This window comes from Pyrgilauda ruficollis, unplaced genomic scaffold (genome assembly GCF_017590135.1).
Source record: "Pyrgilauda ruficollis isolate IOZ18807 unplaced genomic scaffold, ASM1759013v1 scaffold4, whole genome shotgun sequence".
Lineage (NCBI taxonomy): Eukaryota > Metazoa > Chordata > Aves > Passeriformes > Passeridae > Pyrgilauda > Pyrgilauda ruficollis.
The window spans coordinates 6,162,226-6,234,314 of NW_024525489.1; positions in this window are offsets into that span (position 1 = coordinate 6,162,226).

The following is a 72,089-nucleotide window of genomic DNA, read 5'->3' on the forward strand; positions in this document are numbered from 1 at the left end:
AATTGCTATGCTGATTTCCAGCAATTATATTTTTTCATATTTAAACAGCTTGCATTCCCACTGACTTTCCTGTGTGCAAAACTGGTGCTGAGGCTGCAACACTCCTCACACTATGGGTCATACCAATGCTACTTCTGCTCAGCACAGTCATTTTCCCCAAGGAGCAGACAACGTGGAGAATTGTGTGTTCTCCTTTTGAGGAGCCATTAAAAGACTTATAAGCATTACACACAATCACATTACCAAGACAGGGCATTTCCATTTGTCCATGTGCTGTAAGCATAGAGTGTAAGAACTCTTGAATTACCATTTGCATTGTTTTTTTAATGAAAGAATTAATTGCTTCAGGTCATCTATCTGGAGTCCTACATTTGCAGAAAACTGTGTAGAGATATAAAAGATATCAGCTCTTGTCAGATCCTGACCTCTTAACTCTAGGCATTACTATAATGCAGTATTAATGTATGTTCAATGCGTGATAACCTTAGTTCAGGGGACAGTTGTGCTGCTTCATCCTTGCTCTAAACGGTTTTATTTCCTAACCCTCTCTGGGTTAAGTTAACAGTGTATCTTTTCCAGGAATCTGAGTGGAATCTGACAAAATTATGCTTTCATCAAACTACCAAAATACATTTTGTGACAGGAATCAACTTCAAATCACAACAAAATGAGATCTTCTTTACTGACATTTCCTTATCATGCCTTCCTTAGTATTAAACTATTAAGTACATGGCATTTTGTTTGCAGAATGTCATATCAAAAAAACTTCATTAAATCACTCAGCAGCCTGTAAGAGAAGCTGCAAAAATACTGTCTTCTTGTTGAAGACACTTCCCAGCATGTCTCCCAGCACAGACGTGCATCAAGGCATGACTGCACCCACCAACCTGTCATGCATGCTGCTCTGAGTCCTCATGCAGTTTCACAACACACACAAGATGTCTCAGGACTGACTCACATTATGTCCACACAGCAATTAGGATATGCAACTTCTAACAACGTCTCTTCAGAGGCTTCAGTAGACTTAACCTACTCTGAAAATGTGTGGTATCTCTTTCAGATGAGTTTGTGCCCCTGAGTTTTAGGAAACTTGAACCCATAGGAGAGGGATTTGTCTCTTCTATGCAGGGACTCGCAGAACCTAGCTAGGAACTTTTTTAATGTGTAGCTACAACATGTACAAGAGAGAGAGCAAGCAAGGGCAAATAGGAACAATGGAACCTTCTAAAATCACTGTTGCTCGCAACACTTATTTTTATTGTTGTTTTCAGAAGTTTTCCTCTAAAGAAAACTATATATGACACTGTGTCTGATTTTTATTGAACACAATAAACTTAGGTTTGATTCATACAACTGGCAGACTCCATATAAAGGATTAAATTAAAGGAAGTGAGTTTAAATTAATGGTCTACACCTGATACAGACTTACTCACGATCACTTTTCATACAGCTAACAGATGTACTGTGTTACAAGGATTTACTTCATTTTCACAATGTCCTCTGCTGCAATTATGACATAAAAAGCTGCTGGGAACCAGCAGCAGTCATACCTTCAGTGCCTGTCTCATTTGCCACTCTGCTAGAGTGGATTAACTGAATAATAGTAAGTGACCCATGGCAGGATGAAAGCAAAATGTGGGAAATAAAAACAAAAAGAAAAGAAAAGAAAGTACTGTGGAAGGCCCAGCAGAAGCAGAAATTAATTTTATGATTAACACTCAGATTGCACAGCAGCAGCCTGGAAGGAATGCTGTAGTGAAATCTTATAGGCCAATACAAAAGTGAGCAAGAGAAACTGTATGCATTGCTGCAAGAATTGTTTCTCAATAAGTGTAATTTAACACTGTCATAGATGTACAGCTAACTTGTCATGTCAACCCCCAATTAAACAGCAGCAAGACAGAGTTCAAGTTCATGATGGTTTGTTTTGGATTTGGGTTTTTTTCCCCTTCTTTGTTTGAAATTGGCCAAGAAGCTGAAATAATTTCAAAACTGGAGAGGGTAAGTATTAAAGGCAGCTTCATGTCTACTTCCCAAAGGTGCAACTTCACACAGCCATTTACATTTGGCTTACACTGAAAGTTAACTGGACTGACCATAATGGATCAGACCCAAAACCTATGGTTTAGAATCAGATTTCTGTGGGCTACCAACACCAACAAACTAAGAGAAGTTTGAGAGTTCAAGAGTAGGCAAAAGGGTGCCTAATTCTCTTCTCTCCTGGCTCTGCACAGCACTGATTTCAGCACAGTTGCTCAGATCTTGAGATCAATGCTGCTGCAGTGCCATTATTGTTACTGGAGTTAGATCAGCTGACAGCAAGTGGACATGCTTGGTGTAATGGGGCTTTTGAACGACAGTGTAGACTCCATCCTTAAAAACTGAGGAGTGGTCCCAGTGACTTCTTGATGTAGACAATTATAATTGGGGATATGCTTGTTAATGATTTAAACACAGATGTGTTTAAATTTGGACTTCCAGTGCTCCAAAGGTGTATGCATGTTCCCTGCAGTTCTGAGGAGTCATTTATCCTTCTCCTTATATTATCTTGGGAGGTAATGAATCTTGCATTCCCTTTCTGTGCAATAAATTCAGTTTAAGCAGAATGATTCACTTCTAACTCCCCTGTCTTTGGAGGTCAGAAATATCTTTTAAAACTCTAAATCTGTGCCAATATCTGCCATACAAAAGACAGGTGGGAACTGCACTGCACTGCAATTCTGGAGAGAAACTCAGCAAAGAGAAAAGTTTTCAGAAACAGCCCTCTCTTCTGCATACTTTCTGATTGGCCTGTGGTACCCAAGAGTCTCTTACTGAGGAAGGTGACTCTCTACTAAATAGTGCTCACAAGTGCTTTATTTTAGTGTGCAAATATGACCCTTGTGAGCCAAATGCTTAAATTCCTTAAAGGATATGGACTCTACAGCTCTTGTCTGGCTGCTCAAAAGGAATCTAATTTGCTTTAAATTAAAAAAATCTATGTCTCTATTAGCTCTCCTGGCAGCTGCCTTTAGCTTTCTGATAGACCTGGTTATATATATCTATTCCTTGCTCATGAGGTATAAAATCATGTCTCTTTTTCTTAAGAAAAAAAAAAAAGGGAAGCTCACTTTCAATGTTACAGCCATGAGAGAATATTAGAAAACAACTCAGGCCCCACTCTTAAAGGGATAGAGAATCCATGGCTCTACTTGAATACAGTGGGAGCAATAGCAAAACAATGTGTCCTTTAAACTGACATAAAGACGTACAGAAAAAAAACCTCTGAAATATGAGCAACTTGACAAGGTGTCAAAATACTAATGTCCTGTTTATTCAGTTTTTTTCCCCGTTTCCTTTTCATCTTGGACAGCACAACTCTTCCAGCCTACACTGGAATGCTTTACCCACAGTGTTGAATTCCTAAAGGTTTGCTGTTTCTCTATTCTGATTGCCTTAGGAGTGTCTGATGCCAACAGTCCCCCAAGGGAGAAATAAAAGGTGTTGAACAGCAAGACATCCCACAATCTTGTCTCATCAAGTAACCTGGGCAGATATGAAAAGCAAACTGATGCCAGAACCCATTTTTGTGTGTTAAGAAGAGGGTAAAGGTAAACCAGAAAGGATGAAAAGGGAGATAGAAATTAACAAGGAAATAAAAGTTCAAGTTGCCAGCACTCAACCTCAAGTATTCAGCTCTTTCAAAGTCTTGTTAAAAAAACAAACAAACAAACAAACAAAACAAAAAAAAAATACAAAAACAACAACAAAAAAAAAAGAAACTCTTAAGATATAAATTTATGGGGTGGGAGAAAAATCCTGTTTATCAGCATTCATCTTTCTTTTTTTCTACCTCAAGGAGACACTCTTCATATCCCGGAACATCAGTCCACTTGGCTGGTTATTTCTGTTCTGTGATATTCTGCTGATAGCTAAAATGTAGATTCCCATGCCAGATACTTGAGATAATTAGCTCGTGGGCTGCTAGTGTCAGACTTGTTTAGTGCAGGAAAAACAGCTGACAACAAATCATCACTGTGTGAGATCTTGATTATTGTTTGGATGCAAACAGAAACATGCTGGCATCGCCTTACAAGTGTTTTCAATCACAGAAGGATGTTATAGCACTAACACAATAAGGCTGGCTTTTCTTACGAGAAAGGAGTGGGATCATTGAAGGTCTAGCACACTTACTTGCTATTTACCCAGACTTTATTTAGGAACTCCTGTCTTCTCTTGAGTGGTCTTATGGTTGAGGGCCCAGATCCTTAGTTTCTAAAGCAGTTCCCAAGAACTTGTTGCCATCCCCAGAAAACGGGGATGACAGCTAAGGGTGCTTGACATGCTCTGTTGTGAGTCCATACTCACAGAAACACTGATAGGATCATAGAATATCCTGAGCTGGAAGGGACCCAAAAGGATCATCAAAGTCCATCTCTCAGCCCTGCACAGGCCAGCCCCAAGAATCACATCATGCTACATACATGCATTTCATTACCTAGGGAGGTTAACTCAAACACAAAGCTGAATACAATACTCCTGCCTCGTTTACATGTGACTCTCCAAATTATTACCTCTTTCCATGTTGCTTAGTTTCTTCCAAAAGTGGCACTATGCTTTCAAAGAAAATATACAGTTATACTCCCTGTAATTATCCTTGCTTTAAATCTCTCCTCTCTAGCACAATATCCCCATGAGGTAAAACACAGATGAGATGCTCATAGTCTGCAAAATACAGGATTGGAATGACAGTACAATGCAAGAGCTTTCTACAGTTCATCTCTGCAATATTTCCAACTTTGAGGTTAATTTTGTAACGATATGGTGGTTTTAGATAATATCAAGACATTTAGATTCAGTGGTGCTCAGATCAAGGAGATACACAAAAAGGTGTAGTTTTGCTTTTGTACTTTGATCTGGACATTGCTGCAGTTGTTTGTTGTATCACTCCAAGTGTTGTGATTCTCAGATTCCAGACAGCTACCTGCCTAAGTCCTAGTTAGAAAATGAAAGGGACAAGTATTACCTGAAATGTTGAGTAAATTACTTTTTCAGCTTCATCAAGATATCCTCTTGAAAATACTTCTATCTTTTTCCCCCTAATATCACTACATGACTTTTGTCATAGTGTCATGAACGAGTGTTCAAAAGTTGCTATTCAACTCCTAATGAAATGTCCTAGCACTGAGAATCTCACTGACTGCAATAAAATTGTAGTGAAAACATGCTTCTCTGACATATACTTCCCAACAGTGTTTTGCAACTTCCATGGTCTAATCACGAAAACAAAGGAAGGTCATGAGTCTGAACCAAGAATCAGAAACCTGGCTGAGTCAGGATGTAAGAAAGCTGCAACTTAAATCTCCAAGGATACTTCACTGACCTGTATTGACCTTTGGAAAAGTTGCTTCTGAATCACCAAACCTCAGTAGGCTGATAGCTGGAGAATCATGGTATAGATAAAGGAAGTTCTGTGCTTTGCAAATTTGCACAAGCAGCAACAGGCAACTCTGGCCATGTAATTTGCTGCTTTATATGTAATTAGTACAATATGTAATTTGGAAGTCTTGGAGTTAATTATGCAATGTTCATACCTGAGTTTACTCTGTGGGTAGCAATTTGTGCACTGTGTTGTATGCCTTGGATCCATAAACAGAAAGGTTTTGGTGATAAAGCATGTCTACGAGTATGGAAACAGAGTGAAAAGGAGGCAGGGAATTCTGCATATTTTTCAGGGGAAGCTGCTAATGGCAGATTTCAAGATATGGAAATGCAGTACGAAATGAAATGCCACTATCAACCTATTCTTATTACATTCAATAGAAAATAGCAGAAGAGCAATGAACATGATAAAAATTTTACCTGGGACTTGTTTGAAAAGATCCTGATACTGACTGACTCAAAGCTTTCCCTGTTGATTTTTAAGCCTCCTACATAACTCAAAATACAAGCCCAAATTTATTGTCTTCATCCAAAGGGAAATAACGATGCTCACTGAAAATTTAATTATGTACTTTCAACAATTACATTCCTGTTAAAACATAACCTTTTCAGCTTAGGATTGGTGTATCTGGATTGCTAAACGATACCATGGGGTAAACCCATTTCTTTAAATCACATGTGGGGAAAGTAAAGAGCTGGGGAATTCAGAGGAACTTGAATTATTCACTGCAAACATTTACTCTATCAGTTTCACCAGATTACAAGGATATAGCCAAATGATGTGACCAAGCAGTTGGACAGGGGGAAGGGAGAGGCTTTTTTAAAAACCAGCTTGTGAAATGCACCTTCTGGACTGATTTTCCATCACACAGCATGGCTGTTTGTGCCAGCTCATCACTGCGACCACTCAAAAGCATCTGAAAAGGAGCTGATCATTACAGAAAAGTTTCTAGGACCACTGTTACAAAAATGGTCCAGTAAACAGTGAGAGAAAAATAGCCAGGTATTCTAAGCCTCAAAAGTGATCCTTGCTAGTCAGGACAGTGCCACTGATGGTGTTAAATCTAGTGACAGAAAATGTTTAGAAAGTATTTACTCAGACAGTACAAAACCAAGCCAGCTAAAAAGAGCATCACGTATCAAGTGCTCAGAGCAAAAAAAGAAGGTAGGGACCAATGCCAGCTACTGTTCAGAGAATATAAAGCAGTGTAAATCACCATGAAAATTCCTATGAGACTATGAAAATTCAATAAAGTCAAAGTGTTAAAATGGAAATAAATATAACAGTACAGAATATAACCTCTAACAGTTTTTTAAAAACAGAAAACTCTTACACTGAAGTGAGAACCCAATATAGTTCAACATCTACTACAAACAGCCATTAGGTAGAAAATCCTATGTGATACTTGCAGCTCCATCCACCAGAGAGTTGCAATTTAGGTAAATAATTTCCTTTAATTAAACAAATACACCTATCAAATTCCCATGTTGCCTTTTAAGATGCCAGGTCTGCTGCTTTAGGACAAACCCTTATAGGAATGGCACTCTCTGTGTTTTCAGAACATTAATGTTTCTTTCAAATAAGTCATTTGCAGTCTAGCCTGCATTTTTAGAAGTAAACTGGACAGTTATGCTCTTTAAGCTCAGGCCACAAAAAAGGTAAGCAATTTTGGTCATTTGGAGCTGTGATGCTTCAGACTGTGTAGAAGACAAGAGCTTGCTCTGGACAACTCTGTTTGACTTCTTCCTCACAGAGTTTTCAGAGGAATGATAAACAGGAAATTTATGTATGAGGTTACCCAGTAAAGTAAGGGAGAGCTGTAACTGTTTGAACTTTATTGCTGAGGGTAAGATAACCATGTTTGGTCTGGATCTAAATTAATATCAACCTTTGATTTAAGCACAGGGATCAAGAGTGAACTAATGACAATTTGGGTCCCCTTGCACAGAAAACTGTTTGAGACTTAGCTGCAGAGCTGTTAATTATGGATCCCACTCAAAACTGTGGCTTTCCACTGCTAAACACAGGGACCTACAGTCTGCTCTGAAGGGAGAATTTGGAAATAAGTGATAACCCATAATGTTTCTGAGGCAGGGTTTGTACTATGAGAAAGAAACCTTTTAGGCCAGGTGGTAAAGTCAAAAGAAAACTTTCATGCCCACAAATATGTTTTCAATGTGTGGCAGATTTGTAGCTTTTTCTCACCTGTATGAAAAAACCTCTTACTTCCTGCACTAATGGCAACTGATGCATCCAAGTCCAAAGAGAACTGTCAAATGCTTTAGATACTCAACTTTAATCCCTCTCTGATAAGTGGGCAGTGTGTGTATCTACTTTTCTGCACATTACAGAATTGGAGGCCTGAGCAGTCAGCAAGTTAAGCATTATCTTTTGTTCTGATAAACATCAGAACTTTATATGAATTGCTTCCATAGCTACTTCCCCAAGCTAGGCATTTCCTCCTCACCACAGAAGTTCACAAGTCAGGTAGATAATCACATAGCACATTGAGTGAATCATGCATATGAGCAGAAGGGTTTGAAATCAAATGCTGGTATAACACAGCTGTAATTAGGGATAACCTCCCACTCACCTCATGAAATTGCCTCTTCTCCCTGCGATTGCTGACAGAGGCTTTCCAAATACATGCTGGGGGAAGGGGGGTACACAGCATAACAGAGTGCTAAATGCAGAATTCCTGTAACTCAGGATGGTGTTAAATAAGACCTCTGACTAAGTAACTGAGTGGGCAGCCATCACACCTTTCATTCTGAAACAACCACCCTCCTCAGGTTTCTTTTCGTTTGCAGTCTAAGTTGCAATGGTCATGACTGGAAATGAGCGACTGCAGCTGAACTTTTTGATGCAACTAAGTTACAATGATTCAAAGACCTTTTAGAAAAGGTTTTCCAAAAGACATTGTTGAGCATGCATAAGCAAAAATCAGGAATCAAATCTGCAATCTTTGCCTAAATCAAACATTCAGCAATCTTTAACAGCACTCATGATAACTATTTTCGTTCCCAGCAAAATGCTTCTAAGAGGATGGCTAAGAGGGAGGTGTGGGGGGAACAAAACCCACCTATTTTCTGTGACTCTTACTACCTTTTTGTTTAACTGTTGCTGTGCCTGGACTGTTTTTATGACTGGTGTCTGCAAACGTTCACAGGGTTGAGTTTTACTGGCAAACATGCTAGCAGGATATGGGGGAGAGTGGCAGATGTGGCTTTCCAGAACCAAAGGTTTCATTTGCATCCTCTGGCCTGCATGCCAGAGCAGCATGTGAGCACACACAGAGAGCAGCTAGACAGCACAGCTCATATTTCCAGGGCTTGGAAGTTGCTCATCAGTGTAAAATAGTCCCCCTTCCAAATAAATTTTCTTGAAAAGATCCTGAACCTAAGCAAAATGTATCATAATAATTCACCGTGCCATTATTCACTCAGCTCAACTTCTGTGGGTTTGCTCCCATCAACATTTTGAAAGACAGCTCAAAGTAATGGAGCCTACCTAGGCACACAGTGTGAGCCTATGATTTATGAAACACAGTTTTGAATTCAGAAACAAGTGTGGTTTTAAAAACTGCTTTCTAGCCTTACTCTGAAGCAGAATAGCATAAAATACCCATATCTACCTACCCAACAAAGAGTTTTTTGACACTAGATTTGACAGACTTCAAAAATCAACTTTTCTTCTGGCTACTGCCCAAGGCAGCAGCAGGACTCTACAACCAGTACAGTTCCTCTCCAGATGAAAATTTCAGCTTCATGTGTGCACACATAATGATTCTCTTAAGTATGAAATTCTTGCTGGTTTCAGCCCAGAGAAGATCCAGTTACAGATTCCTGACAGTAAAATTATGGTTTCCAAGGAATTTCACAGAATCACAACTTAAGCTGAGTTGAAAGGGGCCCTCAAAGATCATAGTTTGACTCCTGAACATGCACTGTACCGTGCCCAAGAGTCACACCATGTGCCTTGCCCAAACACTTGAACTCTGCCAGGCTGGGTGCTGTGACTGCCTCACGGGGGAAGTGCCCAGCCACCCTCTCGGGAAACAACCTTTTCCTGATATCCAACTCAAACCTCCACTGACACAACCTCAGGCCATTCCCTCAAGTCCTGTCACTGGTCACCACAGAGGAGAGATCAATGGCTGCCCCTCCTCTTCCCCTCACAAGGAAGATGTAACTTCAATGAGGTCCCTCGTCAGTCTCCTCCTATCCTGGCTGAACAGACTTCAGCCACTTCTCATATGGCTTCCCCTCAAGGTCCTTCATCATCTTCATAGTCCTTCTTTGGACACTTTCTAGTAGTTAATATCCTTCTTATATTGTGGATCCCAGAACTGCCCCCAGCACTCGAGGTGAGGCCTTTGTGTTCACCTTGTCATCAACCAGGGACCCCCAGGTCCCTTTTCATGGCACTGCTTTCCAGCATCACATTCCCCAGTCTGTACATCCAGGGTAGTCTCATCCCACGTGCACAATCTGACATTTCCCTTGTAGAACTTTACGTGCTTGCTGATTGCTCAGTCCTCTAATTCGTTGATGTCTCTCTGCAGGGCCTCCCTGCTTTTGTGGGAGTCAGCAGCTCCTCATCCTTTGAGTTCTATGACCAGGTGTCACACTAAACACCACGCACTATCAGAGCACCCACTGACTCTAAGAATTAATTTAGCTATGACAAATGCCAAGGACTATTTTGTGTACTGAAAATGTGTCATCAGACCAGCCAGCTGATAATTTGTCATTCTTCGCAGCATGCATCTTGCCTCTGGGCTGATTTGAAAGAGCCAAAGGTAAGACCCAGTAAGGCAACAATGTCTCAAGGCTAGAAACAGTAGAAATGTAGTAGGAAAGCTTCACCTGAAAGGATTCCTTCTCAATTTTCAGAACAAAAGAACATGCCAATGAACTTGCCAAACCAAAACCAGTACGTACATTTCTTTGCATAAATACCTTTATCACCACTCTGGTATATCTTGTTGACCCAGGTCAAATATGAACAGACAAAATCCAGATGGCAGATGGTTTAGCCCCTACAGCAATTCACATTGAACCAGAGGAAGCCTGATACATCATTAAAAATCCCAAAGCCAGTATTTATTTCCAAGGCACAACATATATAGTCTCCACAACCTACAAAAAGAACATGTTCTCTCCCCCCTTCCTTCTAAGTTATTTGATTACCAAGGGGCTCACTGGATAGCATATAACAGTACAAAAAGGGCATTTATTATGGAAACATTTGATGAGAGGAAATAAGATGATATCTCCATGCAACTTAAGGATCTTAGACATATAGTATTACAAGCAAGAAGCAAGGATGGCAGGCAGAACTCTACACATCCTTCTCAAGAATATTAAAATCCAGCTTCTTCCCTGATAGCCACGAATGATCAAAAGACATAAACAATCAGGCTTTCTATGCTAACGATTGCACTGAAATATTTTCTTAAGTAGTTTAACCAATTAGAAGGAGCACCACCAATTAAAAGGAATCTTAATGATGGATTAGTTTTTCAGAATCCTTTAAAAGAAAACTACACAGTTTTTTTTATCTCATGTGTCCCTCATTTTTTCTTGACTTTGGCCGTTTTCCATTTTTTTTAAATAATAAACCCATTCCCCAAACCTTCACAAACTCTTAGAAAGTATGAAGCTACCAGCCTTTATTTTCATGGGCTTAATTTGAAAATCATTGAAAGTTAATATATTTGTGGTTCACACATGAAAAAGACTTGAAATTTTAAGTAATACAAGTCTCCTATGTGGGCTCTAAAGCAAAGCATTTCTAATTGCTATGAACTGGCTAGGACAGAGAAAAACCTCTTAAAATTAAATCCCATTTCTTTAATTAGATTTCATGTAGAAGGAATATCAGGGTTAAAGTCTGTTTGAAGTAACACAAAAATCTTTCAATAAAAAGTTACTGTGTGTTATTCAGATGGGACTGGAGAAACAGCAGTAGTTTATTGCTCAGGAACACATTGCCTGTAACATATTTCATATAAAAAGTATTCTTAGCTAAACATGTCCTCCAGTACTGATTAGATTAACAGCTGGCAAAATTTGGCCATTATACATTACATTAACAGAAAGTCACACTCGGCTGTTAACTCCATTTAGGACATATTTTGAGCCATCAATATGTTTATTGAGTAACACCATGGTCAAGTCAGAAGTAGCAGGAGCATCACATATGTTATTGTTAGCAGAAGAAATGCAGATTGTTTAGAGGGTGTGCAATTCCTCTGTCAGCTTGTTTAGCTCTAGGGTTAAGCAAAACCACTTTAACTTCATCTTTTTTTCTCATTTATATGGTGTGATTTTCTTTTTAATGAAAAAAAACCAAAACCAAAAACCCCAACAACAACAACCAAAAAAAAACCAAAAAAAACCAACAAAAAAAAAAACCCAAAAAAAAAAAAAAAAAAAAAAAAAAAACAAAAAAAAAAAAAAAAAAAAAAAAAAAAAAAAAAAAAAAAACAAAGACCCAATGCAGAGACACAACAGATCTGGCCAGGGTTTTTTTTTTCTGGAGGGTTTCCTGGCAGCTTTCTGCCATGTCCAAAATCACATGCCATCATGGACTGGCCTCATCTATGGCCCCACAAGTAGTTCTGCCTTGTAGCTGCGCCTGCAGCCAACTCCCTGGGCTCACCTCCTCTGCACCTTAAGCACAGCTTAAGCACTTCACACACCTCCTCTGGAGCAGGTGGGACATCTCAGACAGGCCTAGCTTGAAGGACTCCCAGTGAAGTCCTGGATAACAGCTATAGAGAGGGGTGACTGAGTCCCAAGTCTCCCAACCCAACATTCCTTCCCAAGGGGAATTCAATCCATGCTCAGCCAAAACATCAAGGTGTGTTTTGAAGGCAGGCTGGGTAAATACATGTGGGGCCATGCTCTGTGTGGATTCCTACCAACTTCAGACTTCTCATGGCCTTCATATTAACCTGCAGAGCACTCAGCTGAAGGGCAGCGCCCTGCTAGTATGCCTGTTCAAGATCTGGAGAGAGAATGAAATCATGGAACTTTTTATTAGCAACCTTCTCTTTGGTTGGGAAGAAAATGATGTACTTTGAATCCGAAACTTCTGGGGTGTTACATACCACTCTCATAATGCTAACACCCATGTAGGAACACAAGCATGAGTACTCCTGCCTTTAAACGGGCTTGGTTTTATCTCAGAGCAGAGCAGAAGTGTTCAGGAAAACACAAAAGTTGTGCAGGTTAGAAAAGTATTTCCCACACAGCTGTAGTTATGGGAGGCCTCTAATGGTATTTAATATTTCAAACAATTTTGGTTTCAATTAAAACAATAGACGGGAAAATAACAAAGAAAGAGATGCAAGGCGAGTAATTTTTTCCTATCCTGCAGGAAAATTCCGATTACTTAAATTATTCTTTTGCAGAGAAATGAAACAATTGCTGCAAAGGGGAACATGAAAATGTCATCCAATCTGTTTCTGAAATGCAGTTTATGCAGTGAAGCAACATTTGTGTGGATTCCACTAATTCACTCCATTTTAGAACATCAGCCAGACAGCAGTTTCAGTATCACTTGAAAACTATTAGGATTGCTGACAGTCAGGGTCCACCTTCACCCCCTTTCCCAGAAGTACCTAAATGTTTTAGGGACACAAACCAGTGAAGTTTTATGAATGAGTCTTCACGAGGCAACATAAGCCTTTCAGTCCATTACCCAGAGGCACTTCAGGCACACAGGTTCCCTTGATGCCCCAAGTGAATGTAGGAGCTGCTCTGGAAGTCCCAGTGCTGAAGACTTAAGTTCTAAAACACAAGATGGGTTCTAAAACCTACAGTACTTATTGCTAAAGATACAGCGCAGCTTTTTAAAGATTGTCATTAATCCGTACAATCATACAATCACAGTACGTGTCGGAAGGGACCTTAAAGACAATTCAGATCCAATCCTCGTGATATGGGCAGGGACACCTTTCTCTAGACCAGGTTTCTCAAAACCCTATCCAGCCTGGCCTTAAACACTTGCTGGGATGAGGCATCCACAGCTTCTCTGGGCAACCTGTTCCAGTGCCTCACCACCCCCACAATAAAGAACTGCCACCTATTGAGCCAGCTATTGGTTATCACACTACAGCAGGATTAAACACCAAAGCACTGAATTACTGTTCTCCAAAGTTCATAGGTCCTTCCAAACCACACAGTCAGTTGGGGGCATCAGTTATATCTGAAAAACCTGGACTAAATACGATCTCTGACTTCCTACAGGCTCTGGCAGGTATTACTTTGGGATTCTCTGGATGGTTTCAGAAATGTTACTCAAGATCTAGTCTATTGTCTTCTGTAAAAGCACAGAATAAAAGTATTTTCAGAGAGATTATTCACTTTCCCCTTGTTTTTAGCAAGAATTCTGCTTGTAGCTAACAGGAAAAGTGCTAGGAACTCATGCAGCAGTCAGGATTTTTATTACAGAATATGTGTGTACTATTTCAAAAAGACAGCAAATTAAACTAAAGAAAATAAAATAAGTACTGCAGCCAACACCTTACAAAATATTGCAACCTTCATCTGGTCATTGGATACTTGTTCTATCATAGATACTACTTTCTGGAAAGTACAAATAATAAGAAAAACTCCAAGAGAGTAATCTTGAAATAGCCTCGAAGAGCCGTGAAAAGCACTGAAAGCACACTCACTTTGGAAAAATAATCTAGTTTCATTAAACCAGTATCTATATGTAAGTAAATATGTCTCCCAGACTTCAACTATAATCACAGGCATTAATTTTGTTAGTTTCACTTGGCTTTGTCCTTTCTTCATCTGAAGCAGCACATTTACAATGATGAACCTGTGAATCCTAAGTGAATCTCACATTTACATTGAGAGTGCCCAAGTGCTTTTCAAGTCTTGACTCTGCTTTATCTGCTTCTGTCATAAGTCTGCCTGGCAAAAAACCCACATGCAGCTGAGACAGGGGCATGTTCACTTTCAAAAGTCAGTGAAAGAAAGGGGGTGTGGAAGAGAAACTCTTTAACATTGCTCAAGAAAATAGTTTTCAGTCAGACTCCAGTACTGCCTAATTCCTGTCTGCATCAGCCCAGTTAAAGCTGCCTGTGCTTAGGGGCGATTGGCAGTCTGCTCTGGGTTCCTTCACTGCACTGCTAATCTCCACTAATACTCTCCCATGCTTCATTTAATTTCACTCTCAGGGCTCTTTTTCAAATTCTTCCTCAAATCTTAAACCAATGCCCTCATTGTTTAGGATTCCTTTACCCTGACAAGTCTGACCTCAGATATCCTTTCCTCTTTCCTGCTCTGTAACTCAGGCAGTCCACTTACTCATTCATATGGTAACCTCACATAATGGTCTCCACATTAATTAAGTAATTTTGGTTCTTTAAGGTACTACAGAGGGGTTTTCAGTGCCTTTCAGGCCAATTGAACTATTTTTTTTTTGTTGAACAGACTGGAGAGTACATGGTAGAAGAGCCAAGGAGAACATTCTCGCTCTCCCTCTGGGCCATTCCTTTCATGCTGCTTCGGGGTTAGGCCAAAACAACATCAGCAAGTCTAATTTGCCCCAGCAGCGGATGGGAAATGACTAAAAACCCTGCAGATTAATTTGTGTCAGATGTATGCTTTAAAGCAAGTGAGAGCAAGAGAGAATGTGAGAGCATTTACAGAAAAACACGCTCTTTCTCTGGGATTTAGAAGGGCCCTCTTGTTTCAGGTCTCTTGGGAACTGAGTGGCCCCAAGCAAATGAAAAGTCCTACCTTTGCTTTATGTTCTCCTTTTGTATTTGACACTTTTCAGTAATCAGAAAATTCAGAAAAAAAATAGAGGGATAAAAAGAAGCAAAACTGTACAATGCATAATTGGCTTTGCAGTATCTGCTGAGTCTTCTAGCAAAGATAGTTTTGCACCATACAGGTAAGATGATCAGAAAAAAAAGGGGCCTGGGGATTTTTTTGTTGGGTGAGGGTTGTGTCCCACATCACTCCAGGAAAAGTGAAACGTGGTGGAAACCTCATGTCACTCTGGAAAATAGTAATGATTAGTGTTACATAATCAATAACCTAATAGGACTGAAACTGCAGATCAATACATGATCCTGACTAGGAAGCACAGGTCCAAAGCAGTTTTTCAATTGAAACAGTAGACCTCAAGTTGCTCTCTGATGGCCAGATGTGATCACCCCACTGTGATATTCTAACAGGATGAATCCTGGAATGATCATGAAAATCCAGCAACTGTAAGAGTTAGTTTGGTGCTACTTGGTGTGACTTAGTTGGGAATAAATTTTTCTGTACATGACTAACACATGAGCTGAAAAACAGCATAACTGGTACTGGTTAGGCTTTTTACTAGTTAGGCTTCTTACTGGAATTCCCAGCAAGGCCAAGAACAGTCATCTCTGTGTCCGATCTCTCTGCTTAATGGTGTTTGCGACACTGGAGATGAGTCATGCGTGTGCTATCACTGTGCAGTAACATTTCTGTTCCTAAATTAAATAGATTTAATTTTGTACATTCTTGGAACTCATATCCAATCTGATCTGCTCACCACATCTAAAAGGATTTGTTTACTTTTTAGGCAGCCTTGCTATTTAGATCTCAGATGACTGCCTCAAAAACTCTAGAGAAACTCAAAATAAGTCTCAAAGTGCAACATTAGCATGGACTTACTTCTGGTGAGCGACACGTCTGCTTCAAAAGTTTCAAACCTTACTCTTCATTCACACTGTTCTTAATCCTTGTCTTATTATTATGAGACAGAAATAATAACACCCAAAGTCCTACCCGAAGTCTGAATCCCAATCTGATCTGGCAGCATAAATATAACCACAGAAAAATCTTCCAAGAGAGCCAAAGAGACAAAAAACCCCAATCTAAAAAGAAAGCAAAGTTTTGTGGAATTAGACCTTAAATCTCAGTTTCAAAAGAGACTAGCACTTAGGAGCCTGTCACAAATTTCAACAAGACGTCAGATATAGTTAATACAACATTTAATATTGATGTCGTTATACTGGTACTCTTAGCAGTATCACCTATTTCGATCTAGAAAGGAAATAGCAGTACAGGGAAGAAACAACATAGGATGTCTTTATATCTGTAAATGTTGTTGTAGTGGGATGTTTTTCAATAAAAACACATACCAGTAACCTAAATGGTTGTACTAGTGCCAGATCTTCTATATGAGACTCAGAAGATTTAGATGTCTGTATCACACCAGTTTCACTAGTGTTTTGGCAGGTAATATCATTTCCAGACCCACAGACAAGCACCAGATCACATCTGAGAAAGAGAGAAAGTCTTTAGTTACTTGACCATTTTGACAGTATTCTTTTTAGCGTTGCTGAAATGTATAAGAATTGGCAAGTTAAAAAAATAAAGCAATCCTCTTCAAATGAACAAAATCAAACACAGCCATTCAGAAGAACCAGTAACAAAAGGAAAGAGAAATCTGTATTAGTGATGATTGTATTGGCAAGTCTTCTCTGTCCATAACACATACTTGTGGAAAATGGTAACTACAGCTGTAGCAATTCACACAATGTTGTCTGAATATTTTTATTTGAGATAAAGCTACACTGTTATCTTCATGTATACAGGAAAAAACCAAGTTCTGGAGCAGATTAATTCAATAATATCTAGATTCCTAAATCCCTGATTTAGGTCTCAGGAGAAGCTTAGGAACTTTCAGCGGAAGGAGAAAGAGGAATTTCCTTACTTTAGCTGATCCACAGGAAAACCTCAAGTTCATTGAAATAGCCTATCAGTTTTAGGGTGCTTAGTGCTGGAAAGAAAAAGGCAGCCCAAGCCTGCAGATAACCTGTTTGACTGACCTCACTCTGCAGCTCTTAAGTTTATTCACCACACATTCACAGCAATTCTAGTTCCAGCTCAGGAGAGCAGCTCAGGCACATAGCCAGGCATTTGCAGGGCAAGCCTCTTCAGCCCTTGTTTGGAGCAGCTTTAGGATCCAGGAACCACACCCTTGCTTCCTGTCAGAGCAGAATAAGCCTAGAAGTCACAAAACCTATCTATTGGTTACGCTGCCAGAAATGTGCAGGTGTGCACCCAGTCCACTACTAATTAGTCTTTCTGGCAGCAAAGTCTCAATCACCTATCCCAGGACAGACCATACTGTGGGACTGACAGTCCTCCTGAGATACACACAAGGTTCGAGCAAACACCATCAACCTTTCCCCTCTTCTCACCCAAGATGCTCTCCTGTTCAGACAAAGACCACGACTACTGCTCATCTTGGACTGGGGAAGCAGTCTCAGTGAGGACTTTGGGATATTTGATCCTCCAAGACTAGCAGGATTCATGAGATTGGAACCTCATGCCACATAAAAGCTCAGTGAGTCTTTCCTAGTCTGTGCCCACTCTAAGCTCAAACTTGCAATTCCTGGACAGTACCAAAAGTACAATTGCAACATTTCTGAGAGCAGAGCTCATAGTGCTGGGCTGAAGAAACATGAAGACTGCAGGGTCTTTCATATGGTAAGAAAATTGTACATGGGGAAGGCAATCTGAGTGACAGCTGCAGCTCTCTCAACCTTCCTCAGGCCAGGAAGACCTTCAGCCCCTCCGCATCTGTTGCCAAAGATTAACCATCACTGTCAAAAAGACTTCCAGTATTTTTTTTACTTAAATATCTGAAAGGTAGTAGAATCTCAGCTAATTACTTATCATTACTATCACTAGGATATCTGCATTATATCTTTAATAATACAAGAACGTTGAAATAATTAGGAAGGCTACAGATAACTTGAAATCTGATATCCCTGAGCAGTTGCTTGTAAATATTTCCTCATATTATTCCACATTTATTTATCCTTTGAAATAATTAAGCACTTAAACACTATTGTTTGCTTACATACCAATGCACGTTTCTGACATAAACAAACACAAAGTGAAAAGTAACAAATTGCTTATCAGGAAGGTACATTTGTTTTGCATTTTGAAGAACATCTGTAAAAGTCTGAAGGGCAGAAATCAGATCCCTGAACGAGTTTACCATGGCTAATTCTTAGAAAAAAACCCCAACCACTCACATGTATTTAAGAGGGCTAGGAGACTTTATTTTTGCTGTAAGCCTCAAAGATTTCATTTTCAGAGAACTCAGCAAAGGATTCTGCATTCTTAACAATTCTGAATAATCAGGTCCAATTGTCTGAAATGAGCGATTAGGAAAAAATTAACCCGAAATTTTACCCAAGTGCTTTACATGAATGCCTGATATTTGTCTCTCCTAATTTTTAATTTTAGATTCAGTCCACTGTTCACATTTCTAGGCATTAGCAGACAGTTGATTGTTATTTTTTCCTTATGTTCAAACTTTTAGGTCCTTGGCCAAGCCATGGCCTCAGCTGTGCAAATGTAAACCAAGCAACTGTATTCACTTGAGTGAGTTTCCATTAGTGAAGGCACAAGCAAGACTTGGCTCTCACATCTGATGTGCCTTACCACTCTAATAATCTCATGTTGGGATCTCAGGAATAGAAATACTTAAGTGTTCATAACACTGTGCTAAATATGTGTCCAAGTCTATTGCAGGTCAGGCTTTTACTGAAGCACCATTTAATAATTGTTTGGGGCTAAAAAAAAAAAAAAAAAAGGGGCTAGATTCATTGACCCAAGGTTCTAAATTTACCATTTGACTATATATTTTTCTTTAGATATGCTCTGACTCAGACACGCATTCATTGCAATTTGTGTTTACAGGTTTCATACGTTCGGCCCTGTTTGCTTTCTGTGTAAAACAGCCAGGTTAATAAGTAACTTGAATGCAAACAAATCAAGCAATCTTGACCTAAAATCAGCATGAACCAGTTGATTTTCTTCACTGAATCCCTGCAAATGAGCTAAGTGGAAGAAGGAAAGCATCTACTCTGGGGAAGACAAAGAGGAGCTTTTAGTCATAAATGCAATCTCACACAAGAGCCACTCTGCCTGACCAGGTGACCCCACTTTTCCCTCCCCAAGGTCCACATGCTCCAGCAAACTCTGAGAGCCTTCTCCCAGCTCTTGGAAGGAAGGGAGAAGTTTACTATTGGGAGAAAGACTTTATAGCTCACCAGCTGTGTGAACAAACTCAGACATATTTGGCTTCTGTGAACTTGGCTAAATCAATGAAACATCAGAGCTCAAACTTGATGCTTTATTTCCTTTAGTCTGAGGTTCTGCTCACTATAAACGTGATCTGGAACAGCATGTGTGAGACTGTAAAGCAAAAAAGAAATGAAAACAAAATGTGATTGTACATGAGATCAATTCCATGCTGACGTGATAATACGTTCAAAATTCTCATTTCTGTAGAAAGCTGACCACAGGCACTTCATCAATCAGTATTTCGATTTGTAATGCGTTCCGTATGGTTCTCTGTCATTACTTAATGGGGAACATCCCCTCTGAAAACATCTGACTCTGAGCTCTGCATCGAGAGAGCTGCTCGTGTTTCAACCACGTTTCCCAGAAACTGAACACTCAGCAACATATTCATTTTAGTGACAGCCACCACTAATGAGAAACAGCCATGGGCTTGTTGAATCTTTTACAAGCCAAAGAAATTTATATTAGCAACAAAAAAATATCTCACTACAACTGAATCTCTAGAATCTCCAAAATCTCGATTTTATCATCCTAAAGCTCGTACTGGGTTGGAACTTGTAGTTGTCTATTTTTTATTGCATAGTATCTCTCTCTCTAGTTTTGGGGGGGATTTTTTGGTTGGTTTTTTTTTGGTTTTTTTTTTAGGTAGTTTTTTTTTTTTTAATTTCCAGTTAGGCCAGTTGTTCTGACATGTGTTCTGCATATCAGGAACAGGAAGCTGGGGCATGAATTGGAGGGTTTGTCACAAGCTGAGGGGTGGTGGAAAAATATAAGTCCATCAGAATCAAAAAGCTCATACAACACTCAGTGATGGCATTGGAATAGAAGGAGCTAAAGAAACAAATTAGAAAATCTGTGGCATTTTGTTGGAGAGCTATATTATTTTCCTGCATCAGTTTTCTTTTCTCAGAACATCAGAGAATTACTAATCTCAACATTTCTTGGGTTTCATTGTTTTGTTTTAGGTTTGGGATTTTTTTTGGGAGTTGGCTTTTTTGGGGTGGGGAGGCATTTGTTTGGATTTTTAATAAAGAGGAGCAGCTGTGCAAAATTTTGACTTGCCAATACATGAAACTTCTTAAAAATTACTGGACCCACAAGACAATGCAAGTTGTGAGGAAACTAAAATTTCAAACAGCAACTGTTTCAGAAGACTGGAGGGAACAAGTGTCGTACCTTTCTTTAGAAGAGTCTACTGGTTGTTCAAGGCATTACTTTGAAATAGTCTTTAAAAGCAAAATAATAAATGACTGCGTGTTCAGGATGCCACAGAGCCAAATTGGCAGAGTTTCTACAGAGAAAACTGTGTCTCAATAATCTTCTAAGACTTAAATCTACCAAGATTTAAATCTACCAACAAGACATTGACAAAGGATAATTTATTTCCATAGTGAGCCTGACAGACATAAAGCAGGATACCAGGCAAGACACAACTATAGTAAAAGTAAGATTAGCAACACTGCCACATCATGGACCACATTGTCCCTTACTCCCAGGGTCTTCAGCAGGATTTATTCCAAGAGTAAATGCTTAGAAATAGAAGGGTATTACAATTGCCTGAATGTGTCTTATGATCTTCTTCAAGGCAGCATACAAAGAAATTCTAAAAAAACCTTAAAATAGTGTTATAATTAATAGCATTTTGACAGCTAATCAAGTCAAAGAGATTAAAAGTCAACTCATATACTAAATTCAAAGCATGATTAAAACTTCTCATTTTTTGAAACATACTTCAAAGGAATGCATTATGTTTCATCACACTAAGAAAGTTTACATTTGCTCCTAAATTCACTGCTTTTAAAACAATTGTCCCTCCTGAACCTCAGTTTAGCTTCAATGGCAATATTTCCACCTTCACTATAAAAACCAATGAAGCTCTTGGTTGTTCACAAATAAAGAAAGAAATTAAATCCCAACCTCACAAGTGATACCAAGGCCACCTTGCTCTTTTAGATTACTTACCAGATTCAAATGGCAGAGTCAAGAATTCCATCTGTTAGAGTAGCAACCACCAAAACAAAAAAACTCTTAGAAAAAGCTGTGTGAGCAGCTGAGTCTCTGAAAAAGCATATTTATGCAAGAACTTTTATAAAGCATCAAAATGTCCCAAGCACTTTGAAATATAAGAGAGAACAGAACCCAAAAGTCTTGCTAGCTAAAGGAAAGCATTTGAAACAAAAGATAAGGAAAATACTAAAGCTAGAAATTAAAATAAAGCAAGTCAGAGAAAGACATTAAACAGAGATCAAAGCACCTGGATGAGCATTTGCAGGTTTACATAAAGGACATTTACTGACCTTCAAGACATGAGCAGTATCATTTTACAGAAGAAAAAATGGTAGACAATGAAAAACAAACAAAAAAAATTTACAGGTTTGTTGATAGATTTCTGGAAGCAAAGCCAAGGAGAAGGAAATACAATGTTGTAATGTATAAGCAAAGCCTGCAGGACCCCAAGCACAGGGATCAACACAGCCTCAGAAAAAAGAGAGCAAATACTCAGGGCACATGTTAAGTATCAGGCTAATTCAGATAACCAACTTTCAGGTGCAAAAAATTAAGTTGAAATTATAGTCTCTCAAAACAAGCAGCTGATTAGAAGCACACCTGAAGTTGACTTTCGGTGTGTACCTCACCACCTTGCTGATCACTTAGATTATTCTCTTGACCTTTCAGTTACCTTCATTCAGAAAGTTCATGTGTGTGTTGAACTGGGTCTCTTTTCTTTCATTTCATCTCTTAGCTGTTACAGAATGACTTTTCCACCTGGTAAAGAGCTTGTAGGCTTTATGCATCCCTTGTTCTTGTGGAGTGTTTCAGTGTGCTTCCCAAAGATGTTCTCAGAGGCAAACTTCAACAACTGCTGAGTGTTCAGGAGTATTTTCTTCTAAGAACTCACATTTCACCTCTGAAAAACAGATTATGCCAGATTTGATGCTGGCTAAATTTTGAAATGAAACTTTTAGAGATGGTCCATTTTTTTTCAATAGGTTAAAGCTGTCACAGATGCACTCGGCACATTTCAGCTGTTTGGAACCCAAAACTACAGCAGTGGTAGTTAACGGTCTGGTACAAACAGAAGAATTATCCCAATCCTCCTGCAGTGATAATGGAGCGAGGTAGAAGTGTTGGGCCATGCACATGCATAGTACTTGTCTGTCAGAGAGAACTTATTCAATGTTTAGTATACAAAAAGGTAAAACTGAGATGAACCACAAATTATTTTAGTCACAATACTATACGTTTAGCTATTTTTCTCAGATATAATCCTGTTCCCATTTCTTTTGAGAAAATTAGAAAGGTTACATACATGTATGTCAGTATTTCTCAATAACAGCAGCAGTAAATGGTAATCCCTTGGTACCAGAAAACGTGCAAAACATGTTATTTTGGTTTTCTTTGGATTATTGTATTCATATTAAATGTCATAATACTGCCATTCTCATAGGAAGTGAACAAATTGAGAGACCCAAACTCTGGCTAGTTGCTTGTGGGCACAATTTCAGAAAACTGAACTTTGGATACTCTACCTATCCAAAACTGTCTTCCTGATTTTGGATAGAAGGTATAGTTCAGGACTTTATTTTATGCAGGGAAAGATAAAAACCTGATGTTGGAGTATGTAGGCAAGCTGATCCACCCAGTTTGAATGGAAACAGCATCAGGCTTGAATTTGGAAAAATGGATTTCTGTTGTTTTTTCCTTAAAGGGATTCAAGGCTTCTTACCACAGGCAGATAAGAAAAGCTTGCAAGGAGCTATTTTCAACTTAATGCTGAACTGAATGGAAGCTCACCTTGCTGCTTCTGCACATAATCATGTTCCATAAAAACACCTGGGACCTCACTGACAAAGAAGGGATAAATGAGTAGAAAGAAGTCTTTACAATGCCTTCAGCAAGTAGTTCCCTGCTCTGTTTCAGTAGTTGATACCTCTCACTCGAGCCTGGCGAGGGGAGGAGACACGGTGTGTGCGTATCACATTTCATTTTCCAGGTACCTGCTGGGCATCAGCCTTGGGCTTCTGCTGCTACCACAGGCTTCCTATTGCTGATAATTAATTATTTATAGCTAACAAGTGCTGTCCCTATGTTCCCATTACTTATTAGGATTATTGTTGTGGCTACCCTGTTGCAGAAGGCTAAATCCCAGGTTCCAAGTTGGTTTTTATTCACACAGAATTATTCTTAGTAGGTAAAACCTGATATGGCTTGATTATTTGGTCAGCATTACTCTTCCATTTCCAGAGCTATGTGGCTACACCATTCAATCCACCACCAGTTATAAACTTATCTAGTTATTTAACCAAGGACACATGGGTTGCCACTGTCTTCCTTCAATCTGAGGGTAGAGAAGGTAATTTCTAATCATATTATTGTTTTGGTTTATTTTTTTTTTCATTCAAGAGTGAGAGAGAAGGTGACTCACATTCTGTTTGGAGTTCAGCAGCTGCCTCATACTGTCCCCCTGAATCATCAGTTTGGTTGCAGCATTTTTGCCTTGGTCTTTATAGTTTGCAGAAAGAGCCTGATTAACCAGCCTTTGGTTTCATAGCCTTATAAAACATTCTTCCACAATTGGGCTAGCCAGCTTTTCTTAAGAAGGGATGCGGTGAAATCTGAGAATTGGATTGTGAGGGGAATTTGCAGTGTCAAAAGGAATTTAATCACAATTATTCCTTTCACACCTTTTGGCACTGATTTAAGTACTTACTTTGATATCAGATTAGTATAGGAAAGAAGAACGGTCATTTTTAAAGGGACCTTCCTGCAGCCATAGGTGAATATTTTAAATAACTGCCATGGATGACATGTCAGCCTCATCGATATTCTGAACTTTCACTTAGTGTAGAATATCTTCCTAGTAAAGATCAGTATATATCTGTTGTGTTCAAGGTTAATAAAAAGGTGGCATAAAAAGTAGATGTATAAACAGTGAAAACTTGAAAACCGAAATAAATATTTGAAAAGGGAATTGAAAACCATCAAAAAATTGATAAAAAATTTCAGGTATGGCCTCTTGTCACAGCCTTATTTTCCATGGAATCACCAACAAGGAATCCCTGTAAACGATTGCTGATGACACAGATGAATCAGAACATCAGAAGTGCAGGTTCAGGTCCCACATGTGAAATTACAGAATGTTATTTTGATCCTCTTTTCATTAAGTGTATTGACAAGAACCTCCTGAACACTTCTGGGTCCTATCACAAGCTAAACTTTGTGCATGTAGCTTTGAGTGCATAAAGCAGTTTAGGGACTTAGTAAAGACATCCTGATTTTCATTATATTAGATGTTCACTGTGGGGATCTGAGATTTATGCCCCATTATTAAGCCTGACCTTTAGCATGCCCTGATGTTCAGCATCCTTCAGTAACTTTCAGAGGGAATTTATGCCATGCTGCTTGCCATGTGTGACTAACATAGCAATGGGTTGATTTTCAGTTCTTGTTATGTGCCCTGTCCTTAAAAAGTGCTCTACAACAACAGCTATTAGTGACAAAAATAATAATCACCACCCTAATTTATGTTAATAGTTACATGGAATTGCAAGACATAAGTTAACATTGGCTCTGCCCATAAAAATTGTAATTGTCTCCCCAAAATACAAATTAATTTTATGTCTAAGGAAGACTGCTAAGCAACAGTAACAAATGCCATATTTATTAGGAGTAGCCCACTTAAATGGAATACATGAAGCTTCATAAATCTTATATTGCTTATGCAATATGCAAACACTAATTTCATATCAAATATGTGACTTGACATTAACAACCTTTTCAGTGTGTCAAAGTAGGTGTAACTGTTAAAAAGCAATTATTGAATATATTCCTCAAAAAACAAGAAACAGAAAACCTTAACTTGGTAAAATACATATAAATGTCTTCTTGGCTACCACTGTTTTACTGATTTGACACTAATTCCAAAATACATAAAAACTTATGCCATGGTATATAAACATAATATATCAGAATTATACAAGTATAGTAATAGCTATTTCTTATTTAATATTGTCCCTCTATAGGTAGTAAAAGCAGAAAAGTGTACAGATCTCTATTCCTGCTTAAGTTCAGCATAAGATAACCAAATTTTGATGAAAAGCACTCTTGTGCTTGACCAACATGGCGTATTTTAATATATAGGCAGCACGGTACTTCTGACATCTTTTAATCATACTGTTCTCTGTTTTCAAAATATTTAGATATTTTTAAAATGTGGTGCCAGGTACTTTAGTTAGACTGATGTCACCTAATAAGCTGTATTGGAATTCAAAACGTCACTTTTTCATATATCTTTAATCATTCACTGAGTAAAATGCACATATGAATCTTTTGTTAAGATAAATAAAGGGAATAATTTATTCAGGATTCAGGATTCACAATCCCTTCCATTAATAACTGTAAGTATATTTATCTGAATTTGTGTTGGGGAAGTTAATGCCCCAAAATCAGCATTTTCCACAGCAGCCCCATGGATGGTGCTCAGCCAAAGGCACAGCTGTTTGAGCAGCTCTTTGTGTGGGTTACCAGGGAATGACCACAGAAAGCCTGTTTGTGTGCTTCTCTGGGGGAAGGGATTCTGCACATGCACTCAAATGTATTTTCTACTCATGTTGTACAATCTCCTTCCAAGTTTTGAATCTCCTGGCACATTTTTATGCATCCTGATGATATCATCATCATCATATAAAACATGACTTGAAGAAAGAGAAAACAGGTGGGGGCTCAATTTTAGTGATTCCCATTCTGCCCTCACTGCTCCTTCCCACCAGGCTGCCCTCCTTTTCCTCCTCCCTCCCCACTTCAGTTACCCAACAAAAACCACCAAGAGAAAAACTAACCAAGAAAATGTTTCATAAGAAAAAAATCCCTTGGCACCCTCTCCCTGACACACACACACACACACACACATACACACACAAAAGGCAGCTTTAGTAATAACCACAACCATCCAGTAAATCCAAAAAAAGTCAACATAATGAACATACAAAAGTGTGAATTGCTAAACTGTGATATTCAGTTAGTTCTTGGCAGAACTGTTTTAAAATAAGTAGGGATGACATTTGATTAGAAATAGACACTTTTTCTTTCCCTTTCTTTCTCTCCCTTCCCCCCACTCCCCTTCTTTATTTCATTTTTTTTTTTTTTACTAGAAATGAATTATATTTGAAGCTCACTGGAGCATAGATAAATGCAACCTAACATATTTTTAACTTGATTACATTCTGCAGTGATATATAGAGGCACATAGCTACAGTAAGTGATTCCATGGAGAGAGAGGAGGAGGAAAAGAGGGAGGGAGGGAGGGGAAAGCCCTCTGCGAATATGATAAGGAAAGCTGGGATGAATTGTGGTCTCTGTTCTCTGTTATCCAAGGGTGGCTAGCTGCTGCTGCACTAAAGGCCTTTATTCCCTGCCTGTGGGAAAGTGGTGGGCGAAGGCTGCATTCTCAGTTACACTGCACATGCAGATTTTAATTAGCTGGATTAAAAACAAGACCGTATCATGTCCTTTAGCAGTATTCTATCTAGAAACAAAAGATTTTCTTTCCTGGCTTCTGCAAGCAGCACAGTACAGCATTAATAAAAAGAAGGTCATGGCAGTTCAAGATGAAAGGTCACACATGATAGAAACTCTATGTGAGGGGGACATCATGTTTATCTCTGTGATAAAGGAGCTCTGTCCAAGCAGGTCAGCATGCCATGCCTCAGCAATAGGAAAATATAAACATATGGAGTGGATAGATGGTGGAATGGGGAGTTTGGAAAAGTGAGTTCAGTTGTGGAAGTAGAGAAGGGGCGGGGAAGAGGAGAGGGAATTGTTTGAGAGAGAATATAAGCTGAAAGGATCCAGCTTTAAAACAGCCAAAAAGGGTCAAAAAGAGCCTGAGATGAAGCCTGGGGTGATGGCTGCAGAGCACAGCTCAGAGCCTGTGCAGGGTGAATGAGCACTGAGCCAGCAGGCACGGACTACCAGCCCCGGCCACTGGGCTACGTCCTTGCCACCAAAGCCCACTTAAGCATGGCCAGAGCCTGTACTCTTCTTCCACAGAGACCATGGACTCATCCCTGGGTCGAGCTTCAAGCCCCTAATTCCAAAGCCCCCCTAGACTGAGTGCTTGGGCTGAGACTGGGGTTTTTATGTTTTATTTGGACCACCACAACTATTGTGTTGGGGGTTTGTATCTTATGTTTTTGTTGGTTTTTTTTTCTTTTTCTTCAGTGGGGAGCCAGGCTTTCCCCCAGTGAAGGCCAAAGGAATCTGCATGTACTTCCAAAGGAGAGTTAGCAGCTCTCTAACCCACAGTCTCCAGGGCTTTGCCCTGGAATACACTGAGCTCTTTCAACACCACTGTTATCAGTAGGAGGGAGATGCAAGACCTCCTCAGTTTCTCACAAGATCAGACTGCAAAAATAAATACATTATGGCCTTACAAACCTTAACTGAGGCACTGGTCTCAGTAGGTCTGAGTAGAGCCACTGCCATATGCAAGCATCCATGGGAGAGTGCTTGAAGATTGAGGGGCAAGACAGAAAAGGGAAGGAAAAGGGAAGCAAAATTAGACAAGGTTAAATGTTCCTCCTCTGCTTTACCATACTTCCTGCTTTTCAAAATCCAGCTGAGAGAAAAACATACCCATTTCTGAGTATATAATTCTGGGCAACAACTTGATTCTTTGCCTCATAACATTTTCATTAAATAAGATTTGCACAGCCTGGGCCAGGTATGAATATACATGTGTAGGGCTCTATAACCTCCTTTATGAGACTGATCCATGAATAGGTGAATTATGAAACAGACTTTTTACCCAAAAAGGAACACTGGGTAAAAGCAATGAAATTCTAATAGTTCAGCAAGGTGCTGTACATTAAATGACCACATTAATTAAGAGCACACTCATCCTGTAGCAAACCTGAGGCAAAACATGCATTGCTCCATATGTTGTTGAAATCAGTACCTGTCAGCTTCAGAAATTCAAATATATGCCTGAGGTCTAAGAAAAGTAAGGGCTAGTGCTGGAAGTTAAATAAGGGTTCGTTTCTGGATAAAACAATACCATTTTTTTCATTCTGAGCAGCAATTCAGTATAGTAGTTACTTACCAAACTGATAACACAATGATTAAATTGTCCCAGTTCTGCTGCTGCTGCTGAGATCATTGGAAAATCATGGTTTAATTCAATACACGTAGGTAATTTTCTGTAATCTCAGTAATACAGCATAGCCTAATACAATAATTTTGCACGATGAGCTTTTTAAAACTACTCGGCCTTCACTGCCATTTTTCTTCAGAATAGAGAAAAAGATTCAGGAATGAATTGCCTGATTCTGATTTATATTGATGGAGGCAGAAGTATAACACAGAACAGTTCCATGGGATAATCGGGGTACTATTGCACAGAGTTAGCTCTAGAAACACAGAGCATGAGCTCTCCACTACCTCCCACTGTGTGAAGGACATATCAGGCTTATCCAAACCCAGCCCCAGAGCTCTGACTCTGGAAAGATCCTGATATAACAACGTACTCGATGTCCTTTTTGCAGGGTTTAAAATAAATTGCCTGGGAAGGCACGTGAAATAAGTTGCCACAGAAATCAAGGGGAGTTTTATGTTCACATCAGTTCAGCATGCTTAGGTGACCTCAAGCAAATGATATGTTTGTATCTCACCACCTCATTGCTTTTTAGTCCTGTATCCAAACAGGGCACTGGTCACACAAGCTCTTAGCAACTTGCTCAAAGCCATAGGAGACCCTTCATCAGGGAGAAGAGCTGAAGCTGCCTTTTCCAGAAGCTCAGCTTGTATGAAAAGTCTCTTGGTAGTTCAAAACCAACAAGTTTTGTGCAGGCAGCAACCCAATTTTATTACTCAATGAGATTTCAAATATTTTCAGGGCTCACTTGGTAAAAAATAAAATGAGAAAAATAATCCAAATGTGAAGGAGATGAACAACATAATGATTTTACTTCTCAGCAGCTTCTGGTTGCTGAGGCCAGAAGGGGTTTCCTGTTGACTCCTGGCAGAATTACTGAGGTTTCCCTCTGATATTAAACTAAACAAGACCAGCAAGGCATGGGCCTGAAACCATACATACCACTAAACTGGTCCCTGGCATGGTTTTGGTGCAAGCCTGCTAATGCTCTTCCAGACAATGCCAAAGCACAGCTTGGGTATTGACCCAGGTCAGGCACCAACAGATATTTTGGATGTGGCCACCATGATTTGGAGGGCAAGGGAGTTTAGCTGTGTGGATTCAAGCTATTTCATGCCAGCTGGCCTCCAGGAAAATTCTCTGACTAATTTTGTTTTATAGGTTAGATGTAGTCAATGTGTCCCGGTCTTCCTTTCCTTCCAGTCTTGCAGAAGCCAGCAGTCAGTGCTCCCAAGCATTGGCAGTGTGATGTGGCATTCAGCAGGGTGACAGAAGTGACATGAGTTGACCATGCAGCTCTCTGAAATGCAACAGAGTTCATTATATTTTAAAGAAAAGCACTAAAATTGAGGGAGTGGATTGAAACAGATCCACTAGAAGTACTGAAGAAACCAAACCAGAAAATTATATGAACAATTGAAAAATGAATTGGTGAATTTGTTTCAAATAATTTGGGGCTAGTTCTCCAGTACTATAAAGCTGTCTGCACAATAAATAAACAAACAAACAAATTAAAAAATAAATAAACTGTATTTTTTAATAAATACAAACTGTGATATTATGTAAATTCCAGGTACACTGTTAACAGCAATAAAAATAGAAAGCATTACTTTAAGTATAACTCAACCTAGTAGATTCTAGAGGGAAGAAAACATTTTTCAACAAAGACCTCCTAGTTTAAAGCAATAATCATCAACATGAGGCTTATATATAGTATGTGGCAGCTGTAACAACATTCATATCTCAGCGTGCCTGGTCTTAGGCAGAGCAAGGGAAGTGCTGAAAACAGTAGCATTCTTCATGGATCTGCTCCAGCTCCCACAGAAGTCAGAGAGAATCTACACTCCATGCTTGCTTTCACACTTGGGCAGAACAGCTAATGTTGAGCAAACAGACCACAGCTATGTGGCTCTCCCAGCAAGCCAGGCACATAAGAAAAAAATATCTGCTCCCTCCCTAAAGTCAGGATTTGGGTGAGGGGGAGGAAGAGAAACACAGAAGTGGCACTACAGGTATCTGGTTCTTTCGGCAGTCTGTCTTGCACTGACCCTGACAACTGTAAAAGCTTAGAAGCCCCACAAGACCCATTGGGTAAATAACCATTGTAGAGGTTGTTTTTGGGACAGAAAAGGGAGTATGGTTTTATTTATTATTATCATTAATATGGTGTTGCAAAACATTGTCCCTGCTAGAAAAATATCAAATCATCAAAACGAGCATGAGTCTTGGTCTCAGCTGGCTTACATGTTCTGGAAAGGTCATTAGTTTAAAGTTTCTGCTGCTGGGAACTGAGAAACAATGCCATCTCTCAGGAAACAAATCCTTCTTTTTAATGCTGCCCTGCCCTCCTGATGTTCCTACCACACTTCAGATTGTGTTAAGGGGAAAGAAGAGAGCAGATCTCTTCTCCAGAGAACATGGCCATTGCACTGGATAAGAAGACAAGGGCTGGCTCACAAGGAAGATCGTTCTACAGCTTCCCAGTGACAGACTAAGGACTCTGAAAAGTGAACTTTGGCAATATAAGCAGTACACCAGAGAGACATCAAAAGCACATGTGCTCTTCCATACCCTCCTAAAATAAGCCTACAGGAGCTTAAGAGCCTAAAGGAGAACTCCAGCAGGGAAGGTTGTATCTACCTAGCAGAGAAGCAGACTGAAAGTTTATTGTGTTCAGCTTGCTCAGCTTTCCCACAGTATTTTGTCTCAACATGAGTCAAGCTAAGAGCACAGATTCTCATTGCTTGATCAGATGCATTCACTCAGATGTTTTTTCCTGCCTACTCTACACTAGGAAGTCAATATGAGGTAAGAAAAGCAGCACAGGAGACCTCCTATGGTGGTGCACATTAAATTGAAGAAATGGTAGTCCATTGTGTGCAAACTTATAATCACACGTAGGAGAAATGACAGGAGGTTAACTATTTTCCAAGTCACGCCTAAAACTACTAATTCTATATTTTTAGTTCCTGGGCTTCTGTTTTTAAATTTAACAGCATTCTTTAGATTTCAGTTTGATGGTAGGTATTCCAACAAAAATTATGCACAAATATGGACTTAGTAAACCTCTGACCTATATTTTTGATCTGAAACCCCAGGATTACCTCGGTAAGTGACAAATCACTGGAGGAAAAAAACCCCCAACAAACATCACAATCAATATTAAATGATAAAATAATGCCACAAATGAGAAACCAAAAGAATTTTTGCAAAATATGTTCTCTATGCATGTAGATTTAAAAAATATCTTTTTTATGGCCTCAGAACTGATACTACTGTGGCAAGCACAATGCAAAGACACTTTGCTCACAGAGACCTGACACCAGCACTGCTACTGTGTAGCACAGATTTAAACCTGCACCGAAGCAATGCTGTAAATCAGGACTCATTCCACCAAAGTCAATGGAGCTAAATGACCGTAAAACTGGTGTGAGAGAGAAATCATGTTGTTAACCTCTGAGGAGAGCTTGCACTTGTCTCACAACCTGTGTTTGATCAGGCTGTATTTTATTCATTCAAAGCATAAAATGAGAGCCTCAAACTAGGAAATAAATATTTGATTGTAGCTGAGCTATGCTTGATATAATTTCATGATACTAGACTTTTAGTAACTTCTAACTTTCAGTAACTTCTCTGCCCATATCCAATAATATTGCCTGAATTTGAATGGAGGTGTCTGATTCTAACCACAAACAGCAACTTGCAGCATCTTCTGACCTCAGTCTAATTATATGAAAACCCAAAAGTAACTACAAGCTTCCTTCTTTGACCTGGAAGAGAAACCTGACAAGGTTTCTCCAGAAACAAGAAAAATTACTTACCTCTCAAACAGTGGTAGTAGATTGATTCTGGTTCTTTTTCTTGGAAAAAACTTTTCATTTTATGTTACACTACTACTGAAAACAGGAAACTGAGGCCAAGAACTAGATCCTCAGAACATCTTCCATCCCCCCTACTTTTTGAATACAGGCTTTACTTTCTCTTTTATTACTCAGAAGATAATTTTTGGTTAAATTTTCAATGGGCTGAGGCACGTAATATTGACTGTTGGCTGCTGGGAGGGATTTCTCCTTCAGGAGCAGCGAGGCACATTCATTGCACTGTAAGTTCAAAACACGGGTATGAAATTTAGGTTGTCTCAACTGCCCTGCAGAGAACATAAAATCCTCTGAATTCAGGTAATATGGCCCTATGAATCCCTGGGCCATGAGGATAAGTTCTCCTTAAAATAGACCTTTAAACTCCAGGAGAATGTCATGCCAAGGCTCACTAGCAGTCAGACAGCACACAGCGCTTCAAAAGTCCTTTTGAGGGCAAGAATAACAATGTTGAGGATATTCACAGTGAATACTGAGCACACCCCTGACTCCTCACCTCCAAAAAGGCATAGCAGAAGGAGAAGAGCTAAAGCAGGGCGCAACAAGGATTATCTGACCTGTAGAAAAGCTTCTCTACGTGGAGAGTTTAGGAGAGGATGGATCCTCCATGGAGAGGATTCCTTGGCTTGGAAAAAAAGATGACTGATGAGTAGTTGACATAAAATTATTAAAAATCAAGAAAATATACAGGAAAAAATTATTCAGCACCATTATTGTTTAGACCATAAAAGTTAGGAAGACTTACTAGGAGGACTAGTACTTGCTAGACTAGGAAGACCAAGGGACACACTGTTTTGTTTTATAGGGACAGTGCTGTATAGGCCAAAACTGTAAAAAACCCAAACAAAACACAGTCAGATATGCTCTAAAAACAAGGACCCATAAAGGGATACTGACCATGGTGTTATGGATTCCTTCATTCTTCCTTTCTTTGAATGTATTTTGATGATGGGATCATTTCCCTCTGCAGAGATTCCAAAGTTCATATAATTTGATTATTTCTGTTTGCATATACTTAGTATTCCCCACTGTCCAAGTTATATACAAAAATAGCAGATTGCATACATATTCAATGGAAAAATTATTCTTAAGAAACTAAATTATTACTAAGAAACTGGCACATCCAGATCTGGATTTCTTTAAAGTTCAGAGGTGTCTGGAACATATTTAATGATTTGTGTTATTAGCTATATGTCGTGTAGTAATTTAATACATATCAGGGAGTATGTGCAAAAATTGTTCAGCATGGACCTCCTGATTTCTGATTTCCAGCTACATTGTAATTATAAGGCATTTATTCATGCCAAAACCAAACTTTGGTTTTGGACCTTGTGTCATAGTGGAAAATCATGATAAAAGAGCCATCAGAAATTTGAAGAAAATATCAAGGAAAATAAACTTGGTTTTTTTCTCTTTTTTTTTTTTTTCTTCAATCAGAAATCCTAAAGAGCAAAGGTAAGCCCAGAGTTTTTGCACCTCCAGCCCATAAGCCTCTGTCACTGTACAGAGGGGAGAAAGATGTTTGAGTGGAAAGGGAATAAGCCCTGGCTTGGGTCAAGCAGGTGCATTTCAAAGGTTTCACTGAGCTTGCACTATGACTGCCAGGCTACCCTTGTACTAAATACACTTTCCACTCTGTTTCAGATTCTGTTTTCTCCAGATGTTAAGGAGCTTTCTGTTTTATCACAGGGTAAATCTGGGTTTGGCAGATACCAAAATAAAAAAAAGTGCATTTCATTTTCTCTGGGAAATGTAAACAGCATCCACCCAGCCAGCACTACCAGTTAGTGTAACAGCAGAGAAAGCTCTGGTTGAAATCTGGATTTTGCCTTCTAAGTGGCACATACAGATAAAAAAAGTGAAATAATTACTTTGAAAAGGCTCATCCATTTATCTTGCTGGCACAAAGACCTCCTTTGCTTTATTTTATGGGTTCTTAAGCATCTCGATTCCCCTTTTTGATTAGGAAAAAAAAAAAAAAAAAAGATGCTAGTATGTAAAAAAAAAAAAAAAAAAAAAAAGCAGCAAACTCTAAAAGCATTCAGAGAGGGAGCAGTAGCTTTAGCCTTCTGTTTGTGCAATTCCAATAGGTGTATTTAAATGTAAATGCTACCCTTTCACCCTTGAGCCACCTATTCTTACAGCCAGCAGAAAGAGAGCATTCATGGTATAATGTCTTTATGAGGACAGATCTTACACTTAATTTCTCATGTGAATCCAACTCTTTTATAACACATTTTTGTGAGATTAAAAGAACAATATTAGTCTAGTGGCTCAGCAGCCAGATCACTGCTCTGTCACATGGGAGACGTGGGTTCAAAGGGACGGCAGGCAAATGTGCTGGGAAGTGCTTGATGGAAACTGCAGCCACGGAAAGACTCAGTCCTCCACTCTCACAGAATTGTTTAACTCCACATTATCTCCTCCCTCGGGCCAGACAGAGCCTCTCTCCCTCCAGCTCCTTACTGGAAACCATCCAGCTGCTGCTCCCTTACACAGAACTATTGGAAGGGTTTGAGACCCCAGCTCTTTAAACCATTTTCATTAGCCTGCATTTGCACAGTAGGAAGGATTTTCGAGAAGGAGAAGGAACTTTCTGAGGATGCATTTCCAGACTAAGTCCCTTTGCCTGCCCAGGTTCACCCAGTGCCCATGGGGTTATCCGTGCTGGGGGCATGGCTGCACTGCACAGCCCATGGATGTGCTGATAAGAGTGACAGCACAGCTCAAATCCTGACATGTCATGGCAGAGTCTCACAGAACCCAGGGAGCCCTAAGCGCTCTGTATTAGATTTATTTCTCGAGTGGGGAAAAGCCTCAGTCCATTTTGGCTAAGCAAGTTGAAAAAGAAATTATTTAGGTACAGGCCAAGAAAACTGTGTCTTACTTTATCCCTATTGGATCAAAATAAGGCATAATTTTTTTTCCGAATAATCTTTTTGCCTCAGTCTGGAACATGGTTACATGTGACAGACATCAGACTTTGGCTTCATGACACCTCCATGAAAGAATAAATACATTTTGGAGCATGGCCCTAAGGCAGCTGCAAGACAGCTGTGCTGTGCACCAGTCTATGTCCAGCCTTCCTGATTAGTAGAATTATTATACTTTTTGTGATGCTTCTCAGAGGACACTGTGATAAGGGGTCTTTGTGCAGAGTGACATTCAAATGCTTAACAATATGATATTTTTCTCCTTGGACCTTAGAGCTCGAGTACAAGCCATGTTATTTTCTCCTTCTTTAGCAGCTCTGTGACGCAAGACAGAGAGGTCTGTGTATGCCGCAAGCACCAGCACCAATGTCAGGCATCCCACTTACTTCCCTCACTTCCCCTTCCCTTGATACAGAGCATATGTTTCATTGTGGCACCAAGCACAGGAAAACTGAGGGGAAATAGCCTATTATTTTAGGAGGTGCAGGACCAAGCACCTGGAACAGTGAAGTACTTGGAAAGCACTTCTGTAAATATTTTAGGCTGCAATATATTAAACAATTAAGAGGTGTTGGTATTTCTCTGCTCAAGGGCATTTAAACAGGGAAGTTCCCTTTAAAGGCACCAGAGTAGAATGTGTATGGTCATGCCCTTTAAAACAAAAACTACCTGGTTTTTTCCCCCGCTTTTCAGCAAAATGTCTCAATTTCAGCTGACTTGCTCTTTCAGCAGGGGAAATTAAGCCAGATTATTTTAATGCTCCTTTAGATTGTTAACTCCTAAAAGAAAAAAAAAAAAAAAAAAAAAAAAAGGAGGGTGGGAGGGGGAGAAGGAAAAAAAGCCCAAAGAAAAGAATCAGTTACTTTGAAAGCTCCATTCAGGTAATTTAGAAAATTGTTTTGCTAATAACCTTAATGCATTGCTTGTGTACCCAGGACTGTCAGCACTACAGGTTACTACAGGTTAGTCAGTAAATAGCTGATACCAGCTACACCAACCCTTAAGAAATCCTGTATCTCTTACGTCTTTGCTTCTGTTTTCCTGACAACAATACACGAGTCGCTATGCAACACCAAATTAGCATGAAAGAATAAGAACTTAATACTGACATTTCTTAGCCAAGAACACAGTCAAAATTAAGTGCAGTTAATGAATGCTTAGTTAATTCTTAGAAAGCTCTTCTTCATGCCCTCTACAGCACAGTGAAATGCAAGTTCTTTTAGACAGGTACACAGAGAGAGACATGCTTACACACACATACATGCCCCATGCATAGGTAACCTATATACACATATACACATTTAGATAAATTCCAAACAGACAAGCTCTAGGAAGTTTTGTAAGAGAAATGAAAAAAAATTACCTACTGGATCTCTATAACACCAAGTCTCTGGAAAAACTTCAGAACTGCCTGTTCAAATATTTTCTAAGATTATGTTAGCAATCATTTTCACCAAAATGTTTTTCTGACAAAAAAAAAAAAAAAAAAAAAAAAGATGAGTTGACAGAACCTAAAGATTGTTAACAGTGGAAAATGCCTGCTTCAAGTTTCTTGTAAGAAAACAAATACAGGAATTGGCAACTTCTGTGCAGTTGCAGTTTAGCTCCGAAGAAATTATGTCAGGCTTTTGCTTTTATCACTTATCTCAGGGCAGCCCATCAGATTAACAAGAAGAAAAAAAAAATAGTATTAAAACTTAGTGAGTTATTGGAATCTTCTGGAACTGAAAACTATACAGATGGTCTGCAACATATTTGTATAGAAGATGTTCAATTGTTGACGGGTTCCCAACTATTACAGTGGCATGGTAAGGAGGCAGATACTGGGCACTGAGCACTGAGCAACTGTTGTCACTGAGCCTTCCCCTCTTGGCTGCATCCCCACTTGCCCAATGAGCAGTTTTGGTCTCCCAGAGCAGAGACAAAGGTTGCTTTGGAGAAGCCGGGAAGCCTAAGAACACCATGTAGATTTAGGACTGGATAGGAGGTATTGTGCGGAGGCCATGCCCATTACTCATCCGCTGGCAACGGGCTCTCTTCCTTTTGTCTGGAAAGACGGTAAACTTTCAATGCCATCTGAAAACAGAAGGCCTTTCACAGAGTGCAAGAACTCTGCCATCTCAATCATGTGAAAATATTGTAAACACTTTCCCAGCCCCCATTCAGCTGTCCAAAAAGCCGAGTTAGAAAACACCAAACAAAACAGGAAGGAAAGAAAGGGTGTGCATTGCGCACTTCGGTTTAATTTATATTTTTTACTCTGAATAGGAATTTTTCTTGGAATGTTCCTTTCTTTTCCTTAATGTTAGTGAACAGGTTAAGTAGCTATTATGGAGAAAAGGCAGTTAAAAGCCTATTCTATGTTTTATTTAGAGGAGAAAAAAAAAAAAGTTCCAGTGCCCAGCAGTTTCTCTCCAGCAGAGCAGCTCTCATATTTCCTTACAGCTCCTGCAAGAATAGATTTCAAATATGCTACAGGACTTGAATCTCTCTTTCAGTACTTAGGCTGACCCACCCCTGTGAACTTTTTCCAGGAGGGTCTTCTCCCCAAATATTTAAACATCACAAGTGATGTACTTATATACCACAACATGTTCAGAGTGGGAAGAGGTTCACATTCACAAAGAAGAATATGTTCAGAAAATACCTGCATGTGTGTACATATATATGTTTACATGTATAGCAAACATACAACATAAGCAAAAGTACATCTGTCATGTGCACAAAAAAACTACTGGTTTGCCTGATGATACCTTCTATGTACGTTGTGCTCTTGCACTATACCCTTAACTCTGGAAAGCTGTTTTCACAGATGCTTTCAGCACATCACTTAGTTATGTGAAAGTGATGTAGTTCCTTGCCCAAAAAAAGGTTGTGTTAATTCTGCTGAAGACAGGGACTACTTGAAATTTCACAGTAACTTTGAACCATGGTAATAAATTAGCACCACAATTCTTCACTATTTGAAGTATGAGGCTTTCATTTAGATTGGTCAACTTAACATGAGAGAGAGGTAAAGAAAAACAGCTCTGATGCTGAGAAATACACTTTGTTCCTTTTTGTTCAGTTTGGTCCTGAGTCAAATCAGAACAGATCACAAGTAGGTAAGCCTGGATGTATCCCTGCTCCCCCAAAGGCAAACGCTCTGCTCCTACTCTAGGAAAGGGTGAGCTGTCATCCGGGACTTCCAGAGGGATATATCACTCCTATCTTATTTCTTATGCGTATTTAGCAAATAGTACACACTGATGGAAATGAGTCCCCAACAGGACAGTGAGAACAGACAGCTGTAGGAGCACATCATGTACTGGGCAGGCCCTTTTACCTGATTTCTCTTCACTCTCTGAAAATGCAGACAGTTTGCATAAGCAAGAAAGAAGACTTTCTTACTTAAATAGACTGATATGACATGTCTTACACACACACCATGAGATCACAGGCTCATAGGTTGGAGAGTTAGGAAAAGTAGTTGCCAATAACTGAAGCATGGGTTGATAAAATGCTCAACATTATAAATTCTCAAATGCATTCCCTGGAACTGCCTTGCACATGCTATTTCAATACTCCCCTCCTCCCCTCTGCATTTTATAAAAAGAAGCTGCAATAAATTAGAATTTTATGAGACTCCAAATAAAAACCTTCACTAAAATTGAAAACAAGACATGGATGTAGAAGCATATGGAATGTTTATAAAAGCAGAGGGAAAAAAAATATCCCAAGGCAATAAAAAACCTGTCTGACTCTTGGTCTTCACAAACCAAGAATTACTAGAGACAGATGAAGAAGTTTTGAACAATACAGTACTGGTACATCTTCCAGCAAAGAGACATTCTAGTTCTTACTTATTCTTCTGATGCAAGGCAGCCTGGTAAGAACTACTCTAAGGCTCATTTTCTGAAATTCTTTAGAAAACACTTCAAAGTTATACACGGAAATGAGATACCGTTCTACTTTTATCCTTGGTATAAGGCTAACCAAGCAGAAGAGGCTTCCTGGCCTATCATACAGTTTTCTTGGGAACTAAACACTGCACCCCCTGAATTCTTGCACTAGCATTTTAAGTATTTTATGGAATAAAGGCAGTTTTGTTTAATTTATATTTTCATCTTTGTTCCAAACCTCAGAGTGATTAATTCTGGCCACTGTATATCCAGTTTTACTCCTAATATTTTTTTCTTTCACTACTTCTCCCATCCTCACTACTCCCTACTTCCAGAATGGTCTAGTTATGGGATGTTGTTTAACTAAATGCTAGAGTGGCTATTAAGAATTGTTTTGCTTTATTTTTACATACAATACTCCACATTCCAGACATTTCTACCAAACACAGCAGTTTGAAAATGAAGAACTGTGCAAGCAATGAAATTCGGATCTGGTTCTAAATTGACAAAAAATACTCTAAGAATTTTTAGGTTTTTCTTCTCTAAAATGACTGAAACCTAGGGACTAAGTTATAGGGATATGGTTTAGCATCTTATGTTAGAAGTGAAAATCCTGTAGTACATTTTGTTCTTTGAAAATAAATGCAGGTTGGACTCAGTGCCCAAATAAAGCCTCTGAACTTCTAATTTTCATTTATATAGGATACAAATGATACTGACCCATAACAAACGATATTATATTGGATTACAAATATACTGATTTTACCCTCCTGCTACACTGATCAGTTGTGAAATGGTTAAAAGTTGTAGCCATTAAATTATCTTTGTTTCTGATACCCAGTTAAAAATTTATTCAAAGTGTGTTCAAGTGTGTGCAATGGATGGCAAGGATTGCTCGTTGTGCCACATCCATCAGCTGCCAAAGGCAAATAAATTCTGGAAAGAAGGTGAGAAAACAATGTTGAGGACATGCCATATCAGAGTGGGAGGAGTGTTTTTACAGCACAGACAATGGTCTGTGCTCATGGTCTGCGGAGGTGGTGCTTCTACAGAGAAACTGTAGAAGCTGCCTAGGGCTCTGTGCTCATAAGATTCACTCTGTCTTGGAAACAAGAATGTACCTAAACATCACAGAAACAAGTATCTGAGGCTACCTGGGGTTTTGCACCTTCCTTTCTATACAATCTTACTGAAACTCAGGAATATTCTCCTCAGTGCTATGACTTAAGTAAACACCATTGAAATACCATTCTCTCAATAGAAAACCAAACAATATTGTGACACGCAATTATTAAGAGCCCTTGTTTGCATGGTACCTTACAGAAGTTGAGAATTAAGAGTCTTCAGTCTTCTTCTACATTAGAGAGGAGAGGTGATGAGAGACTAGATATTCAGAACTTGAATAGGATGGTGCTAACTTCTATTTTATTAGTTTTGAATGTCCTTTTTTTTTTTTTTTTTTTTTTTTTTTTTTTTTTTTTTACCCCCGCCCCCCGTTTTTTTTTATTTTTTTTTATTTCAGCCCAGTCCCCAGTCTTGTGTGTCCAGTCCCACTAACTCATTCAAGACATTCTCCTCTGGTATCTGCAGAGATGGCAGAATATCACAATTTTCAGATATTGAACAAGATATCCATAATTATTCAAAGATGGGCCTATAAACTCAGCTACTGAGTAAAAACAAACTATACACTTTTCTTTATGCCATAGAGGACAAACTTTACACAATTCTACAAGAATTGATGTTAGTGATTTGAACCTAATGACAAAAAGTTTGTTTTCTCTTCATTTATTACAATAGCTGTAAAAAATTCTATTCTGACTTTTTCTTTTTTCAGAGACCATTCCTAATAATTATTCTTTCACTCTAATTATTCTGCCACACAAAATATTCATACCTAAACACTGCAAAAATTAAGAGCACTACAGGGAAAATCAAGCAGTCCTGGGGGTGTTGTGGATGCCAATCCCAAGCAAAGGCAGGGACCCCTCTGAAGCACGGTGCCTAGCTAGTGCTCACACCTTTCAACAATGGTGACAAGTGGCCATGAGTCCCTCCCTGAGACACACAGCTCTGGTTGGGGCACAAGGGACCAGCACCTCCTTCATCTCTAAGGAGTCTCCCAAAAGGAGGGTGGCCAGAAGTTCATCATTGTGGATCAGTTCCAGTTTCCCAAGGCAAATCTTGATTCTGTTCCCTCCACTGAGTTCACACTGCCTGCTGCCCAAAACATCTCTATTTCCCCATCTCTGTAAGAGAAGTCTAAACACAGCTGTCAAGTTCTAAAATCAGCATCAAAGCTCAGTAAAAGCAGGAGGGGAAAACAATATGCTTTGTTAAACAATACTGCCTCAGATCTCAAAGGGTTATACAATGAAAGTAATACCCACTTTGAGTTCTGTCTGTCACAAGCATTACCTAACATCCTCAGTCAGAACCCCACTGTTTATGAGGTGATGAGAAAAGAATACAGCTCCCTCTTGTCAGTAGGACATCTCCACTGCCCTGCAGGAAATTTTCTTGCTATATTTCAGATGTATTGAATCTTCTAGACATTAGAAAAGTAAAACATGCACTGTGCACTCTGGAGCCATCACCTCTCTTGGTCAGTTCATAGGTTTGGCAAGGTCATAGCAAACAGTCTTTTACACCATATGTCTTACCTTTAGGCTGTTTTACTCCTCCCCAGGAACCCAAAAGAATTAAAACAGGTTTAACAAACCAGAAATAGAAATATTTATGTTTGGTAACATTGGTATTTCTAAACATTTCTCATTTCTTCCCTTTCCCACTGATACCGATTCCCAGTCTTTGAGCCATGTGAAGTGGTTTAAAAGTTACTTCTCAGGGAAAAAAAAAAAAAAGAGTTTGTCTGCTAAATCACCCCACACACATAATTAAGGCTTTCTGTTGCACTACAGGTATTACAATTACCACTGTGTATGTCTATATATAAGATACATTTATGTATTTGTGTGTTACATGTTCATTTTGTCCTATACAAGTCAGCTTTCCTTTTTTTCTTTTAGTTTTATAGACATCTATTTTTATGCTTAGTATGAATCCTTATGATGGTTTAATATGATCATCTATTTAATGTAAGCTACTAAATACACCAGTTTATTGACACCCTGATCTCAGTATATTCCTTTAAACTCCAGTAAAGATGCAGTAACTTACCTGAACAGCTTTTATTGGCAAAATCCATTTGTCCTCTCAGCTGAGCATCAGAGCTGACATCAGAGACGCTCAGTGCCTGCTTTTCAGGAACCTGAGGTAAGCATGGTCTCCACAGCCTCCTCAATTCTTTTCTGGGAAGGGTCCTGAGCCACTGTGTTTGCTCACAGGCAACAGGTTCAGGAAGAAAAAATAAGCATATTGAATGGCACAAGAGTTGTTTAACACCCAAATTAACAGGTGAGTTGCACAACTTTTGGCCTAAAGGGTCTCTCAATGGGCAAATCAACCTCAACCTCAATTTGCCTGTGCAGCAGGATGGATGCAGCCATGGGAGGAGTGAGAGACATTTTAGGGTCCATGCAGGAAGAATGTTAGGATTTTAGCTGGTTTTCAATAAAACAAAAGTGGAGGAATGAGGGGAAAGGGATCACTTTTCTCTTGGTACAAAATAGCTACCGCAAGGTGTCACATTTCAAAGTCTACCCTAAATGAGCATCCCAGGCCATCACCCAAATATGTGATTTGTATATTCCAGAAATACATAGACTTTCGCCAAAATAATTCTTTCCATTCATTCCATTTCCAGTTTCTTCACCAGAGTGGGGTTGTGAAATGATGAGTTCCCTGGGACTATTTCTCCATCTGTGACATCATATACAAAGCACCTTATCTCTGCAAAATGCCTGGAGGTCTGCAGAGGAAAAAAGAAAGCACACACACCATCCTCATCTCCTCCTCCCAGTGCTAGGGCAGGCTTCTAGCTCTCAGCCTGGCCTTTGCTGCTGTGCCCAGTTTGAGCCCAAGGAAATTCCAATGCATTCCTCCTCCTGAGGCTCTCATTTATTTAAACAGGTGGGGACCAGGATCTCTGTGCTTCCTGAAGTGCTGCTTCAGCTGAACCAGCAGCTGCAGGTATCAATTAAGAATGTGCAATGGGACAGGAGAAACACAGCAGCCCTTTCTAGAGCTTAAGTGCTGGCAAAGTCAAAAACATTGCGGAGATACTCTGTAACTTTCTTAACTCAGAAAACTATTAGCTGGCATTGTTGCATAAACTCAACAACAATCTTTTCTTTAAGGCTGTCCCACCATTCTATTATCTGTCATTAATTTTCCATATGTTCCCCTCACCACTACTCTTAGGCTGGGTTTGGTTTACAGGGTTGGATCAGATTTCTTTACAAGCCAGGACATTTGCTGGCTTGCTTACTAGCTTGAGGCCAGTTATGTTTGAGTGAGGCCCAAGCTAAACAAGTGAGATTTGGTGATGTTCCAGTGAGTAGGCACCAAATCTACACGATCCAGGGTTGTTGTTTTTTAAAAGTTTTAAATTGTTAAAGTAGAAGCTTTTCCATTATTTCACTTTTTTTTTTTAATTTTTGTTTTTAGGGTTTTTTTATCAGCTTCTGGCTGATACGTGTTCAAATGTTACAGCATCCCTCTTCTTATAATAAAGCAGAACTTTGTGTTCTGTTTTCTTTGCACTAACCATAAGGCAAAAGTTTATCAGTTATCTATACTTCCAATCACAGGTGGGCAAATGCATCAGTATATTTGGAAAAGAGTAGCTATGAGAAGAAGATGAATAAACCATTTTGTTTCTAGTCTTTCTACAGGATAATGAAGTCTAATGTTTGCAACTCTTTCTTTCAAAAACAGAGTTCATATGAAACCCTCTAATTCAAATACGATTTCTAGAAACATTCCTTACGCTGTCACAATGCAAGTCAACTAAAAATAATTAAAAGTGAAGTGTCCTTCTATCTAAGCCTTAAAAATAAATTAAAGTGTACCCGTATAATCACTGATACAATAACTATATCCTGGATTATTGCATTCCTTCTTTCTCCCTTCTTCTAGATTTATTATTCTCGGCACATCTGAAATGTATTTTAAATGCTTTGGGACAAGGACTATTGTAAACTGCCAAGAATACTTGGGGCCCTATGGAAGTGCTGAAGTAGAATTCCAAAAGTAATTTGACACTGAAGGACCTTCAGACCTTCGAAAATCCCCAATTTCATATTCCCCACTGCATAGGCACAGAAATTTACAGTAGCAGAACCAGAGCACAGTCCAAATGTGAGACAAAATGAAAATGCTAGTATTATATACTGTGTTTCAGGTTGAGTCAAATGCTAGTAAGCAGCAGTTTGAAAGTATCCTAAATGCAAAGGGGTTCTTTCAAAAATATATGTCTTGTCTGTTCCTAGCTGGTGCAAAGATATTCCCCATGGTTTTGCTACATAAATTCCATCATGGTGTTATAGATGTTGCAACAGATGTTATATGAATGCTGCACATAAATTTCACAATGTCCATATTGTTATTTTTAGCAGCACTTATCAAGGTAAGCAAGCACAGACCCTGTAAAGCTAAGCATTTACATAAATACAGACAAATATTTTGTTCTGGACACAAGCAATGTTCAGGCCCTACATGGCTGAAAACCACATCTCCTGACTTCCAGGAGTGTGCTTGCATGCTGGGATTCAGAGGTTTGGGAAGCAGAGAATACAGGCATCCCAAACAGAAGACTGAGCAGGAGCTGCTCAAGCGTGCCATTGGGAAATGCAGAAGGTATTAGAATTAGCTTAAGCCTCTCTGGAATTTGGTCACCTATCTCAATGCAGGGATTACCATCCTCCTCCACTGCTAGCCAGACCTCCTCCACCAAAACACTAAAGAAGTGGGTGCTGTTGCTGCCAGACTTGCTTTCAGCAATTGAGTTACAACCAGAGCACACCCTCAGCCTGCAGGAGAGCTGGGCTCACTTCCCTCCAGGCACTAGAACCTGTATTTTCCCCACTTGTGCTGAAAACTATCATGGTATAGTATCCTGCTCTAGAGAGTTCCTCCTCTTCCTTCTCTTTTGGCATGCTTAAGAAATGAGCCCAACAAAACTGAACATCATATCAAACCTTTTTTGTTTTTCTCGTTCACATTTAATATTCTTAGAGGGACACTTTATTAACTATCTGAGGTTATTTACAAAATAACAGCAAGTACTTTTTTAAATACCAATATCCTAAATTGCATTTCCCCACAAAGCAAATTAGGGTTTGATGAAGAAAAGGTTAAATAAATAATCCAGCATAGAGATGAGACAGTAACTACCATAGTCAGCCCTCTCAGGCACTGGAAGTGTTCTGCAGAGCCCAGCAACTTGTCCCACCACACCACAGAGACATCCCTTTTTCTTATGTTGGCTTTATGACTTTTACATATAAATGTATACACATGTGTTACAGGGGGAAGAAGGGAAGGAGACTGGAAGAAAAGAGCCTCAGTGATGAAAGGAAACAGATCATCTAGGAAAAGGCAAGTTTGCAAGTCACTGGCAAAAGTGAAGTTTTTTGGTTATTATGCCATGTAATAGGTTGGACAGAGAGAATAAAGGGAGGAGAGAGGAGTCCACACACTGATGTCACTGAAATCCTTGCAGAGATCAGGAATACTGTGGAACCACCAAAAAACACCATCCACCATTAAATGTGGAGTTGAACAAGAAAAGAGAAAATTAGAGGAGATAGCTGGGAAAGAACAGTCACAGAAGCCAAGAAAGGGCAAGAATTCAAGGAGCTGGTAGGGTGAACAGAGAGAGCAAGTGATAGATAAAGAAAGATGAGGTTGCAGAATAGACCTGTGACTGGATCAGGAAAATCCCAGTGGGGGATTAACTACACACTAGGGGTTTCTGTGCTTAGGTACAAAAAGCTTTACAAGCCAGATTTTTGGCAAAACTTCATGAGTTCCACACTGGAATAATTAAAATAAAAGCTGTTCACTGAAGTTATTTTTGGTGGGCATGTTTGGATCAGAGAGTGGAGTTGTTGAGCACAGTATAATACATGCCAAAAGCCCTATTATGTGCCTGCCACTGAACCCTGCCATACTTGGAAATGTGTTCAAAAACTGTGGTAGAGAGTCCTTACTGGCTTCACACTTGAAGGACAAACCACTGCTACACATTTAGTTGGAGGTCGCGGCACGGGTCCCAGGACATTTCTGCTGGAGGTGGGGGCCCTCTCAGGGTTGAGTCTGAGCAGGGAGACATTTGCTTTGCAGCAGACCTTGGAGAGGGCAAGGGAGTAGTCTAAATTGGCTATTCCTACTCAAAATATATTCTAGAGTGACAGGGGCATAGAAGTCAACAAGAGATTATAATATATACCATGCATTGTTATACCATGTGGTGACCCTCCTAGGTGATGAAATGGGGTGCTCACATCAAACATCCCTTCACAGCTAAAATAGGCAGGCAAACCAAATGGTAAAGCATTACGACCCATTAGAAAAATACCACTCCATTCAGGTGTAACATTTTTGTTTTCTTGCAGTGGAGCTCCTCAAAGGACCACGCAGAGAAGGTGGGTGCTCTTCTGAGTGTTCCTTCACCATAGGCTTTTTTCCTTGAAAAACCACGTAATACTAAAGTTCCTGTAACTGTAGACCAGCAGGATACAAAACAATTCCTGAGAAAACAGCTGTGAACCAGAAATTTCAGAGGCGTTCACAGAAGGCACCTTTGGATTAGGGATGTACCTGGCCCAGAACCTAACCATTGTTTGTAGGGAAAAGTTGTAGACTTTTAACCAAATTCAAACTTCTTTAAACTCAAACACCAGGTATAGGGCTTGAAGTGGCTAAAGCAACCTGAAACATTGCAACAAACTGTCACTATCATTCTACCAGGGAGCACAGCCTCCTTAGAACACGAAAACAGGGCACATACCTAATTTCCTAGTGGAACCGTACCCACAGTAAAGTACTGCTTCTCCCCATACCAGAAACTTTTACCTCAAGAACATCTCCTTCCTTTAGCACCCAGCTCCTGATGACTCACAAGAGCAAACTACCTTCCTTTTCTGTGAAGGTTTTTTTTTTCCTCAACACTGGACAATGCAGGTTCACGCTATTTGCTTTATGCAAACATAGCCCCCAGACAATAATTTTCCAAATCAGGCTTATTACTGAAAGAGAAAAATAAATAATCTGAGAAAGTTCTTAAAAAATAAAACAGTTACATATATTTATCTGTTCTGGGGGACTGGGGTATGGTAGTGGATGTAATTACCAAGTACTTATTTAAGTGACTCAGAGTCTCCTAGCATTTAACTCAGCCATGAATGTGTTAACTAGCATGTGTGAGGCCTGAGTTCTTGTGAACTGTTGTATTTCTGTCATCTGAAAGCTAAACATTGCATTAAGAAAGTCCAAATGGTGGTTTCATCCTCAAAATGACAGCAGAAAGAAAAATATTTGCACTTTTCCCCTGCTAAGGAGAGGATCGGAAGGGAGAAGTTCTCTCAAGGCACTCCTTTATTCTCTTGATAGCAAGAGCTGTGCTGCTGAAACTGCCTCCAGTCACATGTTACTAATACACCAGCTTCTCCTGTCTGGAGCCCACGTTGCAAATATTGTTTTTCCCAGAAATCACAATGTTCATTGGCTTTATTTTGTGAACACCAGACTCCCTCTGCTCCATACCCCAGAAAAATCTCAGGTTACTGCTGGTCAAAGCTCAGAAGCTATACAGCAAAGTTGTCAAAGCTGGGATTTGTCTAGAGTTTTCAAACCAGAGCCAAAGTCTTCCTCCAGCTGCACCATATAGCTCTGATACACCCTCCGTTGTCATGGAGGTTATTTTGTAGATCAGAAAAAACAATCATCTCAATCACTGATCTTTTTTTCTGTCCAACAACTGAATCTGAGGCTTCTGGGGCCAATTACATCTTCCTAAAAATGCAGTCTGGATTCAGACAAACTGTTTTCTCTGACACTGTTTCTCACTAGGTTTAAAAAGTAGAAAAACATCTATACAAATAAACTCATTGCTCTCTTTCAAACCTTACCTTGAAATACTCATTTTCTGCAACACCTGCTCGAAATCTTAACTGCTGGCTTAGGCTGTGCTGATCCATAGTGCTCTGCTGGTACTCCTGCCTTTTGTCTGTGTACATCTCCTGACTCCTTTTTCAGTGTGAGTTCTTTAGCACAGAGACTGCTTTTACCTTGTTTCTCACTTTGGACAGGAACAAGCACCATCAACCTACGCACTAAGGTGATGTAAAGGATCAACAGGGAAGACAGTTTTGCTTTGTTTATGAATGGCTGGTCTCTTAATGTTAAAGTTCATTGTGCACAGAAGAATATTATTTGTACAATAGGCATTAAACATCAATCTTAATTTTAATGTGCAATATTCAAAATTAGAAATTACTGTGAATCGTTTGACCTCTTGGTAAAATTCAGCACACCTTAAGAACAATCTTTTTTAAATGCTTTTGACATAGGATAAGTCATAAATACCACTTCCAAATAGATATTTTCAATTTCTCTCTTTTCAGCTTCTCCTGTCTGGAAAGAAGTATTGACTTTGAGAGATTCAGGGGCCCCAGACTCTGGGCCAGATTCTGTTCTCCTTGGCAGGTCTGTAAACCTGTAGCAAGTCCACTGACCAAAGCTGAGCCCCAGGAGGAGAGAACAGCATTTAACGCTTCTGCTGGCCCCATGTTTTGCAATATTCTCACCTCTCTACACAACCTCTTTAAAACACAGCCCCAGAATACCTGGAAGTGTCTGCTGTCCTGAACACTGTGAACAGCAGGTGCTTCCATCAGCTCCCTCGCACTTCCAAGGGGCTGTCAGCAGGAATGGCACAGCAGCTCCGACACTGGGCCTGTCTGAGTTGGCAAAGTCACCAGAGACTCCCTGCTGCCCTACTTATTTTCATGGTGCAGGAATATGAGTTACTGTGCTAAAACTTTCCACTGAGTGGGAGACTTCCAAGCTGCGTCTTAATAGGTTTTCATTTCTTGCTAGCAGGGCCTGGGTGCAGTACACAGACTGGCTGATGGGCTCCCACATTGAAACCAGCCAGCCAGTTTGCACAAGTCTCTCCTCCTAAAATATGTGTAATTTATTTGGGCTGATAGAGAGGATAAGAATCAACTGTCTGTTTCCCAGTTAATAAAAAACATACAATGAGAGCAGAACTCTGCCAGCATATCTTGTTTACCCAAAAATGTTTGGCATTAAATGTGAAATCGGAAATGAACTCATTATCTGATTATTTTCATTTTGAAGAATTAACTGCTTTGGGGGAAAGGCTTGTCTTAAACAGTCCCCTCGTATGGATGACTAATTGCAAATACATATCTCTGAAGAACACAGCAAATGCTCGTGACTCCCAGGGCAGGACATAGCACTATCAATTTGGCCAAGAACATTAGGAGTATCCTCTCACATGGCTTATTTCAAAACAGAAGGAAATACATTTAAGCTAGCAGCATCATGCCCAAGCAGGTGAGAAGAGTTTCAAAAGAGGCCGTGCTCTGGAATTCTTATCCAGGAAATACAGATAAGAAGTGCTTAACAATTACATGTAGTGGATTTGCCCTTTCTCTGCCAAAAAAAAAAAAAAAAAGTAGCAGTATGTATAGTTATAACTTCTGAGAGGTAAAATTATGCTGAAAACAAGTTCTCTCAGTAACACAAATGAACATAACTCAGTAAAAATTGAGAAAATTTAATTAAATACCCATTCAAGGCTAATAATGTTTTGGGAAAACTTCCCATTCCTGATAAAACCCAGGTCACTATGGAGTAAGAGAGAACTGAGTTCAAGGCAGTGCATTGGGCTACATCCCCTTGTTTGTCTCCTGCTATTTCTTTGATTCATTCTCATTTGTTTGATCTCAGCATTCAGTGTTTTCTGGTTAGCCCTCTCTGTAGCTGGTTCAACAGCTGCTGCTCCTTCTAGGGTTGCTGAGTGCCTCCTCTGTACTCAAAATCTATACTTTTCTTACTGAGGACTGTGAATTTTAGAAAGGGTACTGTGGAGCCCTCCACTGTGTGTCAGCACAGTGCAAGTTAAACAAGCATGTGTTCCCCATTGAACATTTGGCTCTTCTTTTCTTATTCCAACTGAAATATTCCCATCCTCACATGCCCTGTGAACCTATCTGCAATAACACCATGTGAACATCTTAAACTTCCCATTCTTCTTAGCTACATCTGTTTGGGTTTGGGTTTTTTTGGTTTTTTTTTTTTTTTGTTTTTTGGTTTTTTTGGGGGTTTTTTTTTTTTTTTTTTTGGTTGATTGGTTTTTTGGGTGGTTTGGTTTTTTTGGTTTTTTTTTTTTTTTGTTTTTTTTGGGGTTTTTTTTGGTTGATTTTGTTTTGTTTTGTTTTGTTTTGCTAGCCGAACAATCCAGAGGCAAAACTAGAGGAAAGCAACAAAACTCCCAAGATGAATCTGGGCTGCCCAGCAGGCTAACACATTACTTCACAGACTTTATGCAGCCCATGGACTATGTGTAGTGTTGTTAGGGACAGCCCTGCTGCCTTCCCTTCAACTCAGCCAGTACAAAAAGCAGGTATCCAGCAATTAGTGGAATCACTACACACTTGGTTCCTATCACTCAGGTCAGATCTCTTTACAGAGCAGATCCAGTTAGAAATGAGAAGTTATCCTGTCTGGGCCACCAAAATGCTACAAGTCCCATTTGTAATTCTTTCTTAGTCTATGTTCTTCATTACCTGAAGTGGAAAGGGAGAAACCAATGCTCCAGAGCACTCCTTTAAACTTCTTAAGGAATTTTAAATGCAATACTCACTCTCTGTGATCACATGACACAGGAAAATGCACAAAAATAAGTCGAATTCTAGAGGAGAAATAACATATCATTGCAGATACAGACTATAAAACAACATTATGGAAAAGAAATTAACTCTGGAAACATTACATTTCCACCAGCAAAGACGCACATTCACAGCCAAACGCTGATATGACAATTTTCATGTACTCTTGTTTCTTTTTCACATGGCAGCGCGCACTCCAGTGCCTGCCTCCTTCTCTCCAGCTGGTCTCAGACAGCAAAGGGTCATCAGAACCCTTCAGTTCCTGAAGGCTTCCTGCTCAGGGAAAATGCCACGCTTCCTGAGCAACTCTATCTTGCCCCAGAAGTTGAAGAAATATTCCCCAGTTGAACTGTTAAACTTTCCTATCTGATGTTGCATCAGAATGAGAAGCACTTTAAAGTCTATTTTGGTCTTTGCTCTTTTTTTCTTTAAATCTCTGAAATATCCTACTTTGGATTGAAAGCTAGAAATAATCATGAACTTGATTAGTCCTTTGGTATAGTAAGCAAGCTTTCTAAAACAAAGAATTTGAGATTTTCTTTCCATTAAACTGTAGAAGGTAATTAACAGGGAAGTGTAAACAGTTAGCAAATGTGAAGGCAACAGAAAAGGCTGTTTGACTCTCTTTTATTCCAAATAAAATGGAAAAGAGGAGGAGAAGTAGCTATCTTAAAGGAATTTGTCACATGTTGTTTGCACTTATCTTTCACATCTTGTTCTTTCACAGCCTATTAGATGATGGAAGAAAAGCTGCCTTCTTCAACTTCCTGCAGTAATTCAGACCAAGTCATGTCACACAGAGCTGTATTTTTATCTCCTTGAATACTGAAGTTTTCACTGGTTTGGGTGTTTTGGAGTTAACTGTTCTTAGTATGACTTCTAAAACAGTTTCTAAAAAGTTGAAAGTCCTATCTGCTCCCCACATTACCAGAAAACATACAATGGGACTGGTTTCTTTCACTCGATGCTGCTGTTACTGACACCTTTCATCACCTCTAATAGTCTAAGGACTTATTAAAGAATTGCAATCAGAATATAATAACAATCACCTCATCTCCATCACCACTCCTGGTTAAAAAAAGCAGCCTGTCAATCAATGTTCATGCACAGAGAAGAGCAAATGTACCCTAAATTTTTCTGGACACAGGGCCACCTGCAGTGTTTTCCTAGAATTTTGAATTTTAAATTTTTTCTCTCAAACTAATTTGCTTTTATCCAATTTAGTATCAAGACTGCTACATTGAGGTGGTCCTGTCACCTTTCACCCATGGAGAATCTGCAGCTGAAGACCCAGCGTGGCTTTGGTGGGCATTGATCAGAGGCCCTTGGTAACTTCAATGCTCAGCAAACCTGCTGATTTATTTCTAACACACATACTGGGTCACGTAGGCACAAGCAGTGTGAGACCATTTCCTTCCCCTGCCTAACCCTGGAGCTGAATGGGTGGGGATGTAAACAGCAGGTGGGAGGAGGCTGTGATCTCCCTGAGGAGCAACTGCTCGATTGGTCCTGCAGCAGCTGCCATAAAAGACACTCAGACAAACAGCCAGCCACAGGGAACGGGGGACTCACTCATTGATGTTTTTAGCTGTAATGAAAAAAACTTAGTTTGGAAAGCTGAATGACTCAAAACCAAACTGATCTGTCTACAGGAGGTGTATATTTTCATCTCTAAGTTTTGTACATCTCTGCAGGGGCTTTGGCTTTTCCTAAGTGGTAATGCCAATATATTCTATTTCATACCAGCTGGAATCATTGAGAAAACTTACCTTCCTGTGCTACTTCATTGTTAAAAGTTCTGAATCACAATGTTCCTCTGTGAAAGCAGTTTCCCTCTTACCAAAAAGCTGGGTCATCAGAAATACAGACACCTGTATAACAAAACAAAACAAAAAATCCATTGAAGGAATTCAACATTTAGCGTGAAAGAGCTTTGACTTTGATGCTTAGGGCTGCATCCCAAGCTCATTTTTACAGTGTTCTCCCTTCTTTTACAGGCCACAAGAGGCATGGTGCACACACATCTCCAGGTGGATACCTGGTCAGTAACAGCTGGAACTGTTGGCATCACAGCCTGATTAAAAGAGCAGATCTAGCAGGTCACTAAGTTGTACATCTACTGCTACTCCTGTCTGTCTTCAAGGAGTTATGAAGAGGAGGGATAGGAGTTGTCAGTCCTCTCTGTTAAAGGTCTAATCTATTTTTTGCCCCACAGTGTTGTTTCTCATGAAGCTTTGTTCTCAAATATTTGATTTTGCTTTCCTGATAAAAATATGGTCAATGGCATTGTCTGTTAGCACCTGGCATAGTCGGTGGTTTTGTTTGTCAAAATTTTGGGCTAGGGAGAACTGTATGAATCAGCTTTTCCATCAATATAATTTGCCACATCTTCTGGAACCACTTAGTGAGTGTGGGTACATGGGCTGATTTTCACATTGCTGCTATTGTTTTTCAGGTTTTCTCTGATTTTTTACTTGTAACTGAATGCCACATGCCTAGAGAACAGGGAGGAGACATTGAACCAAAGATTAGGCACACAAGCCATCTCTCACAAGATTTTTCAGGTTTTTTCTTCTGATTTTTTCCCTGTCTAGTTGCATGCTCAAGTATGTCATAATTTTTTTTTTTTTCACATAGGGTATTCTCTGGTCTTAGTTAACCAGATCCTTAGGGAGCCAGTTTTATACAAAATACAAAGCAGACACTACTATGACAGCCAAATATGTTGTCTCAGAGAAGTAGCAAATAAATAGATCCCAGTTGTCTTCAGGTTAATTTGGAAGATGAGGATATGTAGCAGAAAACACATCAAATCCTATTGCAGGCTCTTGGGAAAGTTATGTTATATTAACCCAACTCCATCTGCAGCTCTGGAGCTTGAGAGCAGCAGCAGAAATGGCCAAGCAGCTTCCAGCTGAGTAAGCACACATTTTATATAGCATCTTGTTTTAATAAAGCATTGTTCTCTCTTATACTGAGGGTCCTAGGGCTGTAAGCACAAAATCAAAAAAGCCTGTGGAAAGTTTAAGACTCAAGAAAAAAGATCATATTTGTTACTGTTAGAATTTACCAACAATGTTTGCAAAGGCACTTAACATGGAAATCTGCGTGTCTCATGCTGAAGCATCGCAAATGAAGCAAAACACCAAGCAACTTTTCAGTCTGACAGGGACAACTACTCATTCTACCTCCTAGCCTATCTCTGAGGAGAGCATTAAATAGTGAATGAGTTGAACTTTAGTCTGCTGCTGAGGTGCATCGTTAAGGACATATGAAAAAGATTTAAGTATTATTAAGAGAAAAGACCGTACACTTTTTTTTTTTTTTCCCATAAGAAACATAAATGAAAAGTTTAAAAACAACTTCTGGAAATATCCACATGCATGGCAGATTGAAACCATATGAGACATGGCCATTGCCATAAGTCAAGGACACTTCTGAACACATGTAATGGCTATTTTCATTAGCCTTGATGATATTAATTTCATCAGAGAAGTTCACAAAAGCAAGTCCTATCAGTGGCATTTGTGTTGCACAGATGACATCTGTCATAAATAGTTCAGGTTTGTGAAAGACTTGTTTTATGAACCTTTAGTATTAGACCAAATGACAACAAGTTCCAGCCTAGGTGGCTCTGGTGACTCAGGCACATTTACAACATTGGCCTAGTCTGTACATCACGTGTTCATTTTTCCATTCTCCATATCCTTGTGCTACAGGACATAAGAGGTTGAAACTCTCAGCTCCTTCCAGTCCCATCCAGTCTGAATTTAGAGCTGCAGTAGAACAATCTGGTGGGTTTATTGCCCCCAAGATACACCATCTTTTCTTTCCATCTGTACTTTTTTTAATAGAAAAGGTTCTCCCCACGCTTTGCACAGATTTTTGTACATTGGTAATTCTTAACATTTTAAGCCTATCTGCCACCTTTTTTTCCCCTAAGTGAACTCCTGAAATGACAGCATGACTATTCTGCAGAGAAGCCACACGGAGCTGCACCGTGCTGATTACAGGAGGCCCTCCCACCCAAGCGCCGTCTTTGGCAAAGCGCTGCAGCCCGCGCTGTCTCGTAATGACTGTTCTCTCACTGCTGCCTCAAGGCACTCGGGCTCCCGGGTCAGCCATGAAAATGAATAACCAGCATTTCTTTTGCAGGGTAAGATGTAGTGCTAGAATTGCGTGAATAGTAACTCGTGGCCACCCTAGCCCAATCTGGGGCCTCCCACCAGATTTTATGAACAGAATAGGGTTGGGTCTGGCTGATAATTTGGGAAAAAGATGACAGGGGAAACCCCCAGCACAGCAGGAACTGATGTTAGTGAAACAATAGCTGGAACTCTGACTCATTGCTGAAGCAATGTCCAAACATGAGCATCAGAGGACACACTGTACTGCAGAAAAAGCCAGCTTCTATATAAGCTGCACACCAGGAGACCTAAAAAATTATTAATTTTGAAAATGTTCAAAATGCCTCTTCACATTTTTCAAGAGTAGATCGGTATTCCCCTGGTGGTTTTAGATTTGGTAAATATATTTTGCCAGACTCCAGCAATTTTAACTGGATTTTAGCCTGTTCATTGCTTTTCTCTTTTCTACGGTGGTAGAATACTGCACCATAAGCAATATTAACAAGTCTCTGTATTCACTTACCATATAGTAAATTAGTGCTTTAAAAGTATTTCCTGACTTAAGCTATGTGATCATGCAGAAAGTTTGAAAAGTCTGCTGAGTTCAAGAACTCCTGGATTTGTTGAAATGCCATAATGGAATGCTCTGTTTGGGGCAGGCAGACAGTCTGATCATGTGCACAGTATGATCACAAAGCCAGGGGGAAAACAGAAAAAACTGAGCTCACCTGTCTGCCTTAGGCCAATATTTTTGTTTCGTAATCCAGCTCCTTCTCTCACTATCTGAATGAAATCATACTTGGAGAAAGTCTGTCCTTTAGGTCAGAGGTGCAATCACAAGACTGCCTTTTCTCTCTTGCCATGGGTTTTGCATTTCAGGAGTTAATGGAATAATTCCTGCCTAAGGTAAACAGGACTCAGTTCAGCTGAATAGAGCAGATTTATCCAAGATCTCAAATGAACATTGAGAAATGCAAAGCAGTTTAGGCAACAAGCTCAGTTTCAGAGGAAGATATTCACTGCAGAGTCCTAAAAATGAAAACACCAACTGAGTCAAACTATTTCAAAGCCAGAATATTTTATATACGATCAGCTTAATAAATGGAAAAATGTGTAAATCTGCTCCTTCTAGAGCATTATAAAATGGCATTACATAGGAGATTGATTTCCAGAGCTCCCAGGAGTATGCACTCTTTTCCTGATGCACACGTCTAAGCACCATTAACACAGTTATCAGGGGGACAATATACATGTCAGTATAAAGTACATGATCAGAACCTTCTGAATTACAACTCCCTAATTAGTGTCCCTGTGTCAATTATCCCATTCAGGATGTCAAATATTTCATGAGGATTAAATTTCAAAATACACAGTCTCTCTGATATATAAAATCCCAAAAGGCTGCTCAAACATATATCAATGCTATATCACATACAGCAGGTGAAAGATTAAACAGTCTGTCCCATAGATCTACAATTTTAAAGCTACCATGCTTTTGATACTGTCTAATTTGGCTCTGCAGTTGCATCCATAGACTTTTACTTGTGGAGATACACACTGTGCCAAACAGGAGGAAAAAAAAAAAAGGATTTAGGTTTTCAGTCAATATTTTCTTTTCCAAAATAGTGCCAGCATTTAATTCAATACCTAAATTGAACCTCTCTGACCCCTCAATCCAAAAAGAAAGGGCAGGGGAGAGAAGGAGAGGAAGAAGAAAGGCACTCTACAATGCCAGCATCTGAGAAATCTTTGCTTCATTGCATTCCCTTCGTTGCCAGGAATGTGTGCAGCTGGGTTGTGGTCATATCCAATTAGAAGCATTTAGGCTTTCAGATGAAATCGAACTTCCTCAAAGAAATATGGTAACACATTGACATTCAAGTTTTAAAACCAACTTGGCCTCTATTAGAGTAAGTAGATCTCCAGGTGAGCAAAATAACACTGGGCTGATTCTACAGTGCAGAGGAACACACCTAAATTAAAATCTCTCTGTAGTCCCCAAACTGAAGTGTTTCCAGAATGAAGATGAACTGATGAATTAAGAACTAAAATATTTTACACCAAGGACAGTTCTAAGGCCTCAAAATCTGACATTTTTTTAAAGTTTAATGTTCAGTTTAACTTGTTAACCTTTCCCTGTTACTTTTCCACAGATGTCTCAATCAAAAAGTGGTTACATAAAAATGCTCTAATGAGCAAATTTACTCACTGAAACCAGAAAAAAAAAAATCCTAATTGACTATTCAAGCAAATGCACAGAAAGCAACTTTTGAGGTTATAATTGTAAATATTGTGTCAGAAACTCAGCCCTCACAATGACACTCACTTCTATTTGAGATAGAAGCAAGTACCAGCAAGCCTAATCTGCTCATTGTCATTAGAGCACACACTAGACTACTCTTGGACAAGCAACAACCCAAATATTAGTTCCAGAAACAATTAACAAAATAATTTAAAATATCAAAGGAAATATGTTTGGCTACAAAGAGGCAAATATAGCAAATAAGTTGTCTATTACAAAGAAATACCCAGCCAAAGGTTTCTTGCACTCCATTTGTGCTGTAATAGCATATTGAGATATGCTAAAATAAGAGATTAGAAAGAGCCAAATGTGAAAATTCAATGTTCTAAACTGCAGCATCTTTTAAGATCACAGGCCGGACTTTAGAAGAGGAGAAATTAAAAAATAAATTTTAAAAAGTAAATGAAACCAGAATGCCTCAAAATGCCTAGAAGATCTTTATGCTTCCATTAGCTACATTTTACCAAGCAATTTCAAGGATATTTCAAAGTCCTGAAGTAAAGCTCCTGCCCTCAATGCTCTCTGTAAGCAGGAAGTCTCTTTATCCCACCCCTGTGGGAGCTGTGAACCACTGAAGACAAGGACTCTTATTAGACACATGCAGAGCAAAAAGTGCAAGTGTGGCTCCTCCCTGTGCTCTCATCTCCCAGCAGACCCTGAACACAATTCCAACACAAATAATACCAACAACCATTGACAACAAAACATTTTCCCATAAAATGGATCCCTTTCCCAAATTACATTTTTCTTACATTTGCTATTTCATACCAACTCTTTTAATAAAGGCAGGCATCATTTTCATCCTGTATTATCCTTTGCAGCAGTGCCTAAATTCACCAGCTCATCAGTGTATACTATGCTTTAATAAGCTGGGGTCAACCTAATTTCCTCCTCCTAGTGCTCCCTCCCCACAATTTCTTCACGTGTTTCAGCTTTACTTTGAAATGACTTCCTTGCCTGGCATGCTAAAATCCAGAAACAGAGTGCCTATCATTATGACTGCAGTTCATGCCCCGACTAGTCACAGCAGAAGGAGAATTAGACTATAATCTCCTAAACAATGTAGAATCTGTAAATCAAAACCAACCAGCTTTTTGGCATGTAGATCAATGAACCCATGTGGGGTTCACAAGAACTCTTCTAAGTCAGCCACAGTGTATGAATTTGTTCAGCTTGGATTTTGTCCTCTCCTCTACCCCTTTATATCCTCAAAATAAGTGTTCAGAGAAGTTTTTATTGCATCCTAGAAAACAGCAGCTTCTGCTGGATCAGAGGACAAAACAGGCACGCACAAGTTTAGAATACAAGCAGTACAGAGGTTCACAATAACCTACCTTCAGTATTACCCCACCCAGTCTTGATGGTAAGGATGTTTGCATTTCTTTGCTCTAAATATAAAAACAAACAACAGTGGCGGCTCTTCTCATCAAGGGAGTATTAACACGTTGCCAAGAAAATTTACAGTGCATTAAAACATTGATACAAACCCTAGAGTTACTTCACTGAAGTTATTCACAAACTACCATAACCATGTACAAAATATATTTGGACAGAGTCAAAGGAATGGACTTGAGCCTGATAGAGTAACATAGAGGGTTTTGGCATGGAATAATAATTTCCACAACACAGTGGTGGTTTCTACTTGCAGAAGTGAAGCCCTATCATGCTGACTGATATGTCATCATGCACAGAACTTAACTGGGATAGCCCAAGTCCCACTGACACTTTACGATCTAAGTGACTTAAAACCTCACAGTTGTATAGGGAGCTCACTTCCAGTAGCACAAGGCAGCCTAAATATAATCCTCCAAATAAGTGTCCATAAAGACCAAATTTTTCCTTATCCATCCTAATCAAAGATGCTGAATCAAAGGCTTATGGAAAAGAGATTTAAAGTTAAAATTTTTCTCTGTAGTTCTCTTTGGTTTCTCAGCTTTGATGTCTGCCAGGTTTCTCAGAGTTTCTGGGTTTTTCCCTAATGGCTGCAATGCTCCTGGAGGGGAGAAGGTGACAGAGGCTGATCTGCTGACCACATACACCCAATATATGCTTCCTAAGTCTTCCTCTTAGTGACATTTCCAAAATGGAAAATTAACAACTACCATAAACAAAAAAATCTGTAATCCTAACTTCTCTTTCCACTCAATTTTTCATGCCAGTGTGGACCAGTGTGGAAAGAGAGGGCCTCCAGAGTATCAGCTTTAGTAGATGGGGACGCACAGGATAGTGTGAAACAGTTGGAAGGCCAGGTTTAAACATGTAACCTGAAACACTGGAAACTAGAACTCACAGCGGGTCTTAGCAACAAAATCAACAATATAGGCAGCGCATGACATGTGATCACCAAAGCAGAAGCAAGGTTGCTTAAATATAGCCTCTGTAGGTATTAGAATATTTCTAAGAAGTACACATCAAGTGCGAGACAGATGCTACTAATAAGTAGAGCTTTAGACATTTATTTTTGTATTAAAATATCCAGCTATATTTATCTGAAAGACTTAACCATACCATTCTTGTCAGAAAGGTATGCAAGTTACTTACTGCTGTCTAGACAAAAAGATTTAAAACTGGAAAAGATAAAACCTTTGTAAAGGAACATGGAAAAGTGCTTTATGACTCCATGAGAAGGGCAGTATCTATGGACTTGAATCCCCAGAGCTCTGGTTTTAAGAGCTTTCTCTGTTGGGGAATTTAGTGTATTCACTATTTCGTAAACAGTTTCCTAATGCTTGTTCTTGAACCTAAATTGTTTGGTTTTAGGGGCAGAGGTTACTAAGTTATGAAAACTCTAGAAAGCTGGGAAAATCAATCAGTCTTACAGGCAGGAGTGTTGTCTGATGATCATCTGACACTTTTGAAGTTGCGGCCACGGTGTGGTGAACCACTTCAAACTAGGATATAAAGATATGAATCATCTACAGTGAGTAAGCTGTCCCACTTCCAAATTTCCTGAAAAAAAAAAATCCAGACTACCTGGACACTCACCATAAGTGTTTGGACAGCTTTAAATGATCCTGTGATCTCAGTGAAGAAAATGTTCTTGAAATGAGTTACATGTTTCACCTCTATTTATAGCATAACCATAAACCAGACCTGCTAAACAGAGATTTCCCAATCTCTGCTACAGATATTTGGTACTATGTGGTACATAAAGCTGGAAGGAAGTAGCATACAAAAGAGTTACCACAGACTTCAAGGAGCAGAAAGGTATGAAGAATTTCACAAGTTTCCCTAAATATTCAGAAACCAATATTTTTTTTGGATGGTGCAAATATTTCTCCACCACTACACCCTTTAAGCATTTAATCACCAGCCTAAACAAATAGACTGAGAGCAGTGTTCAAGTAACACTTCAGGACATCAAGCCCCTGTCAAGAGAGAGAGCTCTGGATAGACACAGGAATGAAATTGAATTTGCTCCTTGATCACCCCATTGCACAGAAGGAATAACCAAAGAGAAAGCCCCGGTGAGGGGAAGTCAGTGTGCTGGCTTTATACACCTCCTGTCTCCCATTCTGCAGGGAGCAGTGCTGAAGTTCAGGACATGGACACAGTGCACAGCAGTGCCCAGAACACAGTGCTCCCTGTGGGTCTCTTCCAGCCACAAGCTGGACAACTGCAGTCCAAACAGCAGGAGTATCTATAAAGGTGGCATGATTCAGTCATCTCTCTTTTCCAAAAACTTTCCACGGGCAATTGAGTAAGAACTAGCTTTGCTGAATACTCACCCTTATTCTCTGACTAGATCAAATCACTGCAGAAGCTACAATTTATATTATTGTACTCATACTAACTTGAAATAGGGATCTTAAAATACTTCCTGGTATAAGTCAATATACGTTTTACAAAATTCACACAGTATGAATGTTCAGCAATAACTTCACAAAATTGAGTTCTTGTACCCAAGTAAGTACTGCTGTCATTGACTAGGAATTTTTCCTGCGATTCACTAAATCTCTTAATGGAGAAGAGAATTTGAGATAAGCAAAAGGCTCAAAATTTATTCCTGTCTTGATACAAAATTATAATTGAGCTGCAAAGTACTTTAAAAGGTCATTTTGTTTGTCCTTAAGGAAGAATCAATTTTTGTGTCACTTTTTACAAATGTATGTTCTCAATGATTGTGATTTCATCACCTCTCCAGGCTTGGCTATTTTTATATTTACAAAGGTTTTCCTAACAACTATTCTGACTCTCCCCTCGTGTAATTTAGCATGTTCTTTCTTATTATATCTGCCGTGAAAACAAAAAGAACATATTATTCCTTTCCTCTTTACAACATTATGGTTCTTTTACATCTTAATTATTGCCCTGACCCTTCCATCTTCTTTTTTGAGTGCTTAACAACTACAATTTTTCAAGTTCTCCTTGGCTACAGTGCTCCAGAGTCCTTACCAGTACAAATTCCTAGAAGATTACTTCTGCAGGCTGCATTCTGGTTTTCACATACATACTAGCTGGTCACTTAGCTTTTTAATAATTCATCAACTCAGGTTTAATTTGATTCACATTCCCAGATCTTTTCCAGAGAACTGCTGTCTATTGTATTACCCCATCCTGTATCTGTGCAGATTATTTCTGCCTAACACTTTTCTTTTGTTCCTATTGAACTTAATCCTATTTTTTTCAGATGATGTCTCCAATTTGTCAAAATCATTTGGGATTCTAATTCTGCTTTCCACATGTTCAGAACCACCCCCATCTCCTGTCATATGCAAATTTACTGCATAGAATATTATTCCTTTATTCAGATAATTCATGAGAATATTTAACAATATTTAATTGAGAACAATCCCCTGTAGAACCTCCTCAGTATATTTCAATTAAACAGTATAATCAGGTCACTATTATCTAGTTTCTCTTTTAATCCACCTTTGCATTTACTCACAAGACTTAATTTCCTTAGCTTTCCAGTGAGAGAATCATTTAAAAGAGATCCAAAATTTAAGTAACATTGGAGCTGGAGTCTTAGTCGTTCCTGTGGACCTGTGGACCTCATCAGAGCAGGAAGCTAGTTTACTTTGTCATAATTTGACAAGTTATTAGATATTCCCCCTGTCCATGCTGTGTTGTATTTTCTTAGGAATGTTCAGAACATTTGGAATTTTTTCAGAGGGGATTTGGTGATTTTCTCATTCAGTATGAACCGACAATCAAATATTGCCATGGCATAGCATGCAAATGAATTTTATGCAAAAAATCAAAAGCACTTTTGAATTCCTTGTCAGCAAAACATATTCTTCAAATATTCGCTATTATGGGGGCAGCATCTGTAAGAGGTCTTGAGTATGCATAGAACCATGCATCTCATATAAATGATGTATCTCATTGATCAGCATAGTAGAAACATCCCCGTGTGCTGATTTATGTCTCAATGCCTCAATGTGGGATAAAGGCTCCCACAAAGTATATGGATACCATGTGGTAGTGAATCAGTTATGCTCATTCGGATCACACTCAAAGCACTTATGTCATATTGTTGACTCTTCAGCCACCTGCTCTTGACAAGGAGGTCTGGCACACAGTCTTTGGAGCATACTTGATTTGCTCCAGTCATGCCCTGTTCTGACTATAAAATATATTGTCATCGTTTTCATATTAATATCTTTTGAATAGCCAGTCCTATCTGTACATATGCATTAATAAGATGGAAAAGGTGCAGAAGACACATGGTCTCTTTGAAGGAATAAGTTTTGTGCATCACTCAGATGGTATCAGCTATCTAAATACACATCTGTCAAATGAAAATTGAGTTGAAAATGAAGTGGCACAACATCCCTGATCAGATTTACTACTAAAATAGATGATGTACTTTTTATGCTATGACAAGTCATGTGGAAGACCAAGAGGCATTCAGATGTAAGAATCTGATAGAATTACCCTTGAAAAGAAAGAAGTTGAATTATTAGATTTTATGAAAAATAAAATACAAATGCACAATATACATAAACAACTCCTGCTTCAACTCCACACATAACAATTAAAACAAACTCCTCACTAATCCTAACAATGGTTACTATAGTCATTCTATGTCTAGGTGTGGGGGGTTTCTGCATTAATAGGAGGGGGAAAAAAAACATAAAAAGTAATTGTTTTAATGAGCCACATGAGAATATAAATAAAATTGTGGATCAGTATTTACAGGATCTATTGTATTTGGTCAAGAATATTACTGAAGTTTTCTACTGGCAGATGATTTTGTGCAAAATGTGTGGCTGAAAGAGCATCTTCACTTTTTAAATGATGCTTGAAAAACAGTTACAAAATAGAATTTCACAAGTTGTTTGGGGAAAGATTTTCTTTTGAGTAATCTAATTTAAAATTGAGTTATTCCAGATTTATAATAAATAGCTCAAGTAAAAAAAAAATATTGGGTTTCATACACAGTACATGAGGCACTTGCTGGCCATTCACTTCTGCTGTCATTTATGATGTCTCTGCAAAGAATTAGATATTTATGGGGTGCTCTATTTGCAAATTTATCCAGAGTTTCAATTGTTAAATTTCTATCACCCAATAATTTCATTCATTCAGGATTAAAAATACTTCCTTTAAAAGTATAACATATTATTTATGAATTTTCAGTAACAGGGAAAAAAAAAAAAAAAGGAAAAAAGAGTAATTGTACTTGAGACTGGAGTTAAGACCAAACACATTTGTCTGCAGGACTGTTTTGTTGAAGATGTATGAATATCAAAATTCAATAAATATAGACCTGGAGACAGAAACATCTCAAACCACAAATCAAAACTGCTGAGGTCTTTAAGAAATATTCATGTTAGACATGGCCTACAGGACAATCAGTTGCTTCATTTGAGATCAGGAGGAGTTGTTCTATCAGGAGCAGTGACAGCACAAAAGGAAAATAATCTCAGTACAATTACCAGTCCTGGGGATTAAAGACAAATATATTTTCATGTAGCTATGATTAATGAATAATAACACAGCTAATATTCTGGTCTTTGTCTAATAAAATTTAGCAACTAGCAAAACTAGAAAATTCTAACAAGATCATTTATTGCTATCTCTTCCCTGTTTTTACCCTATTACTGTCTACCTGTAAAAGGTTAAGATGGTTAAGGTCTGTGTGAACTTCTAGAAGATGACATCCTACAGAACTATAAAAGGAAAAGAAATGACAGATAAAAAAGCCCCATACCTGCTTCTTAGTGGCTGTCTAGAGCTACAGTGGAACAGAGCCACTGAGTTTTTTCCTCACACTTTGCCCCCCCCGAAATCAAAACAAGCCTTAAGGCAATTTCCTGAAATGACACTTTTAGCTAATGGGAAAGCATATTATAGGATGCAGAGAGAACCTATAAATGGCAACAAGGCTAAAATCTTCAGCTCTGGACCCCTATAACCTGTTGTTAATCTAGACACTGAGGAAATGGTGGTATGATGATAATTACTTCTCTGTTCCTCCAAAGGAAGTGCTGCATGGTACACTTTAAATGGAAGGAAAGAATATTGTCTTTTTAGTATTTTTATCATGCGTTGTTGAGCCTGCATTCCTGGGCTACATCCCACTGTGATGAAGCCAAGGGCTCTGTCTACCTGATGAATCTTAAGTGGACAGCAATTTACAGTACATGGGACTGATGGAATTTCTTCCAGTGTAGGTACCACTGGTTCCTGCTGTATTCCAAATACTTGAAACATGAAAAAAATATATCTTTCAGAAAAATATCAGAACTGCAAAAATTATTCCAAGAGACTGGCTTTCCATTGATTTCAGCAGGCAATGGGAAATCATCTAGGTGATGTTATTAAACAGCAAAATTTCACTTATGCTTCACTTCACTTTTCTGGGGAAAAAACCCCTCATCAATAGCTGAAAAGCCCAGAGGTTCACCAAGACTGGAAAAGGAAGACTCACGTAAAATGGGGTTAGAAAGGACTTCAGGTCATGACCCATGCTGCATGAAAAGACATTGAAACTCACTGCTTGCAGCCCCTCTCACGTTGTTTCTTCTCTCAATAGGATTTGAAAAAAAAACCAATTTATTTTTAGTGTACTTCTACTGAAAGCTTTCAGCCACACAGCATTTTAAGTATCTTTCTTTTAAAATGAAATACAGTATTAAATACATAGACAAAGGGACTACTAATGTAGGTCAGGATAGGCCTATTTTAACTAGGATGCACTTGCCAAATATGACCAGTATCACAGTGTCAGAAATGCACTAACTCAAGTCTTGTGTGGTTTATAATTATGTTCATCCACTATGGAAAGCATTCATGCTGTGAGAAGGTCATACAAGTCTTAACCAACAAGTCACAGTGCAACGAGGAGTCTGCAATGCTTTGGTTCTGCCTTGAGCTCTTCAAATCTGTCTGTAGTGAAAGCATGGTGGGGTGTGTTAGAAGACTGGAGAAGCTTTACTTTACAGAAGATTTTATTGCTTGCAGTGCATATGTGGTTTGTAAGCACAAATGCCTTTGCCCTCTTTTCTACGAAGACATCTGCAAACAGTGAGGTGAAAGCAATACAAGGATCCTCAGGTTACAAAGGGCACGCAGATGCATACTCTCCACTTCCAGTAGGGTGACCCAAGTCCTCTCCAAGGTGAGTCATGTCTAGAGTCTTTTCTTCATTTTGGAAGATCATCCCTTACCCAAACTTCTACAAGCATCTCTGATCCGGAGGGAGAACTGCAAATCCTGGAAGATCAAAGTTACTCTTAAGATTTGAGTAGTTTGTTTCTTCCTGTGTATCGAAACACTGGAAAGCAGTTCATTCCTCTTTTTGCTCCTGTAAATTTGCTTCTTCCCATGGAGACAGATGAGGTGGCTGCAGACAGAATTAGACAGTCAAATGTTTTGAATGTGATTTGTGCAGCCAGCTCTGCTCTCAGGAATCCAGGGCAGCTAATCTTGAAACAAAAATGAGCACATCCCTCAGAATCAAATACCTGGCATGAGTTATGCAGTTTAAGCTATCTGCCATTAGTTTCAGCCCTAATAAACTAATCTAGAAAACAGCTTGCTTTCCCAAACTTGCTGCTCCTCAGTCTTTTTGGTTGAATAGCTGTAACATGTAGTGGGGACATAATTGCAGGTTCATCATATATTTAGGAGATGGTAATTCCTGAAATCAAAATTTTAATCATGGTATTTGACACTTTATGTATTTTTCTACAAAGCATGTAGTCTCATTATGTTTTACAGTTTTACAAATACCACATACACTATTAAAAGTAACAGAGAAAGACTATGCTTTAGAGGTTGCCTGCAGGTGGCTATCATGTGAGCAATAGACACATTATTGAAGCAAATCCTTTTTGCACATCTATGTCAGAACAAGAACCATTAGAATATTTAGATTCTTTTGTTGGCTAAAAAGCTCTAAGGTGTCAGGCTCCCCAGTTTCTGGCCTGTAGCGAAGACAAGTTACTGTCTTCTAAAATTTTTATGGGCTACAAGCTGTCTCTCAGGACAAAGAGTTCCTTTTGCAGGTCAGAATCAAAACCTGTTGCATTAAATTTTACTTGCTGTTGCCATGCCAACATGCTCTCTTTGCTCACACTTCATTTTGCACTCTGAATGGCATGCCTAATAAAAAATCAGAACTTTCCATTTTAGCCATCTCAAATGTACATCTGGACTCCATCCCAGACTGTAGGTTCCTTTAGGAAATATTCTAACTCCAGTTAAAAACACAGTTCTTAACTATTTAAAGGTGGCTAGGCATAATCTCACAGCAGGACTGAATTTTAACACAAAACACTTTGATAGGAAACTAATATTCGTATTTGCTGTTATTGTGGAGTTTGGTAAATTACTAGGGCAGAACATGAAGCTGTTTACCATCACGAAGGTTGCCTATAAAAACTTTAGGGGAAAAAAAAAGAAAGAATCCTGCACCTAGCGAAGCATCTAAAGGAAAAGATGAGCTATGCAGACAGCATGGGTGCACTGGGGAGCAATACAATTGCTTCCATGTGAAAATGTCTGAAGTTTGCCTCGGTTGATGGTGTAAAACCTTATCCAGCTAATTTCACCATGGGCAGCCTGTGATGGTGTCTTACTAGAGACACAGGCTGGGCTCTTCTGTTCCCAGCTCAGGCTTGGTGTAGGGAGCAGGGCTGAGGCACAGGAATGCTGCCCAAAGCATTCCAGTGGGCAGAGAGGCACGTTGCTTTGTCCCTCACCAAGCTTTAGCCCAACCAAAGAAAACAAAGAGCAGGTTTTGAAGACACTGTAAACTTTGCCCTCACAGCTGGAGGCAGAGTGAAGCAGTGGCAGCCAGCAATAAGGGGCAGGCAAGAAGAAAACAAAAAGTGATGGAGAGAGACAGCCGCAGCACAAAGGGTTCATTCTGCGCCTCTGTTAAGAAGTCTGAAAGTCCCCTACTGGGGAAAAGAAACCATTAAAATGTTCATTAGAAAGAATATTACCTTGGGCATTTAATATTTATTGCAAGTCTTTATAAGCCATTACTCTTGGGATGTATTCCAGTAAGTCCCCATGTACTCCCTGTCCTGCTCCAATCTGTCAGCAGACCAAACATCCCACAGCAAGTGCCAGTGATGCTCTGTGGCAGTGGGATGCTCAGTTTACCAGGAGGTTTCTTTTACATACACAGCTATTTGAGCTTTTGTAGCTGAATCCACTGAGTATTTAATTTTAGATTATCTACAGGAAAAAGTTACAACAAGCAAAAATAAAAGTGAATGTACTTCACACAGTTTTTACAGCAATGCCAGTGGTTTTAAGAAGAATAAAAAAACATTGGAAGTGCTGGTCATGTACACAGTACCCAACCCACAACTCCAGCTATGTGTCTGCAGTAGCTTCTCAGCCCCATAATATGAAATCCTCTACCTGGTTTACCTCTAGTGCTTGCTTGTCTTGTTTTTATCTTCTCCAGAATTTGCCTGTAACACAGCTCTTCATTCACCATTTGAAATACAGAGCAGGTTGAAGACATACAAATTACATATTAAGGTTATATATTTCATGCACAGCATGAAAGGCAAACACAAAAGTCTGCCAGGAGGCTTGACACGCACCCCTACTTTCTCATTTCTTACTGGACGTAGATACCAACTGACAGCATACAAAGTTTCCTTTTGTATATTGATTTGTGTAATTTCTTAAGGCAGACACACCACCAGTCTTCCCATATCCTCTCAGATCCCACTCTAGGGAACATGGCCTGCTGCAGCACGATACTTCCAAAGGTTCTCTGGCCCCAGTATATAACCACAGGTCTGCCGCACTGCTCCAGCTGAGTCTGCCATTAGCTGATGAAGACTCCTTTATATGCTGCCAGAGTGCCCATCTGAAAGGGAACAGGAACAGCTTTAGAAATTTCTCAGCCCTATTTATTATGTCACTGCAATTACAGAAATATTCCTACCAGCTGGCGCTCATTTGAATGAACACGTAGACTCAAGATAACTCAGAGGTGAAAAATAACTTTCTATTCTCTAAAGAAGAGAACCTTCCAAAGACTTCAATTGGTCATACTATCACTTGTGACCTGCACATTTTCAGAAAGTTAGGTTTAACCACTTACAAGACCCTACAAATAGACTAACCCAACTCTAAAGATATTAGAAGGGCAGCAAACTGCTTAGAGAAGTTAAATCCACAGTGCACCTGAATCTAAAGCATTTGTTACAAAATCCCTATGCATTTGATACCCTGTTCTTCCTAAATTAAGAAGATTGGAGACATCCAATATCAGAGAGACAATAGTTCAAATAAATCAAATCTCCTCTACTGATCTAATTCTGCTGCTTTCCCATAAGAATTCCTGCACTCAGGAATTCTTTAATTATGAGAATGAGAACTAGGCTGTCCAGACACATCACGCAGCCTTGATGATATACAACAAACAAGCAATAAATAAAATGTTAAACTTTGCTTTCATTCTGGGCCAGCCAACAGAGCATTAAACCTAGCAGTGATTCCTTTGCCAAGCCATTGTTAGACACAGTTAACATCAAGTAAATACTAATATAGTAAGGTGTATTTCCACATGTTCAGTCACTTATTTATATAGGGAATAAAGAAAATATGTGCTAAAGCATAGTGCGATGAGACACACTCATAGTAAGTCATAGGTATGTTTTTCCTTTACTCATATGCTACATTGTAGATTCTGAGGAAACTTTTTCTCAAGATACTTTGGGAAAAAAATGCAGTTTTTTTGTACTTGGGCCCACTTAGTCATAACTGTTGATTTGACAAAATTCATTATTTTCCTTGAAATAAGAAGAACTACTTTTGATATTGCAAAATAGATTTTTAACTGGATTTTCTTTCACAGCACTGAGCCTGAACACAATGTCCTAGGCACACAAAAAGGATTGCAATTACCTGGCAATATGGCATCAACAAAGGAGTAAAATTAATTTTCACATTAATTATACAATTGTGTTGTTGCAGTTTAGCTTGTGGAGTTGGGGAGAACAAGTTGGTTTTTTTTACTTTCTCTGTCATAGAAGGAATTACTCTAAACATGGCTTTCTATCTTCTTTCTTAATGAATGTGTATCTTATAAAAGAGAGAAATTCTATTTTTTTCATATTCAAAATGTATGAAAATGTAGTCTAGGTTAAGATATATAAAAACATCAAACTCAACAGACTGGGGAGAAAGAGAATACTTTCCATTATTTCATCTTCATCATCAGACAGGACACAATCACTAAATTCTGGTTCTCTGTTCTCTTTGTACATGTAGGTACTGTCAATCAGCCAAGTGCAGTTGGAGTGTAAGAACTTCCCTTCATATCTGTTAATTGATCTCTTTGCCTAAGAACCTAAGGATATGATAAGGATATGATACATGCTTCTGGTACATGGAAACCAGAGTCAATGGAATATAATACTGTAATGAGAAAAGAAACAAGGAATTTCTGTTTAGGGTGAGATTCTGTAAGTTACTATTTGCAACTTGCCCACTGTTAAACTCTGGCCCTCTCATGTTTTTTAAAAAGAGTAGTGACTGCACAAAGGTCTCTCACTCTCTGCAATAATCCCGCAGTATTCACAGATTTAATCAGTTGTAAAATATTGGTTATATAGTAGATAACTATCACTTCTGTGTGCCATAGGAATCCTTGGCTAGAGACAGATGTCTACTCTGTGTGTTTTCAATAGATGTCCTCTATTACACCTCCTGAAGTTACTTGAAAGAATTTAATATTCTCACTTCCTCCTAGGTAAATCAATCCTGTGTTTTTCCTCCTGGAGTTTATTGTCTTTTTCTGTATTCCATTTAGACTGAGGTCAATGGTTCTGGTCTCTGTTTCCTCCCCAGCTACCCCAACCCACTGCCACCTTTCCAGGCAGGAAAACCCCAAGAGAGAGTCAGCAGCAAAGTGAAGGTCAGAGATTTCCCTGGCTGTCCTTTGACGCCTTCCCGCAGCAGCCTGAGTCAGCAGTCAGCTCCTCACAGATTAGATCTGCCTGCTCTCTTGAGAGCACACACAAAAAATAAAACTTCATGACTGATGACTCCTTCATGAGGAATCCAGTCATTTCTAGTCCAGTCCTTCACCCTAGCAGGATTCTTTTCCTCACAAATTGTTACATGATTTCCTCTTTAAACTGGTTTATGTCCTGTCCCAGGTAGGATAGGATGTGAACCAGCTGAAGTAGGTCTGAACAGAAATTTATCTCCATTTCACTTCAGTTCAATTCCTATTTGAATAGCAAACACGTAAAATTTTATTCACTTTTAACAGTTGGTCTTTTTCTTCAATTTTTTAGCACATCCATAAAAATTATGAGTCAATCCACATTTCACAACAGTTTATGTTGTTCTTAAGCACAATTTTCAGTTCAGACTCTTTCCACATAAAATATTTTTCTGGAAATGAGAAGGTTTGTTTTAAAGCTGTAAATTTCAACTTTTGAAACTGAGTATTGATTCTCATTTCCGATGATCTAACACAAGTCAGTTTACAGCCTTCAAAAAGTGTGTCTTCAGCATTCCCTGATATCCAGTGGAGTTAATGGTGACAACAGGATAAAGCTTTGACCAATAGAGCAGCCTTAGTCCAAAGCCAGTCTTGAAGCCAATGGTTACCCAGTAATAAATATGAGACACAAACAGAGCTCAGTTATAAGGGGAAGGCTGCCTGACAAAACAAGTGAAATGCAGAGTCTTGCTGCAAAGGGATGGGTGATTCTCATGCAAGGTCAATAGATAGAGAACATGAAGGTCCCTGCAGCATTTTTCTGGAATTTCCTTGTTTACTAGCACAAGTTCAGCTGAGACAGACAAAATCACTTGTCACTTCAAAGAACCATTTTTTATCTACAGCAACATGACATATCCTGGGGCATACAGCCTCATGATCCAGGCACTACTGAGGACTCCAGACACCTGCCCTCAATTTCCCTGGGTCAATGCTGCCTACATTTCAGTGGGACTCATGGTGATCTTATGCTCACTTTTGCTGCCAGGCCCAGCTGCCAGGGCAGGCTGGCAAGTCTCAG